Here is a 72,089-nt window from a genome sequence, read left to right as displayed (position 1 = left end):
ACCTGTTTAAGTGCATGGTGATGGTGTTTTTTACAGATGGAAGAACAAACTTTTTTAAAAATGTGACTCCTTGTGATATCAGCTGCATCATGTTTATCCAAATCCTTCTCTACTGTCTTCTTGGTCTAAGTACTGGCTGAGGTCGAGTTTTGGTGAGATGAAGCAGACGTGGATTTTGACTGATGTGCCAGGAAGGGTGATCACAGAATGTGAGGTCTTATGTTTATAGAAGGACACAGTGACTTCAGAGCTGAACGTCTTGGTTCAGGGCACACATTCAGGACTCAGTCTTAAAATAATTATTTACTCTAGAAGCCACAGGCCAGGCATGGGAGTCTGGAGGGATCCGCAGTTCTGTTAGCTGTGGAAGTCAAAAACTTCCAAAGTCCCTGTGTTAGATTTGTGTCATTAGAGGGAACAAGGTGGAAGCCAGGCATATGAGGAGATGTTAGAGAGAGTTAACTGAGCAGGGAACCTCAGTTCTACTTCCAAATCCCTCTAAACTTGTCTTGCGAGAATCCATCTTGTGCAAGGAAAACAGGCTCTCCTATGTAGATACTGTCTGTTGTCATGGAGACAGTCTCATCACCTGCAAGGCTAGAGCTTCTTCCTCCTGCTCTAGAAATGATCAAATCTCAACATTCTCCCAGTGCTATATGAAGGGAAAGAATTTCCAGTTTTCCTTCTTGAGCTGACATGCTGATTCTAATTCAATATTGTATTAAAGGAATAGTTTTGTTTTGTTTTTTTGGTTCAACCCAACTTAGCTTTAGATTGAGCCAGGCCGAGATTGGGTGTGAACCAGTTTTGAGACTTGAAATTCATTGCACTAGCCGAGGTTACTCCTTTTTTGCTTAGATACTTAGCATGTGGGTATTTGGGGGCATGGCCTACACTGCCTCCCACTGCCTCTGATGTCTCAGTAAAGACCCATATGATGATGATTCCAGACCTTAAAGATGCAAATGTGGTGGTTTTAATTTTGAGTTTAAGGCCCAAGCAAGCAGAGTCAGAATAAAACTGAAAATAATTTACCACCTGTTTCAGATAAGAAGGTTGTGGAAGTCATCTCCAAACCACTGCACAAAGGAAGCACTCGGATTTTACTCAGAGGTCTTATCTGTGTTCACGGACAAAAGTGCTTTGGGGACAGACATATTTCTGAGCATGCTCAGTTAAGGGGCACATTCCCAAACATTTAACCTTATTCAAGGAGGAGAGAGGGCAGATGTGGACACATTTTCAGGCATGCTGAACTAAAGATCTTGGAACACATGTTTCAAAGGCTAAAATGGGGACAGGACCAGTTCTAGGCATGCCCAGTTAGAATCATATACCTGGTGATAGGGAATTCCTCTTGGAGGCTAAGCTTCCTCAGCACTGTTTTGGGAGTGGGAGGATGGAGCAGGGGAGGAAAATAAAAGCTTAAAATGGAGCATCAACAGGGATTCACTGCGGAAATTTGCTGCTAGAGGTGTATGTCTTGCTTGGTGGCCAAGGGAAAAACAAGGACATCTGCTAGGAGACAAAAGTCCTGGAGGAGAGTACCAGGCTTTGCATGGGAGGAAGATACTCAGAGGTTTGAGTTTACCCTTGCTCAAACCCTAATGGATTATGAAAGAAAAAAATCTGAACATTTGTGATTGCTGGAATTATATGCTCTGAAGAGGAGATTATAGGTGGCTCTTTTGGAATGACAAGGAGCAAGAGGCTATCTCTGTTTATGTGAGGAGATTCTTGGTAGCCAGGGGAAGATGACTCCATGGGACACAACAGCGTCCTCCTGTAGCCCTTGTTCATTCAAGTCCATGGCAGCAGGGAAGCAGGGTATCTACTCTCCACAGCAGGGGTGGTCTCCTTCCAAGCCTGCTTGGTGCTACCATTGCCAAAGACAGCCAGTGTTGAATCTGAGAGAATTCTGCTTCCTAATGTCTGAGGTAGGCAGCACTGTTAACATCTGATGGCAGGGGCTCAGGAGACAGCTCCATCAATAAAGTGCTTACCGTTTAGGTAAGACCTGAGTGTGGTCTGTAGCACTTACATAAGAAGCTGTGTGTCAGGAGCACACTTGTAATTGTAGAGCTATGGAGGCAGAAACAAGCAGATCCCTGGCCAGCCCGCCTAGCCTAGTCTTAGTCCCTAGTGAGAGATCCTGCCTCAGGAGAGAAGTGATGGCCAAGGCCGGCCTCCACATGCACATGCATACATATACCCGCACATGTAAACACACATACACGCACACACGAAAGAGAGATTGATAGAAAGACTTGATGGCAAATACCATACATTTCATTCATATTTAATCAAGCAAAACCATCCCAGGCTACTTTATTTACAAAGCTATTGTTTCTCAATGAAGCAGAATGTTAGACTGTCCTGCCATACAGCTAGCAAGAACCACCGTTGCCCTTTGAAGTTTATCTGTTTTTCTCTTTGCTTATTATTTGGTTAAGATACTGAGGATGGACTTACTGGCTAAAATACTTATAAGTCAAATATTTATAATTGCATCATCCTTCATGATAGAAAAAGGATTTTTTACTCAATGAACAGCCTCCGAACAAAAGGTCAGAGCAAACCATGAAGAGAGGATTCTTCCATGTTGGTTTATATTGTGTGTGTGTGTGTGTTCATCTGTCCATCCACCAATCCATCCATGTCTCTCTCTCTCTCTCTCTCTCTCTCTCTATTTGTTTGTTTGTATTTTAAATACAGTCAGTAAAAGCAATAAAAAGATTGCTGTGCGTGCTGTCGTACGTGATCACGGAGAGGAGGCCTTCACTCCACTCTTGGAGCACTGTGGTCTTCTGACCTGACGGTGAGGTGAGGCTGTGGGGAGCTGGAATGCCTATAGCCTTGAACGTGTCCAAAGTCTTAGACCCATCAGAATGGCTAAGATCAAAAACTCAAGGGCTAACATATGCTGGTGAGGATGTGGAGTAAGGGGAACACTTCTTCATTGCTGGTGGGAGTGCAAACTTGTAGAACCACCTTAGAAATCAATTTGGCAGTTTCTCAGAAAATTGGGAATAGTTCTACCTCAAGACCCAGCTATACCACTCCTGGGCATACACCCAAAAGGATGCTCCACCATCCCACAAAGACACTCGCTCAACTATGTTCATAGCAGCTTTATTTGAAATAGCCAGAGCCTGGAAACAGCGTAAATGTCGCCTCTTTGTTTCTTAAAGACCTTGTCTGTATGGGGTCAGCCCTTCCCCCTGTCATTCCTGATTCTAATTATGAGGCTTTAGCAGAACTGTGGGCCTTGCCTTTGGCACCTTCATCAGGACAGCTGGCTGTCTTGATGTCTAAGTGTGCCATCTTACTGCCTTAAAATGAGGAGGAACCAGACTGGGACTTTGCATGCCATGGGCTGTGGGACTTTGTTTATGGTGATAGACAGGATCTGGCAGCAGCGAGGGCGAAGACACACATGCAGGGAGGTTGCTGGTGGCTCCAAGGCTTTTTCCTTGTGTCCTTCAGGACAGCTGCATCTATGACTTTTTTCCTTTCACATCTGGTTTACCAGCCCTTTCCAAAATCCCAAGGCTGATACCATTTTTTAAATGAACAGTTTGACTGAATTGGGATTCTGATACTCGAAGCTGAAAATCTGAATAGATATAAGATTAATTTTCTAGGCATTGTATTAACAGCTGGTTACTGAATAATAACCACATACCTGTCTAGTGCTGGGCATGAAATAGAGAAGTAGTGATCTCTCTGTTAGAATGGATCTGAGTGCTCCCTCCCAGAGGAGAAGGCTGTGCTCACTCCCTGTGGGCACAGCTTCTCTGGACTGTCATCCCTGAGTCACATGAGCCTCTCTTTGGGCAGCTGCACATTCTGAGGTGTCCAGTCTCATCTTCTTCAGAGGCAGTGACTCTCCTTAGAGAGACCCACATAGATGGTCCCTACATAGACAGAATCTCCTTAGAGAGACCCACATAGATGGTCCTACATAGATAGACTCTCCTTAGAGAGACCCACATAGATGGTCCCTACATAGATAGACTCTCCTTAGAGAGACCCACATAGATGGTCCCTACATAGATAGACTCTCCTTAGAGAGACCCACATAGATGGTCCCTACATAGATAGACTCTCCTTAGAGAGACCCACATAGATGGTCCCTACATAGACTCTCCTTAGAGAGACTCACATAGATGGTCCCTACATAGATAGACTCTCCTTAGAGAGACCCACATACATGGTCCCTACATAGACAGACTCTCCTTAGAGAGACCCACATACATGGTCCCTACATAGATAGACTCTCCTTATAGAGACCCACATAGATGGTCCCTACATAGATAGACTCTCCTTAGAGAGACCCACATAGATGGTCCTACATAGATAGACTCTCCTTAGAGAGACCCACACAGATGGTCCCTACATAGACTCTCCTTAGAGAGACCCACATAGATGGTCCCTACATAGATAGACTCTCCTTAGAGAGACCCACATAGATGGTCCTACATAGATAGACTCTCCTTAGAGAGACCCACACAGATGGTCCCTACATAGACTCTCCTTAGAGAGACCCACATAGATGGTCCCTACATAGATAGACTCTCCTTAGAGAGACCCACATAGATGGTCCCTACATAGATAGACTCTCCTTAGAGAGACCCACATAGATACCCCTAAGTGAGGTAGCATCTTTCCCCCCCCCCCACCCGACACACAGAACCTGTAAGCATATTTATTTTTGTGCCTATCAACTTCTTGTCATTAAAGCTAATTGCTTTCTAAGAGCACCTAAGGAAGTATTGGCTCACTTCTCTCATATGGTTGATGTAGAAATATTACCAGCATGCAGAAACTCTTTTTAATGGCTTGTGACTCCTGTCACTGCCTTCTCACACTCGCTTATTCTAGATCCTTTTTGTTTTGTTTTGTTTTAATTTTTTTTTTGATTTGGTTTTTTCGAGACAGGGTTTCTCTGTGTATCCCTGGCTGTCCTGGAACTCAACTCTGTAGACCAGGCTGGCCTTGAACTCAGAAATCTGCCTGCCTCTACCTCCCAGAGTCTAGGATTACAGGCGTGTGCCACCACCGCCAGGCTACATTCACTTATTCTAAAAAGAACATGGAAAAGTTTATATGGACTCAGTTTGGCACAACTACAGTTGTCCTGTGCTCTAAGTGCTGCGATCACCTCCAGATTAACAACCTTAGTAGCTTTTATTTCTTTATTTTATTTTATTTTTTGGTGTTTTGGATTTGGTTTTTTCCACACAGTATTTCTCTGTGTAGCCCTGGCTGTCCTGGAACTCACTCTATAGACCAGGCTGGCCTTGAACTCAGAAATACGCCTGCCTCTGCCTCCCAAGTGCTGGGGGGTTACAGGCATGCACCACCACCGCCTGGCTACTTTAGTTGTTTTTATTTTTTTCCTTTGTAGTTTTTGTCTTTGGTTTTCTTTGACAGTTTATATGATAAAATCCTTGGGGGGAAAGCATCTTTTTTTAAAAAAAAAAAACATTTTCTTTAAGATTTATGTATTATATATAATTACATAGTAGCTTTCTTCATACCCTCCAGAAGAGGGCGCCAGATCTCGTTACAGATGGTTGTGAGGCACCATGCGGTTTCTGGGATTTGAACTCAGGACCTTCAGAAGAGCAGTTGGTGCTCTTAACCACTGAGCCATCTCTCCAGCCCCTGTGAAGAATCAGTTTAAAGGAAAAGAGGTTGATCCGGCTTGCAGCTCATGGGCACCATTCGCCATGGTGAGGAGATTAAGGTAGCCGGAGCTTCGTGATGTCCTACCCACCGTCAGAAACCAGAGAGTAATGAATACACGCACACTAACAGTCTCCTTAGTGCAGGAATTCATGCCTAGGGAATCACGGTGCCAACGTTGTGGCTGGGTCTTTTCATATCAGTGAACACGACTAAGATGCCACCCCTGTGATGAGACTCCAGCCTGAGTCTCTGGGAGCTTTGTGTGGTCTTGTGAGATGCTCCTTGGGGGGGGGGGGCGGGTGTTCCTGACATGCAGCAGCAGTGGGACAGGCTTCTGGTGCTTGCCTTCCGGAGCACAGTGCCCTGTGGCTGGGCCCTTAGAGAAGGGCCAGACACCCCCGTACATTTGTAAGCCTCTGGATGTTTTGTGCGTCCAGATTGGCCAACCTCAGCGGCCTGTCTTCAGTTCTCAGGTGACGGCAGGGCAATCAAAATCCTACATTCATTTCTTCCAGTCCTTGGGAAAGGGATAATACTAACATAATATACACACATGTATAACCCACTTAACCCTTCTAACCAGCCCACAAGTAGGCTCCACTACTGTTTTAGTTTTTCAGCACTGCAGTTCAGAAGTTCCCAGAATTCTGGGTTCAAACAAGAAATAAGTTTTCTTTTGCAGTTCTAGACATCAGAAGTTCAAGGTAAGTTATGGCAAGCTACCTGTGCTACGTCGAGAGGCCCTGGAGGAGGATCCTGTGTTAGGGCACTTCCCTCGCTCACTGGTGACTGGGATTCCTTTCACTTCCTGAGTCAGAGACAACCAGTTCCCCTCTCCACCCCCTCCCTGGGTTATGTCTTCTCATCATCGGCCATCAGTACTGGAGCTGGGGAGCTACGGGTAGCTCGTCTACACTTACATATTAAGTTCTACAAAGACATAATTTTCTAAATACAGTGTCACAATCACTTATAAGTCACCGCGGTGTAGGGGAGAAAGCCATGCTCTCAGGCAGTGAGATCGCTGCCACCAGACTTTACTTTAGAAAGGCAGAATCGGGATCCAAGCCCATTCTGCCTGGATCAGAGACAGCGCTGCTCCTGCTCAGCACAGCGCAGCACAGCACCCTCAGCTGCTGGCACCCCACGTTCGCCCTGCACGGTGATGGTTGTTGTCCTTCGGTAAGACTAGAATCCTTCCATCACCAGCTTAGGACTGTATCCATGGGGTTATTTGTTTATTTAAAATAAACAAATAATCCCAGGAGGAAGCTAACACTGAGTAAGAACCCAGTGGGTTGAGGAAGGCTTTGCCTATGCAACCTCAGGGCTGCAGGAGGGCAGATCCTGGGAACTTCAAACCCCCTGAATGAGGAGTGGTGTCCTTCTGTGGGGTGCTTCTGGAGGCCAGAGACGTCCTGGCCTCACTGTCTGTCACTTGACTTCCATGGGAGTCTGTGTTCTTGCAGCCATAGAACTAGTGAGATTCCCCACCATCTTGTGCTAACACTAACCCAGCTCTAGTTCTCATTACCCACCGAGGAGACCACGCAGAACAGCTACGTGTGTGGCGTGGATGACTTAACTTCCTCACTGGCACAGTGCCTCGTGCCCTCTAGTCCTTGTAAGCACTTCATTGTAAAGAATTTGCAAATAAAAATTATGGTTGTTATTCATATTTCCATACATAAATATGTACTGGCCAGCATGAACATTTACCATTCCGATCCCATTTATTTTTATTCAGTTGTACTTACGTCCTGTCCCGATCACTTGGTATTGGACTGGTTTTCCTACTCCCAGCATGCACTAGTCGCATGTAACTCTTCATCTAAGGGTGGCACCATATGGGTTTCCCCTGTGCGGGTTAGCACATCAATTGGGGTCATCAAGTTGGTCTTAATCAGACAACCACATTGTTGAGAGGTCATGGGTTCAGCTGCCCTGTCAAATATTGAAGACATTATCTCATAGCAGACATCCTGGTCTTCTGACTCTTGCAATCTTTCTACACCTTCGTCCAAGATTCCCACACTTAGCCTTAGGCTAATATTGTAGATGGATTAGCTGGGGTCGGGCATCCCACAGCCATTAGCTGACTGCATCTCCTCAGCAGCCTCCATCTGTTGCAAATAGACGTTCCTCTGATGAGAAGTGAGAGCGACATCTGTGAGAGTAAGGGTAGGTATGGAGCACAAGTGGAGGTGCTCCAGTGTAGGAAGGTGGCAGTAGAATGTCCCCCCCGCCCCCAGGTCTTGGACATCTCCAGTCATGAGCTGTTGGCTGGATTTACAGTGGCAGAATGAATCTCCTCCTGTTGAGTAGGCTTTAAGTTCAATTGCACAGATGCTGTTTCCCTTAGAATAGAAGTGTCATTATTGTACCATTAGGATATCTTGCTAGTCCTTACCTTCTTGTGGTTTATAGGCTTAACAGCTAGGCCGGCCTGCCCGTTGCTTCTGTGTCAGCAGCTGGCATGGCGTGGCACGGGTTTGATTGCTTGCTCTGCTTCAGTCCCTTTGAGGTAACTATGCAGTTCACCCTGAACTTCCAGGTTAATCACTGCTCAGGAAATTTGGAGCTATTTTACAATTTGAGGAAGTTCCCTGGGTCACAAGGGACTTCAGAAAGGCCTCTGGGACATTGGGAATTCCCCAGTTCTCCCATTTGTGCTGCTTGTGGTTCAGCTCCATGCCCAGGGTACAGTTTAATGAGCTCAGGGCAAAGGTCAGTGGTACAAAGGTTCCTGTTTAGGTCTTTGGACTGGTCAAAGGTTACACTTCACATTCTCTTTTGGATTTGGAGTAAGCAGAGCAGACTCAGGTGTTTCTTTCTCTAGTATAGGAGACAAATGGAATACCATATTAGCAGGTGCTGGTAACTCAGAGAGGTAGCAGAACTCTCTAAAATAGCCTGACAAGATTTTTGAAGAATACTTCAAACCAAACCAAACCAAACCAACAAACCATCATCAAAAATCATTACATTTCTTATGAGAGAAATCCATCAGCTATGTGGTTTCTGGGTCTGTTCAGGTTCCTGGTACTGTAGCTTTGCAAACCCCCTCCTCTAAACAAACACAAATGAAGCTACACATCGCCTTCCTTTCTGTACTGATGCACGGTCTCTCAGGATCTCTTTCTACACTGAATGCACCTGAGGCTTGCGGATACTCTTCCTCTCCAGACAACTCATGCTTGTCTCACTGTGTTTCCTGCGCTTGTGCTGTGACTGCTTGTGCTCACAACTGCTTACTCATTGTGCTTCCAGTTGTTTTATTCTTGAAGGCAGGGCCAGGATTTTCTCAATTCTGTGGTCTCGCTGCCTAGCCGGGCTGACAGTAACATGGAGTAACACAGACCAGTCTTGATTGCCTGAAGCTACGTGAACAGTTCTCCATTTCTACTCAGAAGGGCCTACTAGGCATCCTCGTTTCGTGGCTGTTGCTATGAGAGAATACTTGGACAAAGAGCTGAAAGTTCAGGGTTGAAAAGGTTTAATTTAGCCTACAGTTCCAGATTATAGTCCATCACCTCGGGGAACTCAAAGCAGGAAGTCAAGGCTAGTTATGTTTCAAGAACAGAGTGGCTGGGCAGTAGTGGCGCACACCTTTAATCCCAGCACTAGGGAGGCAGAGGCGGAGGTGGAGGCTGGAGGATTTCTGAATTCAAGGCCATCTTGGTGTACAGAGTTCCAGGACATCCAGGGCTATACAGAGAAATCCTGTCTCAAAACAAACAAACAAACAAACAAACCAAAAAACTACAGAGGGGCAGGGGTGGTGCATGCCTGTAATCCCAGCACTTGGGAGGCAGAGGCAGGAGGATTTCTGAATTCAAGGCCAGCTTGGTGTACAGACTTCCAGGACAGCCAGGGCTATACAGAGAAATCCTGTCTCAAAACAAACAAACAAACAAACAAACCAAAAAACTACAGACGGGCAGGGGAGGTGCACGCCTGTAATCCCAGCACTTGGGAGGCAGAGGCAGGAGGATTTCTGAGTTCGAGGCCAGCCTGGTCTACAGAGTGAGTTCCAGGATAGCCAGGGCTATACAGAGAAACCCTATCTCGAAAAAACAAAACAAAAAACCCCCCAAAACAAAACAACAACAACAAAACAGTCTGGGATACCTGCCAAGGGAATAAGTGCAGTATGCTGGATTGGCCCATATCGATGAACACAGTGCTCCACAGACAGTCCCACAGGCGAACCTGGATCTCTTAATCTCTTGGGATCTAAACAATGTTGTGATGTAATTAAATATTGTATAAAATGAATTTTTTAAAACAAACTTTGAGGGGATATCTAAAGAAATAACAGGGCCCAATGAATGTGGTTACAGTGTAAATACTTGCAACCCAACTTTATAAATGAGCTACGTCCACTCATACATTGGTGTCTGTGGCCCTCTAGTGGTTCTGTGAGTTAGAGCATGAGTTAAGCTCAGAAAATTCTGAGGACCAAAATTGCATCTCTGGGAAGGCAAAAGAAATCAACAAACCTAAGAGAAACCAGCAAATCATCTCTGAGAAGATGAACAAAATTGACAAACCATTTACCACCATTTACCAATTACCACACCCTCAAAAAAAGCTAGGACCCAAATCAACAGAATCAGAAATGAATGTAGAAATACCAAAGAAATTCAGAATATTATAAAGAAATACTTTTAAAACCCATATTCTTCTTCTTCTTCGCTCTCTCTCTTTTTTTTCCTGAGACAGGGTTTCTCTGTGTAGCCCTGGCTGTCCTGGAACTCACTGTGTAGACCAGGCTGGCCTTGAACTCAGAAATTCCGCCTGCCTCTGCCTCCCAAGTGCTGGGATTACAGGCGTGTGCCACCACGCCTGGCTAAAACCTATATTCTAAGAAATGGGGAAAACCAAAAAGAAATGGATGAATTTCTAGATTTGACCAGATGATTGAAATTAAATCGAGAAGAAGTCAGCAACCTAAACTGACCTATAAGAGATGAGAGTAGTCAGGTGTGGTGGTGTGTGCCGTTAGTCCCAGCAGGCAGATCTCTAAAGGCGAGGCTTACAGACTGAGTTCCAGGACAGCCAGGCCTGTACAGAGGAGCTCGCTCTCAAAACACAAGCAAGCACAAACAAGGAGGTGGACGCATCGATAAAAGCCTTCCAAGTAATAAAACCCTGGACCAGATGGATTTGTGTAATATGCATAACTAAATGAAAATTTTCGCTGGGCAGTGGTGGCACACGCCTTTAATCCCAGCACTTGGGAGGCAGAGGCAGGCAGATTTCTGAGTTTGAGACCAGCCTGATCTGCAGAGTGAGTTCCAGGACAGCCAGGGCTACACAGAGAAACCCTGTCTCTTGGGGGGGGGGGGGAAACAAAACCCAAAACAACAACAAAAACCCAAAAACCAAAACCAAAAACCAAACAAAACAAAAAAACAAAAATAAATAAATAAAAAATTCCATGTGGGTTAACAATGCTCCCTTCAAAAGTCATATACTATTTAACAAAAATTCCACCAGGCATGAGAAGCCCCCTTTTGAGTTGTTGGTCAGGATTGTGTGCTGGGATCAAAGGCGTGCGCCACCACCCCCAGCTGACTGTAATTTTCTTTAGTTTCCCCCAGCAAGTACTTAAGGGAAAGTAAGTATCTATTGCAGAAAACTCCAAGCACTTCAGACACAGATCCCAGAGCCCCCTGAGTCGGACTTGACCTGAAAGTGTCCTCCCTGAGAACTAGCTTTCAGGGAACCAGAAGGTGCTCTTTGGAGGAGGGATGGAGCCAACAGTCCCCAGTGATGGAGAACTTCCTGGCAGGCATGCTGGACAAGCCAGTCTAGGGGAACATTGCGGACACATTTGCTTAAGAAATTAGAATATAAGTTATCCATGTTTAAATGCCAAAGTTCTCTAATAAAGGTGCATTGCTACTAAATGACATATCAAGAACTCTACTGTAGGGCTGGTGAGATGGCTCAGCGGTTAAGAGCACCAACTGCTCTTCCAGAGGTCCTGAGTTCAATTCCCAGCAACCACATGGTGGCTTACAACCATCTGTAATGGGCTCTTCTGGTGTTTGAAGACAGGGGCAGAAGTGTACTCGCATACATGAGATAAATAATATTTTTTTTTTAAAGAATTCTACTGTACAAAACTGTGTATTGAATGAATGAAGATGTGACTTTGTATTAAAGCATTTGTACAGCATTTACAATATCCTGGGCTCAATTCTAGCACTGGAATAAAACAAAAACAAAAGATATTTCCAGTAGAGTAGAAATATGGCGACCATATAGTACAGCAAAGATTTTAAATAATAACAGATTAAATAGATGTGTATAAAGAAAAATAACTCCTTTTTCTCAAGAAGGATAAAATGAAGAGATTAAACTAGTCCTTATAAAGTAAAAGGGTTCTTTTTGAAAACCACAGGTTTCGCGGGCAGTGGTAGCACACGCCTTTAATCCCAGCACCTGGAAGGAGGATTTCTGAGTTCTAAGCCAGCCTGTTCTACAGAGTGAGTTCCAGAACAGCCAGGGATATACAGAGAAACCCTGTCTAAAAAGCAAAAACAAAAAACAAAAACAACCAAAACCAAACCAAAACAAAAAAAAACAAACAAACAAACAAAAAAAAAACCAAAAAAACAAAAAAGCAAAGAATTTATGCTTATGCAGTTATGCAGTGAGAAAGTTGCAGAGACAGATTTATTATTGGAATTCTGCAGTGAGGACTTCGTACACACCAGAAATGGTCCACTTTAGTTCCAAGATCCTTAGTTTTAGTGATGCCAAATAACCTGCCTCAAGGTCTATCAAATGAGAACTTAGAGGACTGCATGTCATGTAGTCATAATATGTGAGAATGAAGATTGCAGTTTTGGATCACTTAAAGATCTCAAGATGGGAGAGGGCACGAAGATACCTCAGCAGGCAAAGTGATGCCTGAGGCCTGAGTTAGAACCCAGAACACATACAAAACCACTGAGTGTGCTGATGTAGGCTTATAATGCAAGCCAGTCAGCCTGGCCTGATAGGCTAGCTTCTCCACAGTGAGAGATCTGAGGTTGTGCTGGGGCCTCACTCACACCTGCACAAACACTAAACATGTCATGCCTCCTCTCTGTCTCTGTCTCCCACACACCCCCACCCCAAACAGGACTCTGTGGTCCATGGGGGAACACAAATCCCAGTCGGAGGTGTTAGAGTTTTCTGTTTCCTCTGCTGCTGATTCCTCCCAGTCCCCCCCCTGTCACCTACTTCTTTGACTATCACTGTGAAGTCCACGATGCTCCCTCTACACTAAGCTTTAGGGAAGTCCCTGTGGGAGACTCAGCTGGATGCTGAGTATTTTCCTAGAGTGAGCATTCACTTGCAATGGCGCTTTTATTCTGCTCACAGCGGGCTATCTCTACTTTTATTCCAACTTCCACAGAATCCTTCTGTGCTGGTGAGTCTCAAAGATGCTCTTGAAAGAACATCTTCCTCTCTCCCTCACCTCATTCTGGTGTGTGTGTGTGTGTGTTCACACCCCCCTTGGTCTTCTGTTACTGGAGGAATCACAACCTTCACTCAGTTTTTTTCCACAAGAGAACGTGTCCCCTCCCAGTCCAAGAGTCTCTCATTGGTGAGAAAGGTCAGAATTTGCACGGATTTGATGGCATTGCCCGGTATTTCTGATGGGAGGAAACAGAGAACAAAGACAGATCCACCCCAGGAATCAGCTCTTCAGACTCTGAGGAGCATTGTTGTTTCCTCTCACTGTGTTTTCCATTGCTTTTTAAAAATTGGATATCCCCCCCCCCCACCCCAGCCCCGGAAGTCCTCCTCCCCCTCCCCTTCCCCCTGATTCTATGAGGGTGCTTCCCCACTCCCACTTTCCCAGCCCTGGCATTCCCCTACACTGGGGCATCAAGCCTTCACAGGACCAAGGGCCTCTCCTCCCATTGATGTCAGACAAGGCCATTGTAGTGGCTATTTCTGGTTGTCCACTTGACTCTATCTGGAATGAACTCTGACCTGGATCTTGGCTTGGAGATCTTGAGGCATAGTGGCTATGAATCCAAGAAGATTAAGACGGGAAGATCTGTGGGTTCAAGGTCATCTGGGACAAACCAAGTCCCAGATCCAGGAGAGGTGGCACACACCTTTAATCTGGGCCACACCTTCTGCTGGAGACCTATATAAGGACATTGGAAGAAGGAAGATTGTCTCTTCTTCGCCTGCTTGCCTTTTGGGACTGAGCAACAGCTAGATCCTTGGACTTCATTCACAGCTGCTGCTGAACATCGTTGGGAGTTGGACTACAGACTGTAAGTCACCAACAAATTTCCCTACTATATAGAGACTTCCCATAAGTTCTGTGACTCTAGAGAACCGGGACTAATACAGCCATCTTCTGCTCCATATGTGGCTGGAGCCATGTGTCCCTCCATGTGTACTCTTTGGTTGGTGGGCCAGTCCCCAAGATTTCTGGGGGGGGGGGGTGTCTACCCAGTTGACACTTTTGTTTCCCCCACGGGGCTGCAAACCCTTCAGTTCCTTCAGTCCTTTCTCCAACTCCTCCACTGGGAAACACAATAGTTGGCTGCAAGCATCTGCATTTGTGTTTGTCAGGCTCAGAACCTCTCAGGAGTCACCTATTACCAGGCTCTTGTCAGCAAGCTTGTTGGCATCCACAACAGTGTTTGTGTTTGGTGACTGTATATAGGGTGGATCCCCAGGTAGTACAGTCTCTGCTCTGCACTTTGTCTCTGTATTTCCTCCCATGAGTATTTTGTTCCCCCTTCTGAGAAAGACCAAAGCATCCACATTTTAGTCTTCCTTCTTGAGCATCATGTGGTCTGTGAATTATATATTGAGTATTCCAAACTTCTGGGCTAATATCCACTTACCAGTGAGTGCATACCATGTGTGTTCTTTTGTGACTGGGTTACCTCACTCAGTATGATGTTTTCTAGTTCCATCCATTTGACTAAGAACTTATTTATGAGGGTTTTTTTTTTTGGGGGGGGGTGGATTTTCAACTATAACCAGTAGGCAGAGGAAAGCCCTCAATCTTCTCTAGTTTTCTGCCACAAAGGGACAGAATGGAAAATAACTCTGCTCTCCTTTCCTCCTGAGAATTCATAGTTCTTACTAAGAGATGATGTGGTAGGCAGTGTCAAGGAGTGTGGCATGGAAGAAATCTCTATTGGTGGGTGGGGAGGAGAAGAAGATCTAGCAATGACCTTGGACAGGGGCAGGATCATACCTGAGGAACTACTTAAAGGCCTGCTAGGCAGCTGTGATGAGCATGTGGTTACCCCACGGTGGACCTGGAATGGCCTCTAATAAAGAGATAAACAAGGGTGGAAGAGCTGTGAGGAAGCAGATGTGCTTGTCTGTGCAGAGGCACGGACTGCATAGGCTCTGTGGTGTGGGCAGTAGGAGGTCCTGCTGACCAGCATCTTCGTATTTGTATTTTGATGCTGATGAGCTTGGTCCGCAGCCCATCTTGAGGTTCTAATTTGAGAATTCTTGTTCTAGATTTTCATGTACCATTTCCATATCTCCCAGGGCAGGAGGAAGCAGGAAAGCAAGAGCTCTTGAGGCAGCCCTACTTTTGAGCATTTTCAATTGCACACAAATTTGGCATAAAATACCCTGCTTGGTATGAACATGGGTTGTGTGGATGTGAACATGTGACATGTGGGTATGAACATGGCAACACTTTGCCATTTGCTATGCCTGTGTGTTAATAGGTGTTTCTTTTGCTCCTTGTGAGAAGCTAGAAATTATTGAAGGTTTTATGAATCTGTTTCAAGTCAAATTTCTGGTAGTATATAAGCTTTTAAGTTTCTGATAACACAAATTAGGCTGCCTTAGTCACTCAATTCCAAAGTTTCTGGATTCTTTTTCAAACTCTGAGTTCTCAGTCCCTACCTCCATCTCTCCCCTGCCCTGCCCAAAGTGCTTTCTAGAACATAAAAGCATTAAAACAAGACATCCATGTTAGAGTAAGGCATCTTTCCTCAAGGCAAACTACTTTTATCCACTATAACAATTAAAATATAAAACATCTTATGTAATTTTTTTAAGTCTTGACTTGGGCAAGATAAAGATTTAGATAACATGATGCACGTATGGATATTCAGTATAGGTCAATTAAGATATTCAGGAAGCTGGCTGTGGTGGCACACACCTTTAATCCCAGCACTTGGGAGGCAGAGGCAGGCAGATTTCTGAGTTCCAAGGCCAGCCTGGTCTACAGAGTGAGTTCCAGGACAGCCAGAGCTACACAGAGAAACCCTACCCAGAGCTGCCTTGGTCATGGTCTGTTCACAGCAATAAAACCTTGACTAAGATAATAGGCTTGATTAGGGACAAGATGGTAGAATGCAAAGGGAAGCAGCTGCCTTCTCTAGAAGCAAACTACCCTGCAGTGCTTCTGGTACCCATGCTCAAGAGACATGCAAGTATGAAATGAAAAAAAGAAGCTGGGCGGTGGTGACTCACACCCGTAAATCCAGCACTTGGGAGGCAGAGGCAGGCGGATATCTGAGTTCGAGGCCAGCCTGGTCTACAGAGTGAGTTCCAGGACAGCCAGGGCTACACAGAGAAACCAAATCCAAAAAAAAAAAAAAAAAAAAAAGCTTGGGTTCTGTTAACCTTGTTTTACTGCACATGTTATTTCCTGTGTTGTATCTGATTATGTTCAATCTTGCATAAGGAGAAGACACTAAGGAATTTCCCCCTGTAAATTCACTCAGAGGATACAGCTTGACTTACTGTAGGCCCCCATCCCCTTCCAAAACGAACCAGACTAGGCTAAAATGACATACTGCCTCTAGTTACCAGATGTACTTGACCGTAACCTTGTGCATGACCAATGGAATCATAAGGGGCTTGCTAAGTAGCTGTTAAGGATTGACCAGCTAGCTTGTTCAGAAAGAAGTGCGTATAGCTCAATAACAAGGATCCCTGGCTGCTGAGCAAACTGCCTCACCCTGCTTTGAGGAGGCCTTGTAAGGTGAATGGCTTGGTGAAGTCTCATACTTGGGGTTTGAGCAAGGGTGGTGTGATGGCTATTCTTGGTTGTCAGTGTGACTCTATCTGGAATGAACTACAATTCAGAATTGGAGAGCTCACCTATGATCTAGATCTTGAGGTTGGAAGACCTCTTGGCATGGAGATTTTGAGGCATAGTGGCTGTGAAAAGCTTAGGCCCAAACAAAGTAGTATACACCTTTAATCCCAGGAAACTAAGGCAAGGAGATCTCTGAGTTCAAGGTCAGCCTGGAACAAAACAAGTCCCAGAACCAGGCGTGTTAGTACACACCTTTAATCTGGGCCACACCTGCTGTCCTATATAAGGGCATTGGAAATAGGAAGTTACAGCTCTGTGAGGGCATGCCTTCTTCATGGATCCCCACAGCAGATCTTGTTGAAAAAAGAAGGCCCATGTTTCTAAACAGTTTATTGTCATGATGGAAAGTGGGAATTAAAACCATACCCTCCTCTGGGTGGGCCTGAGATTAAATATCTTTTACTTGGAGGAATGCCTGGGAAGGGAAGCTTATTGGCAATGCCCTCTAGGCCTCTAGGCACCTCACTAGCTTGGAGAACTCTGGTTTTGTGCCTACTTGAGTGGCCTTGACTCTTTTCCTATTTACTTTCTGAGATCTTAGGGACGCCTCACCTACATGTGGAAGGGCTTGGGCTTACATGACTGGCCACAAACCAGTTGGCTCAGTGACTGGGGGCCTGGTGCCAGGAGCAGGCAAAACTACCATCCCTTCCGGGAGTCTGGGGCTTCAGGCCTTTATTCGACCTGAGCAGGCGTCCTCACACAGTTCACGGCCCAACATCCAGTGTCTTGGAGTCTGATGCTGTGACTCTTGTGAAAGTTGTCCAAGATTTAGCTGTCTTTCTGGAGCAGCTCCTTGTGTTTGACACCGTCTTAGCTTCTCTCTTAAACCCTGTCTTCCCCTATCCAAGAATTTCTCATTTCTCCAGGGAACCCGATAGGTACACATTGACAGTGATATTTCTACAGCTATGTGTATGAATCAACAGCTATGAGTTCTCATTAATATTTCTAATCCAAATCCGGAAATCTAGAGTTCAACTTGTTTTGCCTTTTCATATTTATAGCTCTTTTCTCCAAGAATGAGAGGAAAGGATTCTCCTATTTCTTACAGACTTAACTATCCTTTTATTTATGATTATTAGATATATTCTTTATTTACATTTATCCTTTCTTTGCTCCCCCTCCTCAAATCCTCTTCCCTCCCCCTGTTCCCCAATCAACCCCCTCCCACTTCCCTGTCCTAGTATTCCCCTATACTGCTGCATCAAGCCTTTCCAGGACCAGGGGCCTCCCCTTTCTTCTTCTTGGACATCATTTGATATGTGAATTGTATCTTGGGTATTCTGAGCTTCTGGGTTAATATCCACTTATCAGTGAGTGCATACAAAATTCTAATGAATTTTGCAAAGAATAAAAGACCAAATAAACAACTTAAAAGGGTAAAAAGGCTTCTCAGAAGAGCTCCCTTCCTAAGGAATGGGAATATAGTTACTCAATAACTGAATTTTATTTTCAAGATTTAGTTTTATGTAGCGTATGTGTGTGTGTGTGCGTGCATGTGTGTGGGGGTGTGAATGCTGAGTGCATGAGTTCTCATGGAAGCCAGAAGAGGATGTTGGATCCTCTGGAGTGTAGTTGCTGGTTGTTCTGAGCCACGTTATGTGGGTGCTGGCAACCAAACTCAAGATCTCCACAGGAACAGGGCATGCTCTCAACCCGCTGAGCCATCCGCCATCTCTTCAGGCATCACGGATCCTTTAATGTTCATGCTGCTATGCACAAGTGGAAAGCATCCATTAGCACCTTCCTCCCTAGGCCCAGCAGCCCTCTGACCTTCAGTGCTTTGACATTCATTCAGCTCATTGGAGGCTGAGTACACATGTCCTCACACATGGGTCACAGAAACCCTTCAAGAGAAGTCCTAGTGATCAGCAAGGGCAGTGGGATCAGGAAATCATCAGAAGGGAAAAGGTACCTGCAGGGGACAGTGGATGAGAAAAGGATCTGGAGCAGGAGGCAAGTCTGTTTCCTCTACAGTGACAAGTTCTGAACATAACTTTTAAGACACAGTTAAACTCTGGCAGTTTAAAAAAGGCAAAGAGGTTTTTTAACACATTGCAAGTAGTTCTGCTCAATAGAACCTGAAAGGCATTTGGATGGCATATTGGATGGGGATGCATTTCCTTCTTGCTATCTAACTTATTTCAACCGAAAGACAGAACCTAATTAAGTTAAATCCTTTAAGCACATTAAACAATTCAATCTTTTTTGTTCTGAAACTTTGCCCAAATTTGAAGACTGGTCTCCTGTGAATTGTAATGAACAGTTTCTATGAATACTTATTCATAATGCTGTGATTTCCATAAAGAATCAAAGGCTATTTCCAAAATCCATTTCAGGTAAGCAGAAAAATCACATCTGGGATTTTCCTCTGGCATTGGTGTCAAAAACACTTCGTAGCAACACCTGTCAAAAGCATTAAGGTGAACAGGGATCCTAATCATATTTTCAAGTCCGGAAACTTAGTGCCCTTTAGCAGCTGGGCTGTTTTGGGCTGATTTGCTGACTTCTAGGCTATGTCTGGTCAGCCATGTGGTCTTGTAGAGCACAATATTCCAGTATGATCATTCCTGGTTTTATGTGTTGTAATGATAGGGATTGAGCAGGACTAGGAATGTCAAATGTGAGGGAAGGTCGCTTATGATTTTACTCAGTTACACGCATATGCTTTTGTGAAGTTTTGGGTTTTTTTTTTTTTTTTCCTTTTTGCTGGGGTCATCCGCCATCAGAACACATTCTCTTAGATGTAAGATGTCCCCTGCAGGCTGGTGTGTTTGCTTGAACAGCATAGCTATCCAGCTGTTGAGGGAGGGATCGTGGAACTGTTAGGGGTGGGGCTTTACTGGAGGAAGAGGGCTCCTGTGGGCAGATCTGCCTTTAGCTGGACCAAAGCTAGGCTCAATTTTCTTGTCTTCTCTCTTCTCTTTCCCTGCTCCTCTCCTTTCCCCTGCTTCCTCCTCTCTTGTCCCCTTTCCTAGGCATGTACACACTCTTTCCCCTTTCCTCTCTTCCCTTCCTGTCCTTCCATACTCTGAAGAGATGAGGCATCCCAGCCACACAGCCCTTGTCACCTTGGAGCCATCTGATTGCATGAGTTCCCTGTTATGATGCAACATGTCTCCTTAAACCATCAGCCCGAATAGTCTTTATCCCTTCCTTAAGTGGCTTTGACAGGCATTCCCTCACAGCTTCCACAGCTGATATACATTCTCTCTACATGTCAACACTAAGAACACTGTCAGTGGAGCACAGAGCTGCTTAGGTGGAGGAAGGGGAGCCCGGCTTCACCTTCCTCTCCATTTCCCTTTAGGCATCCAGGCAGCCTAGTAAAAGCTGCATTAAGGACATCTTTCTTTGCTCTTACCAAGGACAATCAAACAACTTGTTTCTTTAGCAGGTTAAATGTCCGTTTTTATTGAGTGACCGTAGATGTGCTTGCACAGGTGGAGGTAGATCCCTGAGCTGTGGAGCTGAGCAGGGAACCGCACGCTCTTGCAGCTTTGCAGAAAGGTGTTTGGTTCTGCATTCAGCTGCAGAGGTCAGACATGGCTCCCAGGGTGTCTACTAGCTCTGGTCCCTTGTCAGAGCACAGCTCATTTTCATGGCAGAAGCAAACTAACTGCAAGAAAGAAGGGGGGGGCAACTGTCTGTGAAAGCACTCCTTTGCTCAGTAGCTCCCAGTCAGCTGCCTTACTGGGGAATTCCATTATAGAACACAGATTCTTCTCCTGTGCTCCCAAGGATGGAACTGTTGCCCTTTCCAAACCATGTGGCTGCACTCCCATTTTTGTACTATGTGAATGTGATCTGGAGACATCTTTGTGATGGAACTAAGGTTTTGAGATTAGGTGTGGACCCTAAATCCAATGACAGGTATTATACAAGGGACGCGCTGGGACGACCCAGGGCGTAAGGACCCAAATATAGAGGCCACGGGGCCAGTGAGACAACTAAGGCTCACTTGGAGCTATCAAGAGGTAGCAGAAACGGAAAGGATTCCCTGCAAGCGCCTTGAGGGAGCATGGCCCTGTGAACCTTGGCCTCACTGCTGGTCTACGGTGTGGGAGAATACGTCTCTGTTTACAGGCCAGTTGGTGGACATTTTGGCAGCTGCTGAGGATAAATATGAATGCAGCCTCAGGCCTCCTGGAGCCCAGGTTTAAGAAGGTTTAAAGTGATTTGATGGAAGGGCAGGGACTCTGTTCTATTCATTGCAAATGAGAGAGACCTGTGAGTGCAGGCATCTAATGGCAAAGGTGGAGTGAGCCCTGCCCTGTGTATGCAGTGTGCTTCCCCCTTAGCTCACAGGGGACACAGATTTATTTCCACAGATCATGAGTTGAGTGTATGCAGCTCTAACCACTATTGTATTTATCATTGGGCTTACAACTCTTCTTAAATATTTCACATGCTTATCTCAAATTAGATTCCAAAGTAAGTAAAAATGCTTTTGACATCGTTTTGTTAGTAGATTTTATTCTGTAGATTGTATAAAAGCCACACAATATTAAACAGCTTAAAATACTGAAGTTTTTACTTATGTGGTGTATAAATTTTAGTAACAAAAGTTTATCACGAATGTAGAGCTGAAATACTGTCATGATTGGCAATTTTCTTTTTTAAAGATTTACTTATAAATGTAAGTACACCATAGCTGTCTTCAGACACTCCAGAAGAGGGCGTCAGATCTCATTACAGATGGTTGTGAGCCACCTTGTGGTTGCTGGGATTTGAACTCAGGTCCTTCGGAAGAGCAGTCAGTGCTGAGCCATCCTTCAGCCCTGCATGATTGGCAATTCAATATAATGGAAAATTTGCTACATTTCATGATTTTTCACAAGAAAGACCTAAGCTTGTCCAAACTCATGAGCACTCACACTGAGCTTGCTTTCTGTGTGACATACTTTATTCTTGTTTTTCTGAACAAATTCTGGAAGAGCTGTGAGGATCACATGAGGACAGAGCCCTGCATTCTAGGTAGGGAGCAGCACGCTGGCTTGAGGCTTTTTTAACTTTGTTGGGAACGGTTATCTTCAACAATAATAGATCTTGTAGGAGTCACTTCCACAAATATATATCGAAATTCAAACTGGCCACTCCCTGGGTTCTGAAAAACAGATATTATTACCCTTACCAGTCAGAGCTTACCAGACCCCACTGACCCCCACTGACCCGAGGCCCCGAGGCCCCGAGGCCGGCATACCACTTCTTCCACTTCTGCATGTACGGTTCCTTGCTTCCCTGGTTCAGAGCCCTTAATGTAGAATTTCACACGGATGCGCTTTAGCCCATTGTTTACATATGCGACAAAGCTGTCGAGAACATACAATGATGCACATCCAATTTCCCTTTACTCACTGATTCCCCACGAGCTCCCCCAAGGACACCACATTATTACCTGACATGCTGTCTTCGCCCACGTCTCGACATTTCCCCGAAGCCTTTCACAGGCTCACCAAATACACCAATCACCTGCAGAACAGAGACTACACTTAGTTAGTGTGGTTCTTTTCATGGCTCCTATGTAATTATTTTCTGCCGGTTAGGTGACATTATTTGTTTGCACATGACAAGTGATTTTTTAGGAGAAAAAAAGAGGGACCTTGACTCAAACAAGAAAACTAGGTAAATATTTCCAGCACAGGGACAGAGATGGGTCACTCTGGTGTCACTGGTATCTTCAGAATGATACAAGATGAGGGGACGTTTCTCTCCTTACAAGAAACAATCAAGCAGAAGTTTGAAAGTATTCCTCTGAGAGATAAAATGATGGGCAATAAGTGAAATTATTAGCAGGTGTCAAGTTGTAAAAGCATGAGGTCAAAACGAAAATTTAAAGCCCCATGTACAAATAGCGAGGGCAAAATATCAAGTAATGAGATTGTTAAAATAAAACAGGTGCAAATCTTTTCCTCCTAATGAGAAAATTCAAAACAGTTTGTTTTGAATTTTCAAAGCAAATACTTTAGAATTTTCTCTTAAAAACACAAGTGAACTTATAACTAAAAAAAATACTGTTTTGTCTTTTTGCTGAGTGTCCTTATATGAGACAAGCATATATGAGAAGGAAAGTTGTCAGATACCTAAGACGTAAGAGCTAAAAAAGGGAATAAACATGCAAAGAATTATTAGGTCAATCCCATCAGTGTCAGATTAAGATTATCTACTGTAAGGCAGGCATGTGGCCTGGCAAAAAGTGGGGCCTTTCAAAGTATGACAAAACATAGCTGTTGAAGTTTAAGGAACAGCTAGGAAGCCTGAGGCTGTGATTACCACTACACCCTACCACAGTTGGGATGCCTACTGGAGTTTGCACGGAATTCCCTGAATTCCCACTGCTTACAGTGGAGTGCCCTAAGTGTGGTCTCTGCCAACTTTTTAACTCTTGGCTATACTCTGTAGTTTAGGATTCAAAAGGGAGGATGCCTAAGACCCAGATGCAGGTGCATTTAATTTAACACCTATTAACAATGGTTAAGTGATGACTTGCACAGTGGAGAGGAGAGCAAACACAGTGACCTTTGAGTGCCAGGGTCAAAGTGTGTCAAAGAAGAGACCTAAAAACAGAAAAACCCAGAGCGCTGTGCGACGGCATGGGCTTTAGAAGGGATGCATTCCTCCTTCCCAATACAATCATCAGAAAACTAACCTCAGGATGGATTCTGCATTTTCCCAAGGCTTTCCCGTATATGATATTAGGACTGGATGAAGAAAACAGTTCTTTGATGATTGTGTATAAGAAGTTACCTGGAAAAGCAGAGAGAGAGTAAGCAATGAAGCGAAGCAGTGGGGGGAGAGGCTGTGGAGAGGGGTGTAAGCACTCGCTGGCTCTGTGACCTGCAATGCCGATTCCAAGGAGCACCACTACCAAGTACATGACGTCTCTCCCGCCTTCTTTCACTGCAAAAAGAAAATGTCAACAGGTTACAAGTGTGTCCACAGAACCCTGGCCTCCGGAGGTTTCAGGTGTTCCTAGCAGGTGACAGTGGGTTCAGATCCAGTGCACCATTCTCCGTAGCTCATTTCAAATGCAGAAAAAAAACTCACCCCACTGTAAACTAGGCCTAGCTCCGATTAGCTGTCAGTGATTAATATTGCTTCTGTTCTAGTAACAGAAAATGGCTTATCAGTCTCTCAGAATTGGCCACAGGTCTATGCTGTCCAGATCAAGACAGGCAACTCTTAACTCACCCCATAAACCCCACTGACTTGTGCACAAAATCCAAACTGCCCTTGGAGCTGAAATGTAGTTGGCTAGGAAGATAAATGAATCAAATATACCTATAGAGACTATTCTTAATTTTTTTTTCACTAAGCATATGAACATGGGTTAAAGAGCAGTTTGGGGAGATAAGATTTATAGAATATATGTAAATAAATGAATGTTATGTGTGAAAAAATATTTATATAAATGCATGTTATGTGTAAAAAGCTACACCACAAATACAGTCTTACTGATTATCAGTGCACTTTACTTTGGTACATTTGTACGTATGGACAGTCACATGAGGAATCCAGATTGTTCTAACTTCAGTCCTTAAAATTTTATTTTTCCAAGAAATCAAAGTTGGTATTTTTCCCCTACTTTTTTCATAGGTACAATGAAATATAATAAAATCATTTCTTTAAAAGTAGTCTTAGTTGGGTGGATACATGAAGAATCCAGGTTTTTCTAACTTCAGTCCTTAAAATTTCATTTTTCCAAGAAATCAAAGTTGGTATTTCCCCTACTTTTTTCATAGGTACAAAATAAAATCATTTATTTAAAAGTAGCCTTAGCCAGGTGGTGATGGCACATGCTTGTAATCTCAGTACTCTAGGAGGCAGAGGCAGGCGGATTTCTGAGTTTGAGGCCAGCCTCGTCTACAGAGTGAGTTCCAGGACAGCTAGGTCCAAATCCTGAAAAACCCTGTCCAAATCCAAAAAAATCCAAAATGCCAAAAAACCAAACAACCCCCCCCCCCAAAGGTAGTCTTTGTCATAATATACTTTCAGTTTTCAGTACAAGTTGCTAACTTGAAATGTGTTCAGGGGACTGGAGAGATGCTGCTCTTGCAGACATCCAGAATCCAGTGACCCTGGCACTCAAAGGTCACTGTGTATGCTCTCCTCCCCATTGTGCAAGTGATCATTTTACCATTGTTCATAGGTGTTAAATGAGCTGCATCCTCAGCTCAGGCAGTATCCTAAACCAGAGTGTAGCCAAGAGAGTTAAAAGTTGGCAGAGGCCACACTTAGGGCACGCCCCTGTAATTAGTGGGAATTGAGGGAATTCTGTGCGGACTCTGAGGTGGTAGTCACTGGCTTGGGCTTTTGGGCATTTTCAGATTGAGACAAATAGAAGTGCAAAGAATACATGAAAGAATGGAGTATTTATTGCTAGGGTCATAGCCACATCTGGTGGCTCATAACTGCCTGAAACTTCAGCTCCAGGGTATCTGACAGCTTTTTTCTGGCTTCCTTTTTCACCAATACTCATGTACACACAGATAAAGACACATACACATTCTACATGTACACTTAGTAATAACTACAATAGATCTTTAAAGAGGAAAACACTAATTCAAGTAATACAAAGATTGCCATCTACCACAAATTGTCTAATTTATGGGGCTTATCTCAACAGTAATTGCTTCACAAATCCAATCTCTTTACCAAGCTGAGGCTGTGGGCTGCAACACCAATCTCTATTCCATTGACCATTAATATCATAAATTACTTGTCAGTAGACACTGCATGAGGTCCTAAATTGAAAGGACAATAACAATTAGACTAAGACATAACTATATTTATTGCTTTCCAAGTCATGTCACTGGCCTGGACACCCCGAGTTCCTTCCCCCCACCCCCCAATACTCTGTCCTGATCTAATATTTTCACAAAAAGATCTCCATTCCCTGTTTCTGCAGTCCCTCCCAGAAGTGGGAACACTAAGAGCCGACAGTTTTAATTCCTTTTACCTTTCTGAGACATTGAGACGCCGGTTTCCTCTCTTTGATTTCTGCGGATAGACACTTGCTTGCCTCTATCCTCCTTCTGGGGGTCTGATTTTTGCGTCGAGAAGGTTTTCTGGGTGAGCCCAAGGACAGTTCTAGGTTGCACTGTTTTCTTCTGCTCTCGCAGTCCCCATCTCAAAGGCTGAGTTTTGAAGCAAGCTTTGGAGAGCACAAAGTGTGACAACTGCCTGGCCAAGGACCCGTGCAGCTTCTCTGCACGCTGTACAACTCGTAGAAAACCACAAATCATTTTCACAAAAATTGTGAGGCTTCCGGACTGCAACTTCTAAAGGTTCGTAGTTCACACACTCAGGCGGAGAAGACTGAAGCCAACTCATTCACATTACACACTGTTAGGCGGATATCATGATGAATAATGTACAAGAGGAGTTAGGTACACTGTTTTCCTCTGTTTGCCCCATTACCTTCCTACTGACATTCACATCTTGCCCGCCATGCTTTCGCAAAGCATCTCGGGAAACTCTAAACGTCCCGGGAATCGCAGTTTAAGGGCTTCACAGTTTCCTGTATAACTGCAGGAAAGGAAGGCAGGATGGACTACATCTCCCACAATGCGACGCAACAAGGAAGCGCCCATCCTGTTTTCCCAGACGCTTTTTCGCGGATCGCGGCGCTTGCGCTGAGTCCAGGATGAGGGTATATTATTGGTATCCCTGGGTCTTCAATTGGCACGTGGCTTAAACTGAACTTGCAAAATCGGATTAGTTGCAAATTGCGTGTTCTCATTGGCCTTTCTATAGAGGACTGTGTCAACTGGGAAGTTCATGTCGTTGGTTTCCTCAGGAAAACAGCTAACGTAGCTGAACCGGGCTACAACAGGCTGACTGACCAAGAACCCGCGTCGGAATGACCGGGGCGTGGGAAAGAAACGAGGCCTGGGATTGTCCAGAACGTTGTTGGGGCAGCAAAGGTGTTCACAGAAAACCTCCACGCATGCGCGAGGTCGGTCGCGGATTTGCGCACGCGTAATGGGCAGTGCTGCGCTTTTCCGTGGCGCCGCTAGCAGGTGACTTTGGATCTCCATGGCGACCGGACGCGGTCGGCTGCTGAGGCCAGGATGTTTTGGCCTCCAGGCGCTGCGAGGGTCCCTTCATGGTGGGGTCGCCACCTGGGGCAGCGCGGGACTGGCCGTGGGGCGCTCCGGGTTCAGGTGACGCTCGGGGCTCGCGGGTGGGTCTCTTCCGTATCCGACACCATCGCTCTTTCTAGAATGTTGGTCCTACTCAGGCATGTGACTCCTGCTTTTTAACGCGGGAAACACCGTAAGAATGGCAAAGGAAAACCTCTCCATCCTGGAAACTAGGTTACCTCAAGTTAAGACAGAAGTAAAGTTACTTCCTAAGGATGTGATGTGTATTACTAAGCATTCCATTCATTCATTGGTAGGTCCTATGGAAAGGCTCTAAGGCGACATCCAGTCCCTGGGAGAAGACAGCAGCACACATGTAAAGACTTACTGCTCGCACGGGCACAAGACTCTCATGTAGCATTCTTGCATTTTAGTGATTTTAAAAGCGAATCACCTGTGTAACCTTTTAAAACTTGGAGTAGGATGTATCCTATCCTAATGCTAATCAGGACATTTTGTGTACCTCTCCCACCACACCAAGTTGTTTTCTAGGTCACATCTTGGTATGCAACTATGTTCTACTTTGCTGTGTTCCTAATAGGTCCCTGAAGGTGACTTTTTTCTTTAATGCTAGTTTTCCATTTTTTCTCAAGGAATGCCTTTAAGCCAAAGTATGCCTCTCTTACAATGATACAATGAGAGAATAGAATTTTAGGACATGGGGAAAAGGGCCTCTCTGAAGAACCTTCATTCGCTCAACTAAGTACTTTTCTTGTGACTTGAGCACTGTACCCATCACCCAAGTCAGATCACCAGCTGGAGGGATCGTGCTAAGAATTTTCTTTGAGACAGGATCTATGTATCCCTGGCTGTCTTTGGAACTTACTATGTAGACTAGGCTAGTCTACCTCTGCCTTGTTAGTGCTGGGATTAAAGGCTTGTGTCACCACACCTGCCCTGCAAGAAGTTATTCATTCCTGAGAATTTTCATTTTATTTCTAAGGCTTCTTGACTTATATGGATGTAACAGTCCACTTAAGTCCATTTTGCTTTCTATGGAGCCAAATGTCTTTGTCTACATGTAAAAACAGCCTGTTAACAGGGCATGTCACCTGCTTACCTTATGACAGCTCCAAGGCCCTGTCCCCAGGCCGCCCTACTTTCAGAAAGATGGCACTTGTAGTGTTACAATAGTTCTTGAGTTCTCAAACTATGAGACTTGTGACAGAATGGGATAGCATTTGCAAATGGAAGAGAAAGACTGACCATTAAACGGGAAACTTGAAGTTTAAGTTAATTTCCCTCTATGCACTGTGGAACAAGATGGGGTTAATATGTTTCCCTTTGTTTCTTTTTAAGTTTTTTATAAGTTCTGATAGAGCAATGCAAGTAAAGGACCTGACATGATGGTGTGGGAACCTGCTCTCAGCCAGTGAGTTGGTTCTGATTGGTAAATATCAGCTGCTAAGACTAGAGTGATTGGCTATGCTTTAAACAGTTAGTTATTAGCTGAATGTGGTGATGCATGCCTTTAAAACCAGTGCTGGGGAAGTAGAGGCAGGATTATTTCTGTAAATTTAAGGCCAGCCTGGTCTACAGAGGGAGTTCCAGGACAGCCAGGGCTCATTCACTAGTTCCTCATTTAACACAAAATGTGAACTTTTGTAAGCATTGTATGTTATAAGAAATACCACAGAATTATGGTTAATTTATTAACCCATAAATTAATGGGTTAATTTATGCCTATCTGATTTTTTCATGCTAATGAATGCAATTTAAAATTATTTTTAATAAATATGTTGAACTTAGTGTAAGCTACCTACCTGACTATTAGTTTTCTAGCCCCATAAGTTCATTATAAGTTTAAAGTAATTTTTATGTCATAAGTTAGCATGGTTTTTGCCAGGATACAAATCATCTCCCTTGTGACTCCTTATTTTGAAGTCTTGTATAGGTAGACTAGTCCATCATTTATTTTCTGTCCTTGCACCTATAATAAATTGCCCATTCCCAGTTTATGACATTTAGTTAGCAGATAGTAGCCTCATTCCTAACCTAGAAGGCAAGTTTTCCTTGATTGTAAATTTGTTCCAAGTATGTTTTCTTTTCCTAGTATAATTAGCCCCTGGCACACAAAGGTTTACAGAGCTTAATTTGTAGCTTTTGTTCTATAGGGGATTTGAAATTACTTGTAACAACTTAGGAATTATGAAATCATCAATTCCTCTACACAGCAGTACTTAATGAAAATATATCTTCATGTTGATCTGCAGGAAATCTGCCAAATAGGTGTGCTAATAATACCCAGGACTCATTAAGCTATGTAATAGTGGTAGGACAGGCACATTGGCTTCATTTGTTCAAACTAGAGTGCAAAGGCCTGTGCTGCCAGGCATTTTACTATGTTACCCTCTAGGTTCTGGGACAATTTATCCAACTGTTATGCCACCCTATCAGGATGTGAAGGACAGCTCATATTTATGGGGAGCTTCCCATATTACAGCGGCTCAGCTTGTTGCTAACCAGGGGAGAGAAGCCCTTTGTGCTGTTGCTCAGAAGCCATGGGGATGTTGCTTTCTGAGCAAGGCAGCTGGGTCTGTGAAGGGTCTGATAACGACTATATATATATTTTGGTGTACTATCTTGGCAGACATTGCCTAAGGGCCTTTTGATGCATTTGCCTTCCAATAGTAGGATGTGCTTAGAGTTGAGAGTTGGTATCAAATATACCAAATTGTCCATTTGGTATAGATTTTTGTATATGAGTGTTAATTAGCTTCCATTGAAAGTTTTAGAACAGCTCATTTTTGTTTCTAATTGCATGCTTTTTTGATATTAATCCAAGTACATCTAGGGCATGTCTTGATCCTGAGGGTGGGAGAACACTGGGGAATGAAGATTGGACAATAAACACTTTATATTGCATCTCCATGGCATGCAGGGTGTGGGAGTGACAATAGCTCAGAGAAGTAGCTTCTAGAAGCTTTTCTCTGCTGATGACACAAGCCAAGTCAAGACAAATTAAAAATATAAGTCAGGTTTATTTGGGAAAAGCTCTCAGGGGTGAACTGATCTTAGAAGAGGAGGTCAGAGAAGAGAGAGAGAGAGAGAGAGAGAGAGTGTGAGTGAGTTCATGTGAGTGTGTGTATGTGTATGATGACAAAAGTAATTGCTAGGTCCCTGAGAGCAGGTCAGTGAATTGACCTGTATATTAGCAGGGTTATGGCTAGGGGTTTCAGGTTTGAAGCTTTTCTAAACATTTCTAAGCAAAATAGAATATTCACTGGGAGGACTTATTGGGGCTGCCTCATAAAAGTGGGACCCGTGTTGTTTCAGATCTCCCACAGTCTGTGAGTGAGCATCACTTTTTTTGAGGAGTGACCCAAATACAGAGTTGTTTGAAAAAGTATGTCTATTTTATCAGGTCTAAACTAATTAAAATACAATTTACATTTTATAATTTTTTAATTAAAATACAATACTGAAAAGACAGCCAATTAAAATACAATATTCATTTTTTTTACAATTATAAAGTACAATTTAAAATTTTTATAAGATGCTAAAATGTGGATATAGGTACGTCTGTGCATAACATGGTGTTAACAATTTTAAATCACAGATGGGGAGTTATTAAAAATCTATGGTTTCACTGGGCAGTGGTGGTGCATGCCTTTAATCCCAGTACTTGGGAGGCAGAGGCAGGTGGATTTCTGAGTTCGAGGCCAGCCTGGTCTACAGAGTGAGTTCCAGGACAGCCAGGGCTACACAGAGAAAAAAAACCTTCATTAGGTTTCTGTTGTATTATTGGAACTAGCCACTCAATATATTGGTTTTAATCTAGATTTAATTGTCAGCTTGACACAGCCTGGACCCATCTGAGAAGGCAATCTCATTGGGTTTGCCCAGATCAAATTGGCATTAGGGCATGTCTTGAATGTTAGTTGGGAGAGGGCCCAGCCCGTTGTGGCAGCACCATTCTCTAGGAAGGTGGTCCTGGGCTCTAGAAAGCCTGTGAGGGAGCCAGCAAGAAGCATGGCTCCATGGACTCTGCTTCTCAATCAAGCTCCTCATTGGTTTCTGTTCTCCCTTTGGACTATAACCTATAATGAACCATTTTCTCCTCTAAATTGTTTTTGGTCAGAGTATTTTATCACAGCAAGAGAGTGAAACTAGAACAGCATGCATGTTATTTGCCTCTGTTCCCTCACATACACTGTGGAGTGCCCTCTGATAGCCTATATAGCGAGAACAGTATTAGTCTGTAATGTGTAGACTTAGGTTTACAGCTACCATACACTTTCTGCTCTGTTCTTTCCTCCTTTCCCCTTCTCTCTTCATTTTCAGAGATGAAGTTTGATGTTGAATAATCTTTATTGATCCTTCAGAATTTTGCAGAGGGGAAGAATAATAATTTTCCTCATTTGGTAATTATGCAACTTGAATTTCTCACTTTTACTTTCAGAAAGGGTTCTGGAGTTAAGTTTGCTAGAGGCTCATCTGTCATGAGGCGGTGTACCACACAAGGCCAGCACAGCGAGGAGCTGTCCTCCAGCTGTTTTGTATCCCTGGACAGGTAAATAGCCTGCTTTTCATGGGGTGGTGGGCTTTAGGCATTGGATTTTTAGAGAAAATTATAGTGCAACATATACTGAGTTGCTATTTTGAGCTTTCTAAGAATAGGATTGTGTAGGAAGAATGTACAACACAGGGTTTGACATGAGTCATGAGCTTGTCACTATTATCCTTATGAGACTAGTTATATGAAACTAAACTTATAAAGCTGACAAGTATGTTGAATTTTCCTTTTTTTTAAATTGTTAATACCAATTACTTCTCAGTAGATAGACTGGAAAGTCAAAAGAAGATCATGATTCTTTTGAAGATGGATGGGTCTGTGGGATCTTACAGTTCAGTAGTTTGGAACTCTTTTGTCTCTGAGTTCTCTATTGAGACCTTTGGAACCAAAATCTATAGAATCATTAAATTATGGGCTGATACTAAGATGCCTATAGATGTGTGTTGTAATACCATTTGTGGGACACACATAATTAGCAGCATCCTCTGCAGTTCCCAGGATACATCATTGTGTTCTCCATCCTCTAGTTACTGCATTTCATCAGAGGGTAGCACATGTTCATGATTGAGGCATTGAAGTTCTGCCTGTTGATTCATCATGGGCAGATGTGGTTGACAGCCAGTTCTCTATGCATTTTATTCTCTTAATTGGTCTATACAATGGGAACTGTAATAACCAGAAAATTACAATCAAGAAATTAATTGTGAATGAGAGAACAATTTGCCTATTAAATGAGATAATATGTCTGAAGTCCTCTCTTTAGGATGAATAGCCAGTTGTATTCTGGGTATTTGTAGATTCATTGCTGGTTAACTTGTTTAATTTTTCCTTTTCTCAGAATGCCCCCTGAAATCTTGCTGAATATATTTTCTTACTTGGATGTGGAAGCCTTGCTGTACATTGGATGTGTGAACAGACGCTTTTATCATTTGGCCAGGGACAAGTAAGGAGAATACCATGTAACTGTTATATGTGATACTAGAAATCATAAAAATTAGTAGGCATTTTAGCCTACTAATTAATTGGTAGACTCATCCAGGCACAGAGCCTTTCACCAGGTCTTGGTTTCCTGGGCACATGGCCTCTTCTCTGCAGATCATAGAGAAGAAGTGGCACAGGCCCTTATCAGATTGACTTAGTTTTTCTTCTCAAATCTGTCAATCAAGTAAATATACTACTATGTGCGGAGAGTGAAAGTAGGGAGGAGAGAAACTGATATGGGCCTTATCTTGGGCATCAGTTTGTTCCGGCAAACAAGCTCTGGGCATCCATGGATAAAGAGAAACCACTGTTTCTTTTTTTCTCTGTGAGAATCCCTTGCACCTAGAAGTTCATCTCATGCAGAGAAAAGTGCCAAGGACAAATCTCAGCTTGGAGAGGGGTTCTGAGAACAGGGGTACCTGGCTGGGAACAGTGAAAACAAATGACATAGGTACAACATAGGTACAAGCTGGCTTTCTCTGGAGATCTCCAGACAGCTCTTTGTACGTTCTGCTGAATGCAGTTCTCAAAGCAGTTCACTATTTGAAAACTTCTGGATAGCTCATCTCTTGTGATTTACTCCAGGTTCCCTTTTGATTACCCTGTGACTCAGCATCCCAAGACTCCAGCCACTTGATTCTTAGGAGACAGTGGGTGGGACCCCACCCCAACCCTGGAGTTACCATTCCAGCCTTGCCTGGTGTTAAATTCCCTTTTCCATGAAGCCGACCTTGAAATCAGGAATGTGCCTGCATTTGTCTCTCCCTGTCCTTATATCTTCCTGATAAGCTAGCCTCTGTTTCTTTACATCTGTGAAACTCCTTATATAATTTATATTGAGTCCTTATATTTTTTTTATAGTTCATAACTGTATTTTCAAACCCCTAAAGGGCTGTCCTGAAGGTCCTAGAATTTACCATTTTGCTGAGAAATTAGCCATACCTTCACCTCCTGGACTCATACTGAGATCATCATGTGGTAATCAATGTTAACTGGGAGGACATTATGTGTATTATCCTATAGCCTCACCCACAGCAGCCTCCAACACTCACTGTGGTCACGCCTTGCTGGCTCTGTTCCAGGGGCTGAATCTTGTCATGCAGTCCATTGCACAAGGCCAATCAGGACACTGCATACACAGATGGAGGCCTCCTCAGAGCTATCATATAGTTTGTGCCCATTTCTTGGATTTTTAGGGTTCTTTCTTACTCAGTATCAAAAGATTATGCAAATTGACTTTATTAAGAATTTATGTAGCAATCCAAAGATTGCTAGGAAAACATTAAGGAACAGAATACAGATCAGTTTGATTGTAAGGTAAGGATATGGGGAATGACTGATAGGCTGAAGTGTAGGCAGGAAACATTCTCCACAGTGGTTCTCAGATGCCAGTCGGTGAAAGTTTATCTCACAATCACTTATCCCATTCTGCATTTGTGAGGATAATTCAGTGCTTTGACAGATTGTAACTTAGTACTAGAATCTTTATTTCCACAGTTTCTTCAGGTCATAGTGATGGATAATCTAGTTTTTAAATTGTTGCTCTTATTTTTAATGCCTTATAGTATTTTTACCTTTCCTGAAATTAGTACATGTTCATTGTTAAAAATAGGAAACAAAGTGAGTGTATAATATGTTTATCATTATTTTGTCTTCATGTACAGTGCTTTTATGGATGTTCTTACCCACAATAAACCAGATTCACACTATATAAACTTTTGATTTTTCTACAATTGAACTCCTACTTAGTTATCTTACAGAAAGATAGTATTGGATAAGTAACATGGGATTCATAATTTAAACCTGACTCTGGGAATAGGTATTTCTCCTTTTTCATGTGTTTTTGGGGGTAGTGGATCTAAAACATTTTGTTTCAGATTATTGTCTGAACACATAAATATTATAAAATAAATGAACACTTATATATTCATGGAATTGGTCTATTTGAAAATTAGAAATTAATTTCTTAATGTCCTATATTGCTGTTATAGCCTTCAAACTGATGTGTTCTATCTTTTTCTTTCAGTCTTATGTGGGTCAAGATCTACTCAGCTGCATTTAAATCAAAAAAATCACATTGGAATGATAGTTCAGTGGAGGAAACAGCCACATGTGTGAGCTTACTGACAGTTGAGGATAAAGAAGCTGGATACTGGAAGAAAGAATATATTACAAAGCAGATCTCTTCAGTGAAAGCAGCCATCGTCCGCATTCTGGAGCATATCAACCCCTACACAGGTCTTCCTATGAAAACCAAAGAGGCCCTCAGGTGTGTAGGCAGCTCTTGGACAAAATCACAAAGTCTGACCAGATGTGTATACAGTGGATGTGCAGGATTTTTACTCAGTTTTGCCAGTCTAAGGCCTGAAACTAGGGCCTTACATATTCTAGGGAAACCATTAGCTACACTCCTAGACTGCATGGACAGTTTAGCTCAGACGGAACTGTCTTTGATAGTTTTTTTATACAGTATTTTGATATTGGTTTTCCTGACTAGCAGAAGCAGCCTCCTGATCTTTAGTAAAGTCAGAAGATTCCTCACCTGTGAAGTGTCATAGAACACCACAGATCCTCAGGGAGTGTTTCCTGTGACCCACTAGTCATAGAACACCACAGATCCACAGTGTTTCCTGGGAGAAGGAAGGTTCAGAAAGTGAGGGGGGTGAAATGAAAATGTGTCAGTTGTATGCTGAGGATTTCAACTATTAGCTATTATGGAAATGATATGTGAAGTTGTTGTTTGTTCTTTGAAAACATTTTTAGCTTTTCTTTCTCTAGAATATCTGGCATAGGTTGGGCAATTATCTTAAGAGAAAAAAGTGGAAAAGAACACATCATGCAGCATGCTGATCTTTCCTTAAATGATACATCTGCCACTGTTACGTGGCATAGCAAAAACTGGCCTCGTTTAGCTGCATTGTCCACCCTGGATTTGTATGGTGTAACACCACTTCTTATGGACCAGAAGAAAACCCATGACCCAAATTGGTAAGCTCTGGTTCAGCAACTCACTGAGGATTCCTGGACCCACTGTTAGTTGGCATTCTATTGTAATTCAAGGACACCACTAATGTATTTTAATTTGATAGTATTTAGATACTTGCCTGTCATTCTGCATTGCTACAGAAGATACTGGGTGTGTCACCCTTAGCTATAAATGTAAGAATCTTGAAACAGTAGTAATGATGCCCTACTTTAAAAGTTTATTAAGATGATTAGTGGATTTTCTACATTTTTACCTGTAACCAATGACATAAAATTAGCCTATTCTTGGGGCTGGAGAGATGACTCAGAGCTTAAGAGCATTGTCTGCTCCTCCAGAAGTCCTGAGTTCAATTCCCAGCAACCAGATGGTGGCTCATAACCATCTATATTGAAGTCTGCTGCCCTTTTCTGGCCTGCAGGCATACATGCTGGTAGAATGCTGTATAAATAATAAATAAGTACATCTTTTTTAAAAATAGCATATTATTTAATAATTATATACTAGTTATAGCTTAAATACTTTGTAATTACAAATAGAAGTTATTTTGTATAATTTTTCACACAAAAGTTTACTATATATGTGCCCATATCAGGACTCTGTGCCTCTGTTTTCATGACCGTGAAGCTGTGTGATGGCTATAGGATGAAGAACAGAATCAGCTGTGGAACAGCTGTATAATGAAAACTCCTTCTGTTCATTCTCATTCTTTGCCCTAAGTACACACACACACACAAAAAGACTCACATCTGCCTTTCCCAGCAAACCTCACATTCCTCAATGATTATTGTCTAATAGAAGATAGACTGCCGTGGGTGTAAATCCCTGTGTCCCACCTCTTCCCTGTCTTGGTCTGTGACTTTGCAGCAGACACTTCTGCACTGATCTTAGCATCCTTGCTCACTGTAGCTCCCGTGGGACCCTCTCTGAAGAGACAGTGCTATTTCATGGTTTCCCTGAGTGGGCCTGCCATTGGCTCCTCTGTGGAGCTGGCTCAGAGGCTGCTTAGTGATGATCACAGTTAGACTTTCAGTGCTGATAGCTATGCTTGCTGTGATCTCCTACACATCTGAGTATGTACTCCTGGGCACTAAGCTCTGTGTAGCTCCTGCATGAAACCACTCATGACTTACGTTATTTTCTGTATTTCAGTTTTCACTCTCTCAGCTTTACTTTACAAAACCTTTGGAAGCATTTGCTTCTAGAGAGGTAGAGGGGAAGAAAAGCATTGTAGGGTGAGGTGTTTTCCACTTAAGTTATACAAGGCTCCATAATTATGCCACTTGGTTTGAGCATTTTCATGTGTATTTATTTGCTCTTCAAAAGCATTTTTAGTTATTCTAATGTGATTTGACAACAAGACATTGGAATGTTCACATCTTTCTCTTCTCTCTTGGCATGGTGTTGAAAGTCCACGATGGCTGTCTTTAATTGCAAAGTATGATCTAAGCAATTTAAGCACGTCTACTATGGTTGGCTGCGACAGACTTGTTCGGATATTCTGCATAAATCCTGGCCTTCTGGTGGGGCTGTGGCAGGTAAGATGGAGTTGATGGGTGCACTGAATATCATCCTAACTGTAGATAGTTCAGTAGCTGCGTCTTGGTCTGTGTGATGTGGTCTACTGACTTGCTGTGCTCTCTGCTGATGCGGATGGCAGGCACCTTTCCCCACCTTCCACTTTCTACACAGTGTCTTCTTTAATGCCTCCTGACTTGCTACCTCCCCTCCCAGTCAGTGATGAGCCACCGTTCTTTCAAATCTTCCTCTGCCAGAGTTTCTAGTGCATGCCAGTGTGGTGAAGGTCTCTTAAGAATCTTTCTGACTTGTGGGTGTGACACGGGGCATACTCTTCCTTTCAGAGTCCCGTGACTAAGAAGTTAGTTACCCTTTCTGTCTGTGTGGGGTTATTTTTTTAGGTTTGGATTACAATGGAATTCTCTCACTTGCCCCTTGCCACTCCTCCCACAGCGCTCTCAGCTCTACTCCCTTCAGCCCCTTTCTCTCACCCTCTCTCCTATTATCATCATCCTTGTATACACACATCTGTATGTATGTACAAGCATACAGCCCATGGATTTCACTGTTGTTGTTTGTGTGTATATTTATTATTGGATAACCAATTAAGGGGCTCTACCCTGGCAGAGGTATAATTCTCCATTTCTTAAGCGCTCATTAGTTGCCTGTAGTTCTTTGTCTAGGCATGCAACCCTAGGAGAATTTCCCACTTCCATGTTAGTTAGTGTTTCTGTTGGTTGTATTATTGTTTGGTCTTGCTTATGCAGCCATTTCAAGGATGGTTTGATAGCAGACTCACTGGTTCTCTTCTGCAGTGTTCCCTGAGCTGTAGATGCTGGAGGCATCCATTAGGGCTGAGGGCTAAGCAAGCTGTTGATCTCCCTGATTGTGTGCGGCTCTGAATTTCTGTCTCCATTTGCTGTAAAGAGTCTTCTTTGATATGGGCTAGTAGCTATGCTTACTGTGGTTTAAGGATAAGATTAATAAGTAATAAGTAATAATGTTATTAATAAGATTAATAAGATTTCTCATGGGTTATATTCTGGACAGTCAGTGGATAGCAGGGGAGTATGGTGCATCTCTGTATCCACATTGATTTAGCTTTGCGTCTTTGGCTCTTGGCTCTTGATTTCACAGATTGGTTGAGAGTAGCAGTATACCCCTGTATGTAGTGACAGGACAGACTCCCCTTTACCATTTTCTGTAGCATCATCCTCTTGTGCTTTGTAGCAACTGTCTGCATTGCTTTCCCTTTTTACTCTGCATGTGTGTGTCTTGAGGGTGAAGCAGTACTTTGCTTATGCATTTTATGGCTTATCCTTGTTGGACTGTCTGTTTTGCTTGGAGAGTGGCACCTTCAGGCTTCCCATTCAGGTAGCTATAGCCATCAGCATCAGTTTCCTACAATCACATTTCTGCTGTTTAACCTGTGGGTAAACGAAGAAGTGAAGTCTAGTCATTCCCACTTAATCTGCAGAGGAAACATTGTTCTAATGTGATCTCTGTGACTGATAACCACCAGGATCAAACACATCTTAGAGGAAAAAGTTTATTTCCTCTCACCTTTCCAGGTCACAGTCCATCACTGAGGGAAGTGACGGCAGGAAGCCTGGTCACCTACTAGGTTTTTACTGCTCTCTAGCCTCTGTTCAGCTAGCTCGCATAGACTGTCCAGAACCTCAAGTCAAGGAATGCTAGAGACCCTCCTTCCTAATAGACCTAATTGGTCAATTACCAAATGCTTCACACACAGACAGGCTCACGGGCCAGTCAGATCCAGCAGTCCCTCAGTTGGGACTCTCTTGGATAATTCTGGGGTGTACAAGTTGGTAACTGAAGATAACTAGGAGAAACATTGACTTGTAATGCTCAGTATTTGAGAAATTTACCAGACATCTGTCAATTGTCTTACCAATATTATCCAGATCTTTGAAAAGATGTTGAAATAGAATGAATTCATCTCCCACCTCTCTCACACATATTACATGCACACACACAAAAACTACATATATGTATATATGTATATGCATACACATGCATATATTCTTATAAATAATGTATTATGTAGAATAGAGCATTTTACTACTTTACAAGTGCTAGGACATTAATTCTTTTGGAAGTATATGCATTGCATGTTGGATGAATGATGGTCCAGCTCTTAGGAAAATACTTAATAAGTCTTAAGATAATATTAGCAGTAATAGTGCTTGTATCTTCAAAATAAGCTGTGATTTTCCCAATGAACTTTTCAATACTGCTTTTAAATCATGTTTTTAAAAATTTCCTTTTCAGAAGGACGATGAAGTAGCTTTTGTCATGGCAAGTCTGCATTTCTATCACCTTGTGAAAAGGAGCACATCGGGCACAGCCACTCTGTATGTATTTGTATGTGGGTGAATTTTTGGTGTGGTTGGGATGGAGGGTTAGAAGTCAGTTCCATCTAAATATTCTCTCAATAGCCATAAAAGTATTATAGCCAGTAGGCACAAGACAACAAATATGATCTTAGCCATTGCTAAATAATTAAATTATTTATGAATATGTATTTTTTGGGAGTCTTATTTATAGAATCAGGGGTGACTTGTTCTGTTGTGATTGTCCTTCCTTGATGCCATTCTCCTGTGAAGTTTTGAGCTGAAAATATGCAGACCTTTGGCCCTCTGGTTGATTCTGTTTCTGTGGGTCTCTTCTAATATTAGCATGTTTTTAGGCTAGAAACAATTTCTGTCCCCCTACAGCTTTTCCCTTTCTCCTTGGCCCCTGCCTTAGTCATTTTTGTTAATATCTGAAAAGCTCCTGGATGTTTTTAGTATTTAAGTTTTAAGTATGTTGTCTTCATGAAGGTAAGTATGAATACCTTCATGGTGAGGCATTTCTTACTGAAGCAATTTTATTTATTTTTACTTATTCACTTTACATCCAAATTACTGTCCCCCTCCCAATTACTCACAATCCTTTCCCCCATCTCCCCTTCCCCTTTCTCCTTTGAGTATCCCCCCTATCCTGGGACATCATGCATCCTCTCCTACTGTGGCCTGACAAGGCAGTCCAGCTAGAAGAACATATCCCACATATAGGCAGCAGCTTTTAGAATAGCCCTTCTCCCACCCCCATTATGGTTGTTTGAGACCCACATGAAGATCAGGGTGCATGTTCGTTACACATGTGTAGGTCTAACCAGGGTATGCTCTTTCCTTGGTGTCTCAGTCCCTCAGATCCTCAAGGGTTCAGGTTAGTTGACTCTGTTGGTCTTCCTGTGGAGTTTTTGTCTGAGTCTCTGGCCTGTAAATTGTATTGATGCACCTCCTTCTGGGAGCCTCTGTCTTGGACCCAGGGTCGATCTCATAGTCACTGTGGTGTTTTTATGGTTATCCATCAAACTCTATGTGCCAAATTTTGTAAAAGTTGGTGAGGAGAACAGTTGTTTTGAGTTCATGGTATGAAGATTATTGGGATTCCTATTATAGCATGTCATTTGTGGGAGGTAGTGTTTTGAATAGATGATAATTTTTAGTATTTTCTAGCCAAATATTTTATCTGTGATTTTGACAGGTTTCTTTTGCCTTTCAGTCCCTATGCAATCCCTCCCCACCATCCGTATTTGAATGACAGTCTGGAGAGAGGACTGCAAGGCTATCAGCTGCACATTGACATGCATGGAGGTGGGGTTTTCTATCTGTGCAGCACCTTCCGCAATCTCTTCTCCAGGAGAGGTAAACCTACGTCAACTTGCTTCTTTCTGAAGCTAATGGGTGGTAGAGAAGAGAAATGATTATCTCTTTGTATCCAAGTTAAGAATTATCCTTCCGGGTTTATAATCTACCAGCCCTGCTGTGTTCTCTGGTCCTTCTCTTTGCATAAGGCTTGTGAAGTACTGTAGCATTACAATCTCATTACCCCCTGCCTGTCTCTTTCACTCTGTCTCTAACCTCTAGAGGGAGGCTTGGCTCTTTTCTGATATTTCCAAATCTTCCCACCTTTTCCCAGGAATTTGGTAAATGTGGTCACAAGGTGAATGTCACAGCTATATATATAGAGTGAGACTAAAAAGAAACCACCAGTTTTTCTCATTTGCATTGCCTCAGCATTTACCACATTTTCAAAACGATGAAAAAGGCTGGGGAAACTCAAGCTCAGAATGCATGCCCTTGTTCTCATCTTCCTGCTTGTCAACTTTTGGGAGTGTTTTATGAATTTTCAAATCAAAGTCTAGGGTAGTTCTGCTTGAGTGCAAGTTTTACATTATTTGTGAGTATATTTTATAGGGAAAATGTAACTCCATACTATGTAAGTACATAATGTAAAGACATACTATGTCAGCTGGTCCTTTCAGGAATGCTGGATTCCATCATTTGGCTAGGAGGGTCACATGAAGGCATGCTTTTCCCAACATAATTGCCCATTTGATTTGGCAGATTGATTGTCACTGGTCTGTAGGAAGGATATTGATTTTTTTGTGTGTTAATTTTGCTATCTGCTTCTTTGCAGAAAGAAAGACTTCTTTAATAGAGTCTTTATATATATATATATAAAATCATTTGCAAAGGAAATGCATTAACTCCCCCTCCCCTTCCCTTGTATTTTCTTCACTTGTTACTGTGGCTAAGACTTTGAGTACTGTACTGACTTAGAGCAGAGAGAGTGGGCACTGATCACTGCTGGCAGAGGTTAGAGGTTGGTTTTATATAGCCGTGTCAATGTGTGCTGTGGCCATTATAGTTTCTTTTTTACTTATCACGAGAGGCTATTTGGATGATCATGATCATGTGCTGTATATATTTTGAGTCCAATTTTATAATCTCCATGGTGGGAACGTGCTGTGAGTGTCTGCTCTGGGTGGCTGTTTTCAGGGCATATGTAGCCCCTGCATGTGTCTGCTCCAGAACAGATGCCCTTGTTGCAGAGCTGGACAATTCTGCCTTTTACTGGGCCTCTGTTGATATCTGTGTACGTCAGTATTTACCTTTATTCTGTCACAAGAGGCTGTGAAGATAAAAATCTCACCATTATAATCCAGGAATACAGCTCCATACTCTAATCCACAGTTGGGTTCAAATATCGTTTGATTTGGCAGAGAACTTTGTCAAGGTGCTTCCTGCCCCTTCCCAGCCAGTCCTCCCCTCTCCTGCCAGCATTCAGGTATCCAGTACTTGTGTGGTGATGAGTGATTGAGACTAGTGTCTTGTGAGGAGATAAGGTGGGGTGCATGGTTGATCTCCCATTTGAAGCTTGTGACCAGTCTGCTGTTTGAAGGGTCCCAGTGGCCTTTCCTGCCTGATCCCAATACTGCCACTGTCCCCTCTCTGGCATCGTCCTCTCCTGTCTTCTGCTGTGCTCTGCTCTCCCGTCTCCTAGCAGTTGTACCTTCTGTGGCCTACACCTCATGCCTGCAATATTACCACCACAGATTACAGCTCATTGTCAGCTGTGCCATTGTCTGGAATTGTAGTTGTGTTATTCTGTTTTACCAGTTAAGAATATGTTAAAAAGCTCTAATTGATGCTCTCCTTTTGTGCCTGGCTATCTCCTAGAATGTCAGTCCGGCCACTGAGTGTTCAGTGTATGTGTGCACACATGTGATTTAAGATCCTCTTTCTTATCAGCATGTCATTATCTCCTTCTGTAATTGTTTATATGTGGATGTCATTATTGCCCGTTACTGTAGTCTTTGTTTCCTAGCATCTCTGTTGGCAGGCCTTGTGCTTCTCTTAGCTCAGGATGAAGACAAATAACTTGCTCTTCCTGATGCTCGTCCTGATGCTGCAGCTCGGTGCCAGTGCCACAGCAATCAGATGGCTGGGGTTTCAGGAGCATTTTATAGAGGAAAATCCCAGGCAGGCCCTGAAATGCCAGCAATCCTACTTCTCAGGCAACCTTTTAGGTCCAGTGCAGCCACACAGCATACAGATGGGTAGAACCTGTTAGCTGCTTCACATAAGTCTTGCTCTTTGGGAGGAGGCAGCCCCACAGTCGTCAATGCCCGGGTTTTTTGTGTCTGCCCACAGTAAAGTGCTTCACTACACATTCTTCATAATCTGTATGCAACTCCTGAGTGTGTTTCATTTCCTCAGAGCATGGAGGCATGTTTTCTTTTTCTGATTGGTCATGGCTTATACAGATTACCAATCATTCTATAATATTTATTAACAATACTATTAATATTATTAATACATATTATTAATAATATTTATTACTATTAGATTAATTGCATTTTAAATTTTACAGCTTTATAAATGTGAAATAGTTTGACATTGTATAAATACAGAGATTCAGTATTGCCTGTATGCAGAATCTATAATTTTATAATTCCTTTTTCTTATTTGTGATACCCTTATCTCCTCTGTATGTGTGTTTGTATACATATACATCTATATATGTACAATTCATCCTGCTACTGGTGATTAGGACTCAGGTGAGTAGGTACTTGGCCTGTCTGGGGGAATACTGTTACAGAGAAAAGGGCTCCCACTTTACATTATTATAAACAAATACAGCGTAACAGCTTTCTCATTCATGCACTGGATATACCTGAGATATGCCCTGATTATGCTGGAGTTGCTAGTGATCATATACATTTATGAGTACTTACTCTAGCTACTGACATAGACAAGATAGAACCTCTTACTGATGAGGACTCTGCAGTTATTAGCCAGTCACCTCTCTGATTTCATAAGGCTACCACATATGTATACAGGTGCAGAGGTTAAGTTCCCATCCGCACTTGAGCCTGCATCATCTCAGAGCAAACACATGGCTACACAGGAGTGTATGTTTGCATTTTAAAAGGATGCAGTTTAGTATTCTGTCTGTCTGCCTGCTTGCTGCCCACCCCACCTCTGTGTGTGTGTGTGTGTGTGTGTGTGTGTGTGTGTGTGTGTGTGCGTGCGTGCGTGCACGTGCGTGCGAGCTCTGAATAGAGGAACTTACAAGATTTTTATGGGGGTCCAAGGGAGAAACATGAGGCAGTCTAGACTAGCACATGTTCAGTATCTAGATTACTTCAGCATAGGAAGGGCGAAGTTAAATAGAACATAACTCAAACAGCCTGAACATGGTCATTAAGTAAGGCCATTTCTGGTATCCTCTCTTTGAGTAATGATGATGTGTGTATACCAATTTTATCCACAAATCAACGGCAATTATTTATTTATTTAAAAATCTCCATGGGAGTTGTAAAACTTTTAGAACAGAATCTGAGATACCTTTGGAGGGGTTAGGATATTGCTCAGTGGAAGAGCACTTGCCTAGGATAAGCCCAGTGGTCAGTTAGGTAGGTGGAAGGTAAGTGTGTAAATGAGGAAGTACTTTAGGAAAAATACTTAGAGGAATAGGTGCAAAACTTGGGTTTGTGATGAGTTACTACTAGAATCTTTTCTATACATGATGTGGGTCCAAGCTTTAGATGGTAAGATAATCAGGGAGCCAGGAAAAAATTTAAGAAATAGACTGTTGCCATGACATTTGAGGTCCTTCTGAGGCAACCACCATTTCTGTATTAATTGTTCCCCTATTTTTTCTTTGTATTGTGAATTGATAACAGGGTCTTCTTAGCATACACTAGCCACTGTACTCCTGTCACTAAGGAAGTATGGTACAACAGATACCCAGGAGAGTGAACAATACCATTGTTCATCACAGTTCAAAGTAGTCAAGTTATTTGAAACCATTCAGTTACATCTGATAAACCTTTACCTTTACCTTTAGTTATCACATATTTTAACTAAGTATAATATGGTATATTTTTATATCTGGATTTGTCTTCATCCTGTAGAGTATATTATTATTTCTTGAGAGTGTTGGTATAGAACAGGTTGTATAGAATAGCTTGCGTAGCTAGCAAAAGGGGTTGAATGTATAGGAATACAAACCTCAGAAAGTTTACTATCCTTTTTCAGAGGAGAAAAGCTCTAATGATGTATTCAGAATAAGGCCTCACTCTTATGCAGCCTACTTCTTATCACAGCATTTTCTGTTTGTAACTCATCACTTGTACTTCGCTCAAGGTCCTTTTGCTTTTCAGTACTTGCTATGAAAATCAAACCAGAAGTCTGTATGTAGTGGGTGCTTCTGATGCCTGGGTTAGATTCTTGTTTCATGGCAGGTGAGGATATCTGGGTAGCCGGCTCAGTGGTGACTATCTGGGGTAGGTGGCATTGCCTCACTTAGTGACCAGCCTAGAGAGAGCCCATGGTAAGCTTTGCCACCATCACTTACTATGAGAGGTGAGCAGATGCTGATGGACTTTTGAGTTCCTGTTTCTCCTGTGGGTCTAGCTTCCAGGCGGGAGTCCTGCTCTGCTGTCTTCACTGCCCTTTCAGATGTGTGCATGCTCTGTTTTGCAAGTTGTTACTTAAGCCCTCTGATTCCATGTGCTTAGGTGTCTAGACAGTACTTGCCATAGTAGTACTGTTGGGGACTGGCTTTTCTACCTGTCAGCTCCACCTGCAGCCACCATGATATTGGCCATCTCTTCTTTCTTTTTGGTTTGCTTAGTCATCTAAGGAACTACCTTCAAACTTTCAAGTGTGTATGTGCTTGTGGAGGGCAGAGGGCAATGTTGAGTCATTTTTGTCTTCTCTACTTTATATTTTGAGACAGGGTATTTTGCTGAACCTATTACTCATGGTTGGCTAGACTGACTGGCTAGAAAACCCCAGGAGTCCATTCTCCATGTCTCTGTGGAGACATTACAAGTGTATGCTGCTCTGGTTGGCTACCATGTAGGTATACCTAGGTCCCTCAGGACTGGTAAATCTTACAAGAAGTTCCATTGGAGCTAGTATGTGGGTCTGTATGACCTAGGTACTAATCTGACCTAGTACTACTGTATTTCCAGGCTTGTCCAAGGGAATAGGTACCTCACAGCCCAGGCGTCAGTCACAGTGAGCAGCTGCCTTATCAACTAGGTAGAGAGATTTTTCTGGACACTCAAAGGCTGTCCATCTGAGAAGACCTTGTGACTCCATCCTGCTGTATTAGTTCTTTTCTGCACAACAGTCCATTAACATTTTGATTAGGTTATGGTACAGCCTAGTGAACAGAGGAAATAGTTCAGTTGTGTCTTTGAAGTGTAAATTGTGCTTGCCAAAGGGCTTGATCAGAAATGCAGAGGATAAAGGAATGTATACTTATTTGATCTTCAAGTTAATTATTACCAATTTTCAGAAGCAGAAGGAGAAAGTAATATATATTGTAGTCTTATCAGTATTGAGAGGAGTAGTTAGGGGAAAGCAGAGAGAAGTGCTTTTAATAGCAAAGTATGCTGTTCCAGCCTTTGATTTTTAAGAAAGTATGCTTTACCTTTTAGAGCATTTCTTTTAGGTCTGTAATAAAACTGAGAAGGTAATACAGAATTACACCATACTGGTAACTTCTGCCTCCCCCTAGTATGCCTCAATAGATGACCACACATCAACGTGGCATTATTGCCCAAAGACCATAGTCTAGTGTAGTCACTTTTGTTATGTGTTTTATGGGTCTGGGCATGTTTCAGTGGTGTGTATCTGCTGTTATCCTGCTATTATCCAGAGCACTTTTATTACTTAAAAGTTTTCTTTGTTCTGCCTTTTGCTCCTTGCCTTTCCTCAGTGTCTGGCAATCACTATCCTTTTACTGTCTCCATAGTTTTGTATTTTCAGCACAGACTTCACACAGAATGACACACAGATGGAGTCATGAATGCACACACTTTCAGTTAGGAATAAGTAAATATTTCCTTCTTTGTTTTTTGTGTGATAGCTCAACTCACAGCATTACTTAGATATACTTGCTAGCTTTTTCATTAGACCCTGGAAACCTCCCACCCCCAAAATACAGATTTTCCTCATAATTACCCACCAGAACTTGGTAAGAGATCCTGGTTGCAAGAAGTAGAGCAATCAAGCTGGAACTGATCTGGAACCTTTTCCTATGCTGAATATTTCTATTCAGATTGCCGGAGCATACAAGGCATCAGTAATCTTAAAAGCTATAATGCCAACAGTACAAGGCAGGATATACCCACTCGTGAAACAGACTTAGGTAGGTATCCACAGCTCTTCTATAGGAAGAAGATGGTTAAAAGCCTAAATTCAGAGTCTTGAGTTCAAACTATGGGTGTGCTTTTTGCTAGCTGTTCTTCAACTAGCCAATTGGTTAACTTCTCTGTCTCCATAAAGCTGGCGAAAGCCACGATATCAATGCTTTCAGAGGACTTGGAACACTTCAGTGTGCATTATTAAATTCCCCTAAGCTTCCAGCATGTACTACTGGCTAAATAAATGTTAGCATGATTGCTGTCTACTGTGATGGAAACTTTTAGGTCCACGATTCCACATAAATAGAAAAACACACAGGAGGGAATATGTACCTGGTACTATAAACCCTGCAGTCAAAGACACATGCATGAGGAGATCCTAAGCTGTTTAGATAAACTGACACTGTTCTAAACTACATTCTAAGAAACTATGCTTATATTCAGATAAATACTGTTCTTATCTTCAATTAGAAAAGCTTCTCTTTTATAGTGAATGGTGGTGAATTTTTCACTCAAAGCATTTTAAGTGGGATGTTGACTATCACTGTTAAATCATCTGTTCAGGAGTTCTCTTAATCAAGGATGGGTGATGTTATGTGTCTATTTGTTGATATAATTGTGTTAGTTTTCTTTATTGGCCTATTATTATTATATTCATTAATATATTACTATATTATATTAATCTGTGTTCTAATGTTGAACCAATCTTGAGTACTTGGGATGATTTCTGTGTGGTCATACTGTATGTATACTTCCTGTTTTTCATTGTTACATATTATATATGATTTCTCAGAGGTTCCAGTCTGTGTTCATGGTGCTGTTACTGGTCTCATGAACAGAGAATTGGAACACATTTGAACTATTAACTCTTTTTATGTCTTGTTCTTTTAGTGATTTCACTGATTTTTTTGTTTGTTTGTTTTGTTTTTGTCTTGTTTTTTTTTTTTTTCAGACATGGTTTCTATGTGTAGCCCTGGCTGTCCTGGAACTCTGTAGACCAGGCTGAACTCAGGCTGCCTCTGCCTCTCAAGTGCGCCACCACCGCCCGGTGATTTAACTGATTCTTATTCTAATTTTTATTTCTTTTCTGTGGCTTTATTTTGGAATTAACCTACTACTCTTTTGTGGCTTTCTAAAAGCACATAGACAGTGAGATTGTTTTCAGTTTTCAGATGTTTTTTGTTTTCTAGTGTAAATGCAAGCTATGCATTTCCACTGAGAGCTCACTTCACAAGTTGTGAGCAGTGGTCATCATTGTTAACTGCATTCAGAGACACAGTGTCTGAAGGACTTTTCCAGAGGGAACATGTAGGTGATGCTCTTCATGAGCTGGACACTTGGGCAGAGTAAAAAAAACTAGGCTGCCAAGTACAGTGATACACTGTGTGTTTGTGTGTGTATATGTGTATATAAACACGGTACTAAACTGTCTCCTATGCATGCCTGCTTCACCATGAAATAAAGTGCCAGCCAAGGAACATTAGCTTTTTCCTTCTGCTTTTGCCCACTAGTTACACCTCACCTCATGCAGGTGTCTCTGAAGTCATTAGTCATTGTATATTGCATGATCCTGCATGCAGCATTACTATGTGTGATGATCATTTTCCATGGTGTGTGAAATAAGCTAGGTGTGTGTTTATAGGTGCGGGGGGGGGGGGCGGTGTTGCAGGCTCTGTTTGTCACCAGAAGCTTTGGAAAGCCAAATACATTGTGTGATGACAAAGTTGCTAGTACCCAGCTTTGGGCTAGTACAGTTTGGACTCAGACTTTGGTAAACATTTGCAGGACTTTTCCTCACTTATGAGCATGTGCAAAGATAGGTTTCTTCTCTTTCCTCCTCTTTTCACCTGCTCTTTAGTACTTGCTTTGGTGGGTCACCACTCACTTGATTTCTACTTGAACACTCATTTGATTTCCTTTCTTTGAGATAATTGCATCTCTTTCCTAAAGTTTGTCAGTGTTCTTTTCCATTTCCATGACTGATGGCATGACGAAGTTATGCAATCTCAATCAGGATTGACTCCTCTTCCAAAGGCCCCATGTGTTTTACAAGTCTTGGTTTTCAGATTGGCACTTTTGAGAGACTGTGGATTTATGGGGAAGCCTTCAGATCATTGGGGGTGTGATCTAATGCAACCTCAGCTTGGGCTACATGTTTTCTATATGTGGATTTATCATGAGCCAAAAAGCAGTGGGGCAAGCTTTTTGCATGAAAACATTAAAAACTGAGCTGTAGTAAACATTCCTTCCTTATAAGGTACTTTAGTGATGGAAAACTGGCCAACACACTCAGTGAAGATGAGCCTTTGTCTTTCTAGAAGTGACAGTGCATGTATTTCCTCAGCTATCATCTGATTCATTTGAAAATTTCTCTAGAACCCACTCCCAATTTCCAGTCTCAGAGACACAGGTTCATGACTCATGATAGAATATACTGTGTCATCAGTGAGTGGAACTTTGTAGTGTGTGGTATTCCTTGGGGAGTAGCCTGCCTGAAGACTTCTTTTTCTGTCCTGCATTGAGAATATAATAATTAAACTTATATCATTTCAGAGTGCATTGATAATGGATATGTGAAGTTTGAGGCAATAAGTTTGCAAAATAACAGAGAACACCTACCTCTTATTGGAAAAGTTGGCCTTGCATGGAAAAGTAATGTTTTGGAAGGCTTTATTAAGGTAAAAACAAAAAATAATGTTTTCAAGTAACTATAATCTTTTTTAAAAAAGTTGTTGATGTATAGATATAACCCTCCTTAAAAAGTATTCTGGTTTCTATAGATCTTTGAATTCTTTTAGCAGAGCGAGATTTTCATCAAGTGTTTATTTAATATTTTTCTATGAGAGACTGAAATGCTATGATTTTTTTTTTTTTTGAGACAGGGTATCTCTGTATATAGCCTGGCTGTCCTGGAACTCACTTTGTAGACCAGGCTGGTGCCAGGTGTGCGCCACCACTGCCTGGCATGACTATGAATTAAAAACACATTGAAATAAAATACTAAGGTTAAAAGTAGACCTTGAGGACCAAGAAAGACAGAATATAAATATAACCAGCTTAAAGAGGAAGGATGATTTTAAAAGTTACTTTTTTTTGTTTTCTTTTTAAAAGATTTATTTGTTATATATAAGTACACTGTAGCTGTTTTCAGACACACCAGAAGATGGCATCAGATCTTATTACAGATGGTTGTGAGCCACCCTGTGGTTGCTGGGATTTGAACTCAGGACCTCTGGAAGAGCAGTCAGTGCTCTTAACCGCTGAGCCATCTCTCCAGCCCCTGTTTTGTTTTCTGTTTAGAGCAATATCAAGGCAGGTATATAGTTCTCTCTGGGGTTAAAAAGCAAGTATAGTAATTATACCAAGATTTATCCTAGCTCTAGTATTGAAAACAATCTCTGTCCTGTAACTGCATTTAACTCTTAAAGAGTTAACTCTTAAAGAGTCCTTTAGCAACAAGTTTGCTGGGGATTTCCATTGCACACAGAGGCTACAGAGTTTGACCCTCCAGGAAGCCTGGGACAATGTTTGTATAGGTTGCATTAGTAGTGATGGCTTGCACTGACAAAATTCTGGTGAATCTGTGTCTAGTGTGATGGGAAGTAGGAGTACCTGAGTAAGGAGGAAGGTGAAGAGACAAGTTAGAAAGCAGGGCCACAGCCCACAGTGTTGATGTGCAGCATGCACAGGAGGTGCTGGAGGTAAAAGTGTAGGAATGAGTAACAGGTGAGGATCCTATTGGATCCCTAGGCTGGTTGGGTCACTCAGGCTTGATAGTCACAGTTCTGGTGGAAATGAGCCTTTTATCCTGACACTTGTGAATCTTAATTATAGGATTGCTTTATAGTGGATGTGACCCTACTGGATGAGGACACGAGGCCGTTTTGGTGTGTAAGTTCTCCAGTGTGCATGAGATCTGCCCACCCCTCTGATGGTACTAATTTCCTGGGGCACACTTACTGTGTCGACTACATGGACACAGAAGGAGGCCTTCGTGCAGAGCTGGTGTGGATCGAAGAGACCGAAGAATACTTCATTGTCAGCCTGTCAATCTACCTCAGTATAGCAAAATTCAACTTTGGTTTGGGACAAAATACTGAGTTTTAACAGTAGGGAGCAAAGTCTTGTCATTAGTAAGCTGTTTGTTTTTTACAACTTTGTTTTTTATTGAAAGTTAAAATAAAGCATATTCAAGGTAGTCTGCTATCTTCTTTTTTTCTAATATAAATTATGGTTTGTGACTACAGTGTTTAGAAGATTAAAATTTTAATAGAGCATGTCCCAGTGAAGATCAATATACAAAAACAAATAAAACTTGGTTAAAAGTCAAGGAAGTCTCCCTAAACACAACTTGAGGTCTGTGAGGATGTGTACAGAGTCTTTCCAGTATTCTTTTCCTGATTTTAATACTAAATTCCACATATTAGCAAATGGTGGATCTGAGTGAAGGGCAAATAGGGAATCTTTGCCGTACTTTTGCACCAAAAAATATATAATTATTCCAAGATGACATTAAAAACTAACACTGTGTCACCATCTACCTCATGTTCTCTGACTTAGGATCACTTTGTCTGCTTGCCTTGACCATGGTTTTTCCACTAGAGCCTGTTCTCTGCCGTCAGTGGCTAGCCAGGGCTATGTTGAGACATCAGCTACCATCTTGCTACACAATGGCACTGGGGCAACGTACTGCCTGGGTGTCAGATGCATATTATATGAGAACATTGGAGTATTCAGTGATGGGAGAGGTCTTCTCTGGGCTCCCAGTTTCTTCATTAGATGGGTTTTTGGTCCAGGCTGTGTAAGAGAATGTCTCACAAAGGAAGTGGAGAGGAGTTTGCTATGTAAACCTTGTCTCACTGGGCTGGGAAGGGATCAGCATATTCAGATACACTTGTACTTTAATTATTAGATCAGAAGCCCTTGGGTATTTTGATTTTTACATTGAATATGAAATATATTTGTTTTACATGTGACTATCTTACACGGAGTATATTTATAGGACTATAACAAAAGAATATGTATATCCTCTAAACTCTTTCTGCCCCTATTTACCCATAGTAAGTGAGCTCTTTGGCACACTTATTTGGTTGCACCAGATGATGGTGTCTTTGTTAGGATGTTGTGTGGAACCCCCCTCCATACATGTATATATGCATACACACACACACACACACAGACAGACACAACAAATGTTCACAGATATCATGTGAATATTATATGTATTGAAATTAAATTTTCATATATATGAAACAAAGCATACTTTGACAAGGATAAAACCCTTTGTTTGCAAAGCAAGAGGATTGAATATGGTGGGGAATCTTGGATACAGAAAGCACCATAAAGCACATTCAGTAAAATGAAAAAATCCAAGAAAAGTAACAGGTGCAGATTCTTAATTATTCAGTTGGCAAAAAAACAACTTTGAGTTCCCTACCAGAAAGGCATATCCATCCCAGGTGGGGGGAAAAGGTGTTTCCAGTGAGCTCAGATGCAAGATACTGTCTTTCTTAAAGTCATGTCAAAAGATCTGATGGCCTTTTGCTGACAATTTGATAATTTCATTTTCAATAAGCTCTGCTTATAAACCTAATAATTTTGAGGTCTCCAGAAGCAAATTGTTCAAATGAAAAAGTCTGTGTGAAGGATTTTTTTGATGCTTGCAAAGATATTGTGCCTTCAACAAACTATTCTGGAGGCAGTACATTTTGGTATTGGGATAACATCACGGGCAGCACCTTCTCCTTCAAAGCCAGTTCAAAGGACGCCAGATTTGAGGTTTCCCAGACTGGTGTCTTGTGTCCGGCTTGGTTACCAATTGATTATATCTCTTAGCCAAAGTTTCAACTGCAGGACTTGCAAGTGGTGTTACCCTCTAAGGATCTTTGGCCTGAGGGACTGTAGTATGGATTCTCCTGAAGACCCTCATTCTGGGGTCATGCTATCCTGTGACTTAAGTGCCCAGCCATTTGCTTGCCGACTTCCTATAGTTCTTCCATGTGTATCCAGGACAGATATCCACCCAACAGCCAGCGTGGAGAAGGCAGCCTGCACAGGTGAGACTGGCCCTGCAGATCAGAGAGGATCCTGTCTGGAGGCCTCTGGCAGGAGCCTTCCGTTGCCAACCCCAGTCACAGCACGCCATCTCCAAGCGGCACAGGAAGCCAGCTATACACCCAGTAGCCAGCGTGGAGGAGTCAGCACAGCCTGCATCCAGAGTTTATCAGGGCCACAGCTACATACCCAAATACAGCTACAAGAGAGTGGGTCTCAGCCTCCATCTTTGCTCCTGTAACTGTGTAACAGATTGGTAGGCAGGGTTCACCAGAGTAGAGGATCACTTGGGACACACCTCACCAGGACTCTACCTGTACCCAGGAACTCGCCAGCACCATAGCAATTTGTGCCAGGACAAAGCAGGGTACCCAGGGAGGGGCAAGCTCCAGCCAGTGATAGCAGGCTCAACTAACACCAGAGATAACCAGATGACAAAAGGCAAATGTAGGACTGTTACTAACAGAAATCAAGGCAATATGGCAGCATCTGAACCCAATTCTCCAACAACAGCAAGTCCTGGATACCGCAACACACCAGAAAAACAAGATGTGGATTTAAAATCACATCTCATGATGCTATTAGAGGATTACAAGAAGGACATAAATAAATCTCTTAAAGAAATACAGGAGAACATGAATAAGGTAGAAGCCTTTACAAAGGAAACACATAAATCACTTAAAGAAATTCAGGAGAATATGGGTCAAAAGATAGGAGCCAATAAAGAGGAAATGAAAAAATCACTTAAAGAAATACAGGAGAACTTGGGTCAACAGGCAGAAGTCATGAAAGAGGAAACACAAAAATCTCTTAAAGAATTACAGGAAAACACAAACAAGTGAAGGAACTGAGCAAAACCATCCAGGATCTAAAAACAGAAGTAGAAACATCTAAGAAATCACAAAGGGAGACAATTTTGGAGATAGAAAACCTTGGGACGAAATCAGGGGTCATAGTTGCAAATATCAACAACAGAATATAAGAGATAGAAGAAAGAATATCAGATGCTGAATATACCATAGAAACCATTTGACTCAACAGTCAAAGAAAATGCAAAATGTAAAAAGCTTGAAACCCAAAACATCTAGGAAATCCAGGACACAATGAGAAGACCAAACCTAAGGATTATAGGTATAGATGAGAGTGAAGATACCTTCAACAAAATTATGGAAGAAAACTTCCCTCACCCAAGGAGAGAGATGCCATGAATATACAAGAAGCCTACAGAACTCCAAACAGACAGGACCAGAACAAAAATACCTTCCATCGCATAATAACCAAGACCGGAATTTAGAAACAAAGAATATTAAAAGCAGTAAGAGAAAAAGGGCAAGTATCATATAAAGGAAGACCTATCAGATTTACACGAGACTTCTCACCAGAGACCATGAAAGCTAGAAGATCCTGGGCAGATCTCATCCAAACTCTAAGAGAACACAAATACCAGCCAAAGCTACTATACCCAGAAAGATTCTCAATCACCATAGATGGAGAAACCAAGTTATTCCATGATAAAACCAAATTTACACAATACCTTTTCACAAACCCAGCCCTACAAAGGATAATAAGGGGAAAACACCAATACAAGGAGGGAAACTATACTCTGGAAAAAGCAGGATAATAACTTACTTTCATCAAACTCAAAAGAAGATGACCACACAAGTATAAAATTAACATCAAAAATGATAGGAAGCAATAATCACTACTTCTTAATATCTCTTAACATTAATGGACTCAATTCCCCAATAAAAAGACATAGACTAACAGACTGGATACATAAACAGGACCCTACATTTTGCTGTGTACAGGAAACACTCAATGTCAAAGACAAACACTACCTCAGAGTAAAAGGCTGGAAGACAATTTCCCAATCAAATGGTCTCAGGAAACAAGTTGGAGTAGCCATTCTAAATCAGATAAAATTGACTTTAAACCTAAAGTCATCAAAAGAGACATGGAAAGACACTTCTTACTGGTCAAAAGAAAAATCTACCATGGAGAACTCTCAGTTTTGAGCATCTATGCCCACAATATATTAAGGCACTCCCATTTGTAAACGAAGCCTTACTAAAGCTTCAAGCACACATCACACCCAACACAATAATTGTGGGTGACTTAAACACCGCACTCTCTTCAAGAGACAGATCAGAAAAACACAAACTAAACAGGGACACAGTGAAACTACCAAGTTTTGAACCAAATAGATTTAACAGATATCTACAGAACATCTCATTGTAAATCAAAAGAATATACCTACTTCTCAGCACTTGAGGGTACCTTCTCCAAAATCGACCATATAATTAGTCACAAGACAGACCTCAACAGATATAAGAAGATCAACCTAATTTTATGCCTCCTATCAGATCACTATGGAGTAAGAGTGGTCTTCATTAGCAACAAAAACAACAGAAAGCTCACATACACATGGATGCTGAACAACACTCTACTCAATGATCTTCCTTGGTCAAGGAAGAAATAAAAAAAGAAATCAAAGACTTTAAGAATTTAATGAAAATGAAGACACAACATACCCAAATCTATGGGACACAATGAAAGCAGTGAGTGATAAGAGGAAAACTCATAGTCCTGAGCTCCTCCAAAAAGAAACTGTAGAGAGCTTACAATAGCAGCTTAATGGCACACCTGAAAGCCCTGGAACAAAAGAAACAAATTCACCCAGGAGGAGTAGAAGACAGGAAATCATCCAAATCAAGGATGACATAAATCAAGTAGAAACAAAGAGAACCATACAAAGAATCAACAAAACCAGGAGCTGGTTCTTTGAGAAAATCAACAAGATACATAAACCCTTAGCCAGACTAACCAGAGGGCACAGAGATAGTATCAAAATTAACAAAATTAGAAATGAAAAAGGAGATATAACAACAGAAACTGAGGAAATTCAAAAAATCATCAGATCCTACTACAAAAGCCTATACTCAACACAACTGTAGAATCTGGAGGAAATGGACAATTTCCTAGACAGATAACAAATACCAAAATTAAATCATGATTAAATAGATCATCTAAACAGTCCCATAACACCTAAAGAAATAGAAGGGGTCATTGAAAGACTTCCAACCAAAAAAAAAAAAAAAAAAAAAAAAAAAAGCACAGGTTTAGTGCAGAATTCTATCAGACCTTCAAAGAATACCCAATACCATTACTCTTCAAACTATTCCACCAAATAGAAAAAGAAGGAACACTACCCAACTCATTTTATGAAGCCACAATTACACTGATACCAAAACCACACAAAGACTCAACAAAGAAAGAAAACTTCAGAACAATTTCCTTTCTGAATATGGATGCAAAAATATTCAATAAAATTCTTGCTAACCGAATCCAAGAATACATCAAAATGATCATTCACCATGATCATGTAGGCTTTATCCCAGAGATGCAGGTATGGTTCAATATATGGAAATCCGTTAATGCAATCCGCTACATAAACAAACTCAAAGAAAGAAAACTACATGGCCATTTCATTAGATTCTGAAAAAGCATTTGCCAAAATTCAGCCTCCTTTCATGTTAAAAGTCTTGGAAAGAACAGGAATTCAAGGCCCATACCTAAACATCGTTAAAGCAATATACAGCAAACCAGTAGCCAACATCAAACTAAATGGAGAGAAACTTGAAGCAATGCCACTAAAATCAGGGACTAGACAAGGCTGCCCCCTCTCTCCATATCTTTTCAATATAGTACTTTAAGTTCTAGCTAGAACAATTAGACAACACAAGGGGGCCAAAGCGATACAAATTGGAAAGGAAGAAGTCAAACTATCACTATTTGCAGAAGATAGGATAGTATACTTAAGCGACCCCAAAAAGTCCACCAGAGAACTCCTACAGCTGATAAACAACTTTTGGCATGATGGCCATTTGTACTATATTAATTCTGCCAATCCACAGCATGGGAGATCTTTCCATTTTCTGAGGTCTGTCATAATCAACAAAGTGGCTGGTTATAAAATCAACTCAAGCAAATCAGTAGCCTTCCTATACTCAAAGGATAAGCAGGCTGAGAAAGAAATTAGGGAAGTGGCACCCTTCACAATAGCCATAAACAATATAAAGTACCTTGGGGTGATTCTAACCAAACAAGTGAAAAATCTGTATGACAAAAACTTTAGGTCTTTGAAGAAGGAAATCAAAGAAGACCTCAGAAAATGGAAAGATCTCCCATGCTCTGGATTGGCAGGATTAATATAGTACAAATGGCCAGCATGCCAAAAGCAATATACAGATTCAGTGAAATCCCCATCAAAATCCCAACTCAGTTCTTCATAGAGTTAGAAAGAGCAATTCTCAAATTCATCTGGAATAATAAAAAAATCCAGGATAGCCAAACTATTCTCAACAGTAAAAGAACTTCTGGCGGAATCAGTATCCCAGACTTCAAGCAATACTACAGAGCAATAGTGTTAAAAACTGCATGGTTTTGGTACAGTGACAGGCAGGTGGATCAATGGAATAGAATTGAAGACCCAGAAATGAACCCACACACCTATGGTCACTTGATCTTCGACAAAGAAGCTAAAATCATCCAGTGGAAAAAAGATAGCCTTTTTAACAAATGGTGCTGGTTCAACTGGAGGTCAGCATGCAGAAGAATGCGAATTGATCCATTCTTATCTCCATGTACTTAACTTCACTCCAAGTGGATCAAGGACCTCCATGTAAAACCAGACACACTGAAACTAATAGAAAAGAAACTGGGGAAGACCCTTGAGCACATGGGCATAGGGGAAAATTTCCTGAACAGAACACCAATAGCTTATGCTCTAAGAACAAGAATTGACAAATGTGACCTCATAAATTACCGAGTTTCTCATAAATTACAGAGGACACTGTCAAAAGAACAAAACAGCCACCAACAAATTGGGAAAAGATCTTCACCAACCCTACATCCGACAGAGTGCTAATGTCCAATATATACAAGGAATTCAAGAAGTTAGACTTCAGAGAGCCAAATAACCCTATTAAAAATGGGCACAGAGCTAAACAAAGAGTTTTCACCTGAAGAACTTCAAATGGCTGAGAAGCACCTTAAGAAATGTTCAACATCATTAGTCATTAGGGAAATGCAAATCAAAACAACCCTGAGATTTCACCTTACACCAGTCAGAATGGCTAAGATTAAAAACTCAGGAGACAGCAAGTGTTGGCGAGGATGTGGAGAAAGAGGAATACTCTCCACTGTTGGTGGGATTGCAAGCTGGTGCAACTACTCTGGAAATCAGTCTGGCGGTTCCTCAGAAAACTGGGCATGAGGACCACACTTCCGGAGGACCCTGCAATACCACTCCTGGGCATATACCTGGAGGATTCCCCAGTATGCAATAAGGACACATGCTCCACTATGTTCATAGCAGCCTTATTTATAATAGCCAGAAGCTGGGAAGACCCCAGCTCAATGGAGGAATGGATAAAGAAAATGTGATATATTTACACAATGAAATACTACTCAGCAATTAAAAACAATGAATTCATGAAATTCTTAGGCAAATGGAACTGGAAAATATCATCCTAAGTGAGGTAACCCATTCACATAAGAACACACATGGAATGCAGTCACTTATAAGTGGATATTAGCCCAGAAGCTCTGAATAATCAAGACACAATTCACATATCAAATCATTCCCAAGAAGAAGGAAGGAGAGGGCCCTGGCCCTGGAAAGGCTTGATGCAGCAATGTAGGGGAATACCAGGACAGAGAATTGGGAGGGGATTGATTGGGGAATTGGTAAGGGGAAGAGGGCTTATGGGAATTGTGGGGAGGGGCAACCAGGAAAGGGAAAATCATTTGGAATATAAACAAAGAATATCGAAAATAAAAAAAAAAGGAATGCTGTGAAGCTAATTGAGCAATAAACTTGATCAAAGAATTGTGTTGTATAAAACTAGGGTCCATTAACATAACTGACAATATCTAAATCAGGTGGCAGCTTACTAAATCCCACAGTTCCCTCTGGGTAACAGGGAAGAGACATTGTAAACCCGCAGAACAGACACATGTAACAAAGGTGTGTTACTTTTTAACAGAGAGCATGGGATTAGTTATAGCAACATCTGGAAGGAAGAATACTTACTTCATGCCATGCCCAAAGACATGTTACAGGTAGACTGTGGGCCAAAATGTGTACAGCAAAGTAAGAAAGCAGTAAGATGACAAAGTGGACAGCCTCTAACTCTGCAGTGAGAGGACTAATTGCCAGAATAAAAAAATAAAGTAAAAGCAGCTGGAGAGATGGTTCAGTCAGCAGACAAAGTGCTTGCTGCCTAATCATGTTCAGACGCCTAGAGCCTATGTAATAGTTGAGAGTCATGGTATATGCCTTCAACTCCAGAGCTGCAGGAGGCAGCAGGGCCAGGAAGATACTTTGGGTTGGTGGATAGAAAATGCAATCAAAACCTCAACAAAGTACCCGATGTGTAACAATATAAATGTATACACTAATTTAATGCAGTGGCTATTTTTCTTATTCTTAGCTAGTTCCCAAATGACAACACAGAGAGACCAAGATTTATTTTCAACTTAAAGTACAATATAATTTGATTTGGATCCTCTAATCTAATCTGGCTACCTCCCAGCCAAAATCACCGAGATTCTTGCATTTTTATATTAGTCTTACTCTTTGGGCTTCAGGTGTGTTTTTGACCCCCTTCCTCATGACCCACTTCTCTTTTCCTCTTTCTTTCCATCCTCCCCGGGTTGACAGAACTCCCACCCTATTCTCCCCATTGCCTAGTTATTGGCTTTTCTAGGTTTCATTGACAAGGGAGAGAATATGTGGTGAGCATTGCTTACACAGACTTGAGACAGGAGATTCTTGAGGTAAGCATTACAGTGTCATGCCATTGAAACCAGATAGGGGGATAGAGAAATCAGCATTTGAATAATACAAGGGTAAACTTCACACAGTGCACAATAACATGTCTATACTCCTGCATTCTGGGGTGCATGGTATCAAACAAGACAGGTGTTGGTGGGATATGGAGAAATTAGAATGCTATTGGTGGGAATGTAAAATTATGCAGCCACTAGAAAAACAGCATTGAAGTTCTTAAGATTATTGAAAAATAAAACTAGCATGATACAATCCTATTTCTAGCTATGTCTTCAAAGGAATTGAAACCACAATGTTAAAGAGACATCTACATGCTCATGTTTACTGTAGCACAAGTTTTAGTCATGGTAAGGAAGTAGTCTCCATGTTCATGGATAAAGATCACACACACACACACACACACACACACACACACACACACACTGAAATATTTTGGACCTTGAAAAATACATGGATGAACTTAGAAGGCATTAAGCTGAAGTTGAAACTTTAGGGTTCTTTGGAAGGTCATTTGTGTTGGACAATGTTTTGCTGAGGCAGACACACATGAAGGAGTGTTTCCTGAAGCAGACACAGGAGAAAGGATGTTCTGATAAAGCAAGCATGTGAAAGGACATGTGATGAAGGATCTTTGCTAATGACACTCATGTATTGGTCTGCCTTTCATTGTGTAGTCGATCTGCATTTGTCTGGACTCCATAGAGAGAACTGCATCCAAAATTAACACCAAAACCAAAACAAAACAAAAAACAAAAAACAAAAAAAGCCCCCCAAACCAAAAAACCCTTCTGGTGGTATGCCACAGTTTCTTGCTGCTTCCATGGACGCTGGCTGATTGACAGAGTGATATGAGCTTAGACAGACATACATGTTGAGACAAGACCCATGGAAGATACATGATGTTTGGAGAGTATAAATAGGACTCGGTAGAGCAGGACAGAGGCTGAGCTAGGCCTGCTTATAGAGCTAGCTGTATAACACTTGATGGTCTTCACTGATATTCACTTCTCTGAGATAGGCACTGGGCCAACTTAGATCTAAGATCTGCCTCTCTGTAACATTCAAAACTATGAGTCACCAGTCAAAGCTCCCGCTTGCAGACTCATAAAATATCTGATTCCTCTTGGTGCTACCTCATCTTTTAAAAGGGAACCTGAGGCAGGTTCCAAGACATGAAGAAGCGGGTGACCCTGCGCATTCGCACTCCGAACATCACGGTGAAGGAGAGCCTTAGGAGGGCATGTAAAACCACCACAGAGTGTTCTTCCATCTCCACAAGGATGCTTCTGTGGTCCTCATTAGCAAAACTGACAAGAATTAGTTCCAGTGAAATATATGTATATATATATATGTATATATGTATATTTATGTAAGTAATTTATAATATATTTCATAGAATATATTATATATTACATATAATATATGATGTGCTATATATAATTACATACCATATATGTATTTTATACATTATTATACATTTTATATGATTACTTATAATATATATTGTATTACAAGCTATTTACTTATGTGGTCTAGGAACCAGGTCAAAGAATTATGTTGGTTTAATGGTATTTAATGTTGCCATAATTCTGAGAAAGATGTTTTATTGATAAATTGTCTAAACATCCTCAGGATTAAAATGGTGGGGTTAAGAATTACTGAACCTTTTGTATTTACCTAAAATGCCAACTACTTCTTAAGTGAAGTGCACTTTAAGCTAAGTAAAAATTACATATATCTCAATGTGGGCTAGACAGAATAATGACCAAATAAATGCCACTGAATTTGTTGATGTCATACAATTATGATTGTTTTTTACTTGCAATTCTATTAATGTTACTGTAATATGATAAAATATTTAAAATCAGACATTTAGTTCATGACTATATTAACTCTATTACTAAATTCTGATATGGATGGACTTGAGTTCTACAGTAAGAGCTCTTAGCATTATTCACATATAACCCACATCCCAGGAGTCCTTAGTTCCCCTGGTTCTTTCTTGTGTTTTTCTTAGACAAGCAGATCTTTCTACATTTAGGCAAGGATTGTGGTTGTCATGGAATGAGATTTTCAATGATAATATGCATATACATGTACAAACTGCACCTTCTGGTTTTCCTGGAATAAGACACCACCTTTCTGTAATGAGATTCTGTTGGCCACCTGTCTGCCACTAAATTACTAATTTCCCCCAATACTGGTTCTGCTTCAGTGGTGGATGACTATTCAGGAGAGCTTTGTGCCTGCAAAGGCTCTCAAGTGGCTGCACTGACATTTCTGTTTATTGTTTTCTCCATCAGCTTCAGTAATGGCCTATGCAAGGCTGACCTCTGTATGCTTTTCCCAAGAGCTCATGGGAGCACACAGACAACTGATTCAGGGAGGTTCTCAGACTTCTGTAGTAGGAGGAAGTACTGGATACTGAAATATGTTTCATGTAGGGGCAAGATAAAAAACCTTCCACACTGGCATTAGAAGTTCGTGACCTTGGGGCAGGTTACCTACATCATACCTGGTTTTTTTTTTTTTTTTTTTTTGTTTTTTTTTTGTTTTTTGTTTTTTGTCAAAAAGATAGTTTAATGAAATCCAGTTCTGTAGCCATCACTGAGCCTATGTTGGCTCCGGTTTGCCCTTCTGATTTCAAGTACCCAAGATGAAGCTTAATTTTCATCCAAGGAAAACAACAAAATACAAACATCATGTGGGCAGAAACAACCTTAAAATAGCCACTCAATAATTAACCCAGTCCTCAGAAACGAAAAGAATTTCATAATGACAGAAGGGAAAAGAACACTTTTCAATATCATCTCAATGGGCAGCTGAACGAAGCCCTTCTGACCTCCTTATGGTATCCAGCTGCACTGTTGGGATTTTTACAGCTCCACAGTTCTAGATGCATGGGGTCACCTAGGCCACAATCTGCTCAACAATCTAATCAACCATTCCCCATGGGACAGTGAGCTGCACAATTAGAAGAGAATGTGACAGTCACCAGTACATTTTTGTCCTGACTAACAGGTGGGAAGATTATTTTTTCAAGTCCAAGTATCTTGCAGTGGCTCTCTTTCCTAAATGTATTGTGATTAATATATAAAATATAAAATCAGGCTAACCTATAGGGTGACATCTTGGACAATTAAAGAAGAAAGAGCTTGTCTTAGCTCAGGGATCAAGGTACAATTCATCATGTGGGAAAGCTGAGGCAGTAGGAAGGAGCTTCAAACACCTAGTTACATCACACCAGAAGAGAGCAGTGGGAGGCTGCTAATGCTCAGTTCTTCTTCTCTACTTGTACAGCCAGAGTCCTAGCTAGGGAGTGGTGCCACCCGCAGTGGGCAGGTCTTCCCTCAACACAATCACGAAATGCCCCACGGACAAACCTGGAAGCCCGTCTATTGGTTGTTACTAGATTCTGTCAGGTGGACAGCTAACATTAACCTTTGTCAGATGTACAGTTTATTTATTTATTTTTTTAATATTTTTATTTTCTATATTCTTTGTTTTCATTCCAAATGATTTCCCCTTTCCCGGATCCCCCCTCCCCATATGTCCCATAAACCTTCTTCTCTCCATCCCTTCTCCAATCACCTCCCTCCTTTTTCTCTGTCCTTATATTCCCTTCCAATGCTAGGTCAATCCTTTCCAGGATCAGGACCCTCTCCATACTTCTTCATGGGAGCCATTTGTTATGCAATTTGTTCCTTGGGTATTCAGGGCTTCTGGGCTAATTAATATCCACTTATCAGAGATTGCATTCCATGTGTATTCTTTTGTGATTGGGTTACCTCACTTAGGATGATATTTTCCAGATCAAACCATTTGCCTAAAAATGTTGTGAATTGATTGTTTCTAATTGCTGAGTAGTATTCCATTGTGTAAATATACCACATTTTCTGTATCCATTCCTCCTTTGAGGGGCATCTGGGTTCTTTCCAGCTTCTGGCTATTATAAATAAGGCTGCTATGAACATAATGGAGCATGTGTCTTTATTGCATGCTGGGGAATCCTTTGGGTATGTGCCCAGGAGAGGTATAGCAGGGTCCTCCGGAAGTGTCATGTTCAGTTTTCTGAGGTTCTTATTATTCTTTAAGAATTCTATCAATTAATGTCAGTATTCTCTAGAGCAACATAACTTATAGAATGCATTCATATACAAGCATATGTACACACTGTATTTCTATCATCTATCTATCTATCTATCTATCTATCTATCTATCTATCTATCTATCAGGGGAGGAGATTCACTAGAATGGATTATAGGCTGTGGTCTGGCTAGTTCAACAATAGCTGTCTACTAGTCAAATGTCTAAGACTTTAGTAGTTGTTCAGTCCACAAGGCTGGATGTCTCAGTTAGTCTTCAGTATCAGCTAGAATCCTGAAGAAGTAGGCTCTAATGCCAGTGAAGGAATGGACATGAGAGCAAGAGCAGGGCAGGCAAAATGTTTTCTTCTTTCATATTTTTTTTATATAGGCTATCAGCAGAAGCTGTAGCCCAGATTAAAGGTGGATCTTCCCACCTCAAAAGATCTGGATTAAAAATGGTTCTTTCCACTTTAAATACTTTAGTTAACCAAGATATTCTATGATAAAACCAAATTGGAAAATGCCAACACGAAGAGGGAAACTACACCCTAGAATAGCAAGAAAGTAATCTTCTTCCAACAAACCCAAAAGAAGATATTCACATAAACATAAAAATAACATCAAAAATTAAAGGAAACAACAATCACTATTCCTTAATATCTCTTAATATCAATGGACTCAATTCCCCAATAAAAAGACATAGACTAATAGAAATATTTTTCATGTAAATTCTGATAAAATCTTCAATTTTATCAGAAAATGTTTGTAATTCCTCTTTCAATGAATTTAGTAGTGTTTTTTATTTCTACCATATTATCTGCATTATTTTTCATGATAATCTTTGATTTTAATGTGTTTTTCTATATATTTCTTCTATTTTATCAAAAATATTATTCCCTATAAATCTCTGATTTTACCACAAAATGTTTATAATTCCAGTTTCAATCAACTTAGAATTATTGTCATGCCTACCATTTTATCTGTATAATTTTTTCATGATAATCTTCAATTTTAATGTATTTTTCTATATATTTCTTCAATTTTATCAGAAATATTTTCCATGTAAATCTTCAACTTTATCAGAAAATGTTTATAATTCCACTTTCAATCAATTTAGGAATACTTTTATGCCTACTATTATTATATCTATAAAATATTTCCATGATAATCTTCAATTTTAACATGTTTTTCTACATTTTTCTACAATTTTATCAGAAATATTTTCCACGTAAATTTTGAATTCAATCATAAAATGTTTATACTTCCTTTTTCAGTTACTTTAGCAATGTTTTTTATGTCTACCACTTTATTATTTAACTTTACATGAAAATTGTCAATTTTAACGTGTTTTTCTATATGTCTCTTCTATTTTATTAGAAATATTTTCCATGTAAATCTTCAATTTTATCATAAAATGTTTTTACTTCCTTTTTCAATAAAAGAACATGCTTTTCAAAAAAATTTAAAAAAAAAAGGTCTTCCCACTTTAAATGCTTTACTTAATAACAAAAATCCCTCACAGGTTTACCTAGCCACTCGTGTTTTAGCTAATTCCAGATATAGTCAGACTGATAACCAAGAATCATGCCATCATAAGGTATAACTGTGCTTTTTAGCCACTGCAATTTATATTTTAAAAAATGTGTGTGTACACCTATGGCCACTTGATCCTCGACAAAGAGGCTGAAAACATCCAATGGAAAAAAGATAGCCTTTTCAACAAATGGTGCTGGTTCAACTGGAGGTCAGCATGCAGAAGAATGCGAATTGATCCATCCTTGTCTCCTCGTACTAAGCTCAAATCCAAATGGATCAAGGACCTCCACATAAAGCCAGACACTCTGAAGCTAATAGAAAAGAAACTGGGGAAGACCCTTGAGGACATCGGTACAGGGAGAAAGTTTCTGAACAGAACACCAATAGCGTATGCTCTAAGAGCAAGAATTGACAAATGGGACCTCATAAGGTTACAGAGTTTCTGTAAGGCAAAGGACACCATCAAGAGGACAGATCGGCAACCAACAAATTGGGAAAAGATCTTCACCAATCCTACATCAGATAGAGGGCTAATATCCAATATATATAAAGAACTCAAGAAGTTAGATTCCAGAAAACCGAACAACCCTATTAAAAAATGGGGTACAGAGTTAAACAAAGAATTCTCACCTGAAGAACTTCGGATGGCGGAGAAGCATCTTAAAAAATGCTCAACTTCATTAGTCATTAGGGAAATGCAAATCAAAACAACCCTAAGATTTCATCTTACACCAGTCAGAATGGCTAAGATTAAAAATTCAGGAGACAGCAGGTGTTGGAGAGGGTGCGGAGAAAGAGGAACACTCCTCCACTGCTGGTGGGGTTGCAAATTGGTACAACCACTCTGGGAAGCAGTCTGGCGGTTCCTCTGAAAACTGGGCACCTCACTTCCAGAAGATCCTGCTATACCACTCCTGGGCATATACCCAGAAGATTCCCCACCATGTAATAAGGATACATGCTCTACTATGTTCATAGCAGCCCTATTTATAATTGCCAGATGCTGGAAAGAACCCAGGTATCCCTCAACAGAAGAGTGGATGCAAAAAATGTGGTATATCTACACAATGGAGTACTATTCAGCCATTAGAAACAATGAATTCATGAAATTCTTAGGCAAATGGATGGAGCTAGAGAACATCATACTAAGTGAGGTAACCCAGACTCAAAAGGTGAATCATGGTATGCACTCACTAATAAGTGGTTATTAACCTAGAAAGCTGGAATACCCAAAACATAATCCACACATCAAATGAGATACAAGAAGAAAGCAGGAGTGGTCCCTGTTTCTGGAAAGACTCAGTGAAACAGTATTTGGCAAAACCAGAACGGGGAAGTGGGAAGGGGTGGGAGGGAGGACAGGGGAAGAGAAAGGGGCTTACGGGACTTTCGGGGAGTGGGGGGGGCTAGAAAAGGGGAAATCATTTGAAATGTAAATAAATTATATCGAATAAAAAATAACAATAAAAAAATGTGTGTGTATATGTGTATGTGTGTGCACATACATGAGAGAGAGGGGGGGAGAGAAAGAGGGGGGAGAGGGAGGGAGAGAGAAAGAGCATTTAGTAGGCAAGATGAAGGAGGGCTTCTCTACGGAAAGCTTCCCAATACCCCGAACACTTGGAAACTGAGTGCTATTGTCCCATGACACCTGTTTCTTCCTACCAGAAATACTGCCTGGCAGATAGGATTTGGGCAGAGAAGGCAGGAAGTGGCTGTGAGCCTTGTTCCAAGCAGAACAGTTCAGTCATTTACCTGAGAACATGAGCACATTAGCAGCACAAGCTGGCCTTCTGGAGGAATGGTGAAGCCCAAAGGGAATGGAACAGGCAGCTAAACATTTATTTCCATCGGAAGGTTTTCTTAAACCACAGCATGATACTGTTTGCGTCCATGAAAACTCTGAAAGTGTTCATGAGTTAAATACATGATATTTCCCCCCAAGTCAGCTTTGGATGTCAGACTACAAGGCAATGATAATTACTCCCCTGAGGCTGGAGAGTCCTGGCCTTGTCTACTAAGTGATGCTTATCCAACTCCATTGAGAAATTAGCTATCAGAAAGAGCTATATTGCGAATTCTGCCTAAGAGGTTCACATTCATTCCCCCGCCCACTCACAAAGCTCTGGCTAAGGGGTCATTGCATGATATTATGTGTGCATATTGACCATGGTTCAAGTCCTTCCTTTGCTCAAGACATGCACAGCCTAGCCAGAAATGTTCATATCTGAGATCTTGACATAGACAGAATCAATGCGCTGGCAGAGCTGAGCAGCCGCACTGATCCTTTATGAGACAGAAGAGCCCTGGCTACTTGGCAGGATCTACATTGCCTCACACTTGGGAACATGGCTACTGCTTGGCTGTGTATGGAAGTGGTCATACATGTGTTTGGTGTCTGTCTTGCTCATTGGTGCTGAATAATCACTACTGTTCTCTGAATGGGTGATCATGTACTTTTGAAGACAGTGAGAATCCTCACACCATACATAGCTCCTCAGGGAGGTGAGTGGGCGATCACATCAAAGTGCCTGCTGATACCAGCACAACTGCACAGGACGGGGTCACTGCTGCAAAACATCTGCATGGAGGTGGTGGGCTTGGCTTTAGCACGTTGGGATGGTGAAGGTATTATGAGATGGAGTACTATTCAGCCATTAGAAACAATGAATTCATGAAATTCTTAGGCAAATGGATGGAGCTGGAGAACATCATACTAAGTGAGGTAACCCAGACTCAAAAGATCAATCATGGTATGCACTCACTAATAAGTGGATATTAGCTTGGAAAACTGGAATATGCAAAACATAATCCACACATCAAATGAGGTACAAGAAGAACGGAGGAGTGGCCCCTAGTTCGGGAAAGACTCAGTGTAGCAGTATAAGACAAAACCAGAACAGGGAAGTGGGAAGGGATGGGTGGGAGAACAGAGGGAGGGAAGGGGGCGTATGTGACTTTTGGGGAGTGGGGAACCAGAAGAAGGGAAATCATTTGAAATGTAAATAAAAAATATATCGAATAAAATTTAAAAAAAAAGAAAAAAAGAAAGATCTGTTGTGCTCTCATGTGTCCTCCCCTTCTTTTTTTTTAATTTGATATATTTTTTTTATTTACATTTCAAATGATTTCTCCTTTTCTGGCTTCCCACTCCCCGAAAGTCCCATAAGCCCTCTTCCCTCCCCCTGTTCCCCCATCCACCCCTTCCCACTTCCCTGTTCTGGTTTTGCCCTATACTGCTACACTGAGTTTTTCCATAACCAGGGGCCACTCCTCCATTCTTCTTGTACCTCATTTGATGTGTGGATTATGTTTTGGGTATTCCAATTTTCTAGGCTAATATCTACTTATTAGTGAGTACATACTATGATTGATCTTTTGAGACTGGGTTACCTCATTTAGTATGATGTTCTCCAGCTCCATCTATTTGTCTAAGAAATTCATGTATTCATTGTTTCTAATGGCTAAATAGTATTCCATTGTGTATATATACCACATTTTTTTTGTATTCATTCCTCTGTTGAGGGATACTTGGGTTCTTTCCAGCTTCTGACTATTATAAATAGGGCTGCTATGAACATAGTGGAGCACATACCCTTATTACATGCTGGGGAATCCTCTGGGTATATGCCCAGGAGTGGTATAGCAGGATCCTCCAGAAGTGATGTGCCCAGTTTTCTGAGGAACCACCAGACTGATTTCCAGAGTGGTTGTACCAATTTGCAACACCACCAGCAGTGGAGGAATGTTCCTTTTTCTCCATATCCTCGCCAACACCTGCTGTCTCCTGAGTTTTTAATCTTAGCCATTCTGACTGGTGTGAGGTGAAGGCTAGGCTCACAGCCATAAAATATAAGAGTCCCCCCCCCCCTTTCTTTCCTTCAGCAACGTTATTGTCCTGGGAAATCAGTCTTAAGAATGCCGAGTCATTCTGAGTCATAAAGATTACCAGGAACTCTCCCCGAGGTGTAGATCACTGTGTTCTTACTGCCTTGTGGGTGTGGGGTACAATATGAGAAATCACTCAGTAAAGGGAGTAGAAATCTCTGTGGGAGCTGGCGGGTGTCCTCAAGATGGTTGCCAGTGGCCAGTACAGAAGTACAGCAGAAGTCAAGACCATCTGACAGTGACAGAGGTTCTAACACTAATCCATCCTGTGTTCCTAAACCCAATCCTACAAACATTTACAGAGTAGTCAGTAAGTGGGATTGGGACCTGCCTCTGGCTAGCCTCTACCCTAGCACCCTCCACAAAAGTGATGATCCAAATTGAGCAGCAGGTTCCTTATTTCTCCCACTGCTATGGAAAACTTAGGGAAGTTTCTGAAAAGCCTAGACCCCAAATTAAAGTCCCTGGATAGCTCAACTTTTAAGGAGGAAATAGATACCTCTCAGAAATAAAAACTTTTTTCTTCACTGGCTGCACTGCACGTGAAAGGATATTACTTCTGTTTATCTGATTATGTGTATATATGTATATGATGTATATGTATAATGTGCATATATATCACCAAGCATCTGCAGATGGCTTTGAAGGCTGTGGTGCCACTCCTCTCCTCCTCAGTAGCTAGAGTGTGGTGAAGGAAGACTTTAGATATGTACATGAGGAAGACAGATATAGCGGAAAATGCTCAATTTCATCAAGTTAGGATCATTGTGGCTACACAGAAGGTAGTGCTTGCTACAGCTATCTGGGCTTAAAGGAGGAAGCATGGATTGTATCTTGTATCAAACTTTGCAGTTTACTCCAGAATGACCTTTAAGACTGTCATTTAGTAGACAATCTTGCTGGTCACGTTGGCATGCTAAATAAAGCCCATCAAGAGGACACATTGAATTGACAAAGCTTCATACTTCATTAAAGTTTGCCCAGGAAGAGAAGTCATGCTAATAAACTGATGTCATCCTTCACCAGAACATCAACAAATGTCTACCCAACTGAGTTTGTTAAAGTGAATGCAATTAAGTATCTTTTCCTGAATTGACTCCAATAATTAAATGGAAAATATCCACTAGAAAAGTCTTTGTGTATGTGATTAAGCAAGTTAGTTTTAGAGGCAAATGAAAACTAGAATTGTGCATGCATCTCTGTCCACAGAACTTTTTACAGCCGTGTGTGTTCAGGGATGTTAACAACTTCATTTTGGGCATGTAACCTTAGCAAAATTCCTTAGCCAGAGGTCAGGACATTTATATAACAGGAAGGAAATCCACTAACAAACACTGGCTCTCTTCTATCCGTCTGTGAACCGCACAAATGACAAATAACCATGCCTATCACTTGTAGAATTGCAATTGCATTCATCTCTCAACGGCCACGTGAAATGGGGAAGGAGAGGGAACTACGAGGAGAACGTATGTGTCTTGTGAGAAGTGACAGCCACATGCTGCCTCTTGAGAATGATGGTTTTCATTTGTATGTGAGGTACAGTGTAGAATGCAAGATGATGATAAATTGAGACTGTGCCACTATTTGCAATAAACTCAGGGTGCAGCTAAGTGGCATGACAAATATAAAGTCATGTATTGATAAATGATTTCTGCTTAAAATCAAGTGAAATAATTTCCCTCATATATTGTATTTCTACAATTTATCACAGAATAATACAGGGTGTGGTGAAAACAGCTTAATCTACAAGTTTCCATTGGGAAGAATTACCTTCCTAAGTACATTGTCAAATTTCATTGCAGATAAGATGTTTGTAGGATCCAGTGGTGATTGAAACTGTGACATTTGGTCCTCAGAAAACTAAGCAAGTGAGCATATAGGGTGAGGAGGTTCCCACTTCCATTTCAATCCAGGGAGCCTAAAAAGGAAAACATGCACATCAGACACAATTATGACAGAATGACATTTTCACATGAATGGGAAGAGGTGGCTCATTCCATTGATGGATCTAGATTTCCATGAGTGAAATATTGAAATTGTAGTTCCACTTTCACACAAGATGACAGAACGCACGTTTTAGGGAGACTGACATATAAGTAAGGATATGAACATGGAAGCAAGACTATCTCATTTAAACATAGAGAGGTGTTTTCAAGGTAGAAAAAATGATCAGAACAAACAAGACAGCTACAAGCCATGGGGAAATTACAGATCATATTGAGTATTTTCAAGGAAAAATTTACCTAAACAAATGTTTTTTTTATTTGATCTGATGTATAGATGGCAGGCATGGCATACTCATAAATCAGAAACATCTTGAGGGGGGTGTGTGGAACAGGAGTAGCTAGAGAACTGGCAAGCTCCTAAGTGGACAAGAGCAAGAAGAAACTTAATTTGAGTAGCAAACAGAATGCAATGTGTGTATGTCTGAGAGTTTGGAGAGAGAACAGTGGGAGATGGCTGTAGATGTAAAAGCAGAGGCTGTAGGGCAGAGTGAAGGAGCTGAGGACAAACGAAAGACAGGCACCCAGAAGCTCAGACTGCAGCTTCAGAAGCAAAAAGAGAGGTATTCATAAAAGAATAAAACCCATAGGGTTTACAGAGTGGATGAATGCAAGGGCCCCATCACACTGTGTGTATGGGTTGGTGGGAGAGAGTGGAGGCTGAGAAGAAGGAAGGAAGAAAGGAGGAAGGAAGGAAGGAGGAAG

The 72,089-nt window shown here is 41.6% G+C and overlaps 2 protein-coding genes across 5 annotated transcripts; one reads left to right on the top strand and one right to left on the bottom strand.

Moving 5' to 3' along the window:
• Nucleotides 1–21,260: 21,260 nt before the first annotated feature.
• On the bottom strand, nucleotides 21,261–26,279 carry Timm21 (translocase of inner mitochondrial membrane 21). Of its 2 annotated transcripts, XM_052155596.1 has the most exons (6): nucleotides 25,764–26,275; nucleotides 23,642–23,704; nucleotides 23,454–23,551; nucleotides 22,203–22,276; nucleotides 22,008–22,116; nucleotides 21,261–21,911 (listed from the first exon to the last, which is right to left on the bottom strand). In XM_052155596.1, exons 1-6 carry the CDS (start codon nucleotides 26,047–26,049, stop codon nucleotides 21,813–21,815), a joined length of 729 nt encoding a protein of 242 aa, XP_052011556.1. In that variant the 5' UTR covers nucleotides 26,050–26,275; the 3' UTR covers nucleotides 21,261–21,812. The 2 variants fall into 2 exon arrangements, with proteins under 2 accessions (XP_052011556.1, XP_052011557.1); XM_052155597.1 differs by lacking the exon at nucleotides 23,642–23,704 and having other exon boundaries at nucleotides 25,764–26,279.
• Nucleotides 26,280–26,427: 148 nt separating this feature from the next.
• Nucleotides 26,428–51,160, top strand: Fbxo15 (F-box protein 15). Of its 3 annotated transcripts, none has more exons than XM_052155593.1 (10): nucleotides 26,428–26,970; nucleotides 31,352–31,462; nucleotides 32,304–32,408; nucleotides 34,473–34,715; nucleotides 35,225–35,434; nucleotides 36,841–36,967; nucleotides 39,240–39,322; nucleotides 40,518–40,660; nucleotides 49,516–49,640; nucleotides 50,797–51,160. In XM_052155593.1, the coding sequence occupies exons 1-10, from the start codon at nucleotides 26,843–26,845 to the stop codon at nucleotides 51,067–51,069; spliced, it is 1,548 nt and encodes a 515-aa protein (XP_052011553.1). In that variant the 5' UTR covers nucleotides 26,428–26,842; the 3' UTR covers nucleotides 51,070–51,160. The 3 variants fall into 3 exon arrangements, with proteins under 3 accessions (XP_052011553.1, XP_052011555.1, XP_052011554.1); XM_052155595.1 differs by having other exon boundaries at nucleotides 26,430–26,762; XM_052155594.1 differs by having other exon boundaries at nucleotides 26,430–26,826.
• Nucleotides 51,161–72,089: the final 20,929 nt, after the last annotated feature.

Source organism: Apodemus sylvaticus, chromosome 13 (genome assembly GCF_947179515.1).
Source record: "Apodemus sylvaticus chromosome 13, mApoSyl1.1, whole genome shotgun sequence".
Classification (NCBI taxonomy): Eukaryota; Metazoa; Chordata; class Mammalia; order Rodentia; family Muridae; genus Apodemus; species Apodemus sylvaticus.
Note: the sequence above shows the minus strand (reverse complement) of the source record. Positions and strands in the feature narration are given on the sequence as shown.

Coding starts and splice junctions, on each gene's coding strand:
- Timm21 (XM_052155596.1), bottom strand. CDS start 26,049: ATGATTTGTGGTTTTCTACGAGTTGTACAGCGTGCAGAGAAGCTGCAC. Junction 23,705..25,763: donor CGTCTCAATGTCTCAGAAAG/GTAAAAGGAATT, acceptor TTCTTTTTGCAG/TGAAAGAAGGCGGGAGAGAC. Junction 22,277..23,453: donor AATGCAGAATCCATCCTGAG/GTTAGTTTTCTG, acceptor TCTGTTCTGCAG/GTGATTGGTGTATTTGGTGA.
- Fbxo15 (XM_052155593.1), top strand. CDS start 26,843: ATGGCGACCGGACGCGGTCGGCTGCTGAGGCCAGGATGTTTTGGCCTC. Junction 31,463..32,303: donor TGTTTTGTATCCCTGGACAG/GTAAATAGCCTG, acceptor TCCTTTTCTCAG/AATGCCCCCTGAAATCTTGC. Junction 34,716..35,224: donor AAAACCAAAGAGGCCCTCAG/GTGTGTAGGCAG, acceptor TTCTTTCTCTAG/AATATCTGGCATAGGTTGGG.